This window comes from Tauraco erythrolophus, chromosome 16 (assembly GCF_009769465.1).
Source record: "Tauraco erythrolophus isolate bTauEry1 chromosome 16, bTauEry1.pri, whole genome shotgun sequence".
Classification (NCBI taxonomy): domain Eukaryota; kingdom Metazoa; phylum Chordata; class Aves; order Musophagiformes; family Musophagidae; genus Tauraco; species Tauraco erythrolophus.
In genome coordinates this window covers 1-64,499 of record NC_141480.1, presented here as the reverse complement: position 1 = coordinate 64,499, position 64,499 = coordinate 1, and the positions used below count along the sequence as shown (strand labels likewise).

General features: G+C 46.0%; 1 protein-coding gene and 1 long non-coding RNA gene across 2 annotated transcripts; one reads left to right on the top strand and one right to left on the bottom strand.

Annotated features, from left to right (window-relative positions):
- Positions 1–24,050: 24,050 nt before the first annotated feature.
- On the top strand, positions 24,051–26,675 carry EGR1 (early growth response 1). The gene is made up of 2 exons (XM_086621525.1): positions 24,051–24,285; positions 24,596–26,675. Exons 1-2 carry the CDS (start codon positions 24,051–24,053, stop codon positions 25,891–25,893), a joined length of 1,533 nt encoding a protein of 510 aa, XP_086477651.1. The 3' UTR covers positions 25,894–26,675.
- Positions 26,676–48,302: 21,627 nt separating this feature from the next.
- Positions 48,303–53,879, bottom strand: LOC147527621 (uncharacterized). Its single transcript, XR_015222608.1, has 3 exons — positions 52,203–53,879; positions 51,167–51,240; positions 48,303–49,507 (listed from the first exon to the last, which is right to left on the bottom strand). It is a non-coding gene; the product is annotated as an uncharacterized LOC147527621 (long non-coding RNA).
- Between the last annotated feature and the right edge of the window lie 10,620 nt (positions 53,880–64,499).

Sequence of the window (64,499 nt, the reverse complement as noted above, 5' to 3'; positions counted from 1 at the left end):
GCTGTTGCTATGGAGCTTCTGCCATCATCATAGTAAAAGACACTGCAAATTCTGCCACATTCAGCTTACAGAAAAAAGCAGTCATAACCCTAATTGATTTTTACAGTATTCATTAATTACGTGTTCTAGCCGTGAAATAGGAGAAATGGTTCCACCAAAGTAATTTGTATTCTTTTCAGAAAATGAGATAAGTCATATGCCATGATTTATGGTAAATTTCCATGCAACAAGAAAACAAGAGCCAGAAGCAGAGAAAGATGACCTTATCAATCAGCAAGTAGGTACAACAAAGCCAGTGAGCAAGAGGAACACACATTGGTTGAATGAAGTCACTGTGCACAGACGTACACACCTGTGGTAGAAGAAAACACCCACCCTGAGGAAACTACTCGAAGGAAGACGTTAAACACAAACAGCTAGTACTATGAAGTCTGGACAATCCTGGCCTGTTTAGAAATACGCAGAATAGAAAGAAAAAGGAATTTAATACATTTTATTTTAGGTTTAGTTTAGGTTATTCATTTAATTTTAATTTGACACTGTCATTCCCATAGTGCTTGCATCTCAACCATGCATCTCAAATGGATTTGTGGACAAACAAGACGATGGTATTTTACTAAACTTTACATACCTAAACCTTTACATGTCATCTCGTAAAATACACTCTGAATTTCGTGCATTTTGTCTGAGTACTTTTTTGTGCAGAAGTGTTCGGTAATGAACGTAGATGCCTTAAAAGTAGAATGACCTACTCCCTGCATGTGAGGTTATGCAAATGAAAATCACATACGGTGATCTTTTCGTGCTGCCATAATATATATCAAATACTGATCGAATGATTTCTCACTGCTCAGCACATCTTGTTTTCTAGAGTTCTTTCCACGTGATTGAAGACATTATTTCTTTTTGGAAGACAGTCCTTTCAAGTTGCTTTTTTCTTTTCCTTTTTTTTTAAAAAAAAAAACAACAACAAACATCATTTATTACCATGATTTTCCTTTCACCCTCTGATGTCATCCTGTACCCTTGAAATCAAAAGGAATTTAGCTGTTAGATATTGTAGATTCCTTTGCTGTTGTAAAAGCTGTTCAACAGCTTTTGCTGTTGTAAAATGCATCTTAATTTACGTTATTTGTGGATTTAATATGATTCACTAATGACTGAAGTGTATCAGGTTTTAAAGTATGCTACTCGGTTCCTTTTCAGCAACACTTCTGTTATCTTTGTAGGTCTTTCTCAACATAATTGTTAACTTGGAAAATTAAAAATCTGGATATATAATCAAATGTGGTACGAGTTTTTAATAAAATTGCCCTGTTCCTTTCCTTCTGAAATTGTCTGTGAGGGAGTTTAAAGTATATAATTTCATGTCATATGTAATATACGTACAATACACTTATACCAGCATTTCCAAAAATAATTTTCTTTATGTAGTGGGTGCTTATTATGTGACTAAAGCTTAAAGGTCAATATCATGTCTTCCTCAGTGTCTGTGAGTGTACTACTGGCCTCTCATGCAGTAAGTTATGCCAATTTTTTCTTACTTGCCTGTACTGAATGCAGAGAACTTTGGCTCCCCCCACTCTAGTTACTTTCATAAATATGTTTACAAAGAAATAGCTCATGTGGGAAGAATGTTTGTAAGGTCCTTGACTGCTACTTAACAGTGGATCCCATGATTTCTTCTGCCATTGTCCCTGCTCTATTTTACAGTGAATCAAGGGATGACTTGTAGCAGAATCAATTAGACACAGAACACCTGTTGGTATCTTCCCATCTATAGGCCTGTGGAGACGGTTTCTGGCTTTTGAGAGGTATGGTGAAGTATTCATTTTCTTGAAATTAGTCTTTTCCATTGAACACCATTTAATTTGCGGTGAGGCTAGTCTCTAAACTCTGCAGTGCTGTGAAAACCAAAATTAGTCTGTGGTTTTATACTTGTTTTGAGACTTCCAGTTCTTTCACATGTCTGTTTTGCCGGTTACTAGCCCTGTTGTAAACACAGCTTTTTCCTTGATCTCTTTCATGAGACTGTGACAAGCAAGGAACAAATTTCATCAAATTGACCTTACAGAGATCTTAATTGCATACTCCTTTAGCTTGAGTGTTACTCACTATGCACTTTAAAATGTGCATAGTGAGTAACTGCAGAAAAAAAGAAAGAATTCTGACTGCAGAAAAAAGAAGGAATTAAACATGGGAGATACATTTCACACTGCTCTTGAAAAGGCAGCTTCCTCTTTCTAGTGAGCTGCCCAATACATTGTGCTGTGAAATTTCCATCCTTCCCCTTGTTATTGCACACAAAGCAATTATTTTTAGTTTAGCTTGACAGGCTGGTAAAAGGAAGCCATTTGAGAAGTGAGGAGGGCTGAAATCGTGTAGAAATTCCCAGCAGCTCTGCACTGAATCATCAGTCCCAAGAGCACAGAGACATTCCGTAGAAATGCCGCACAGACCTTCTGGCATATTAATCAGGAAGCAGCACTGAGCTTTCAGTCAGGTTGATTTTGGAGTTCTTGCTCAGCTTGGGATAAAAAAACTTAGCATTCAGTAATAGAACAGTTTAATCAAACCTAAGATCAAGATAAGGATACAGTCCAGACTGGGGTTATTTCAGTCATGAAATGGAGGGAAACGTTGCCTCTCGTGATGTGTTCGTATTGTATTTTAGTTTTATTACAATCACGCTTCTTTCCTCAACTTTTACAAGCTGGACTTAGTAAAACCGGTAAGCCTACCGCTATTCTAACTGCTGTAAGACTTTTCCTATCAGGAGATGGTGATTTTTAACTTATTGTATACTTAACCATTGGTTTATCTTTTAGTATTCTAAAGTAATTTTTGACTTCAAATTTTCTTTGAAGCAAGACTTATGCTTTATTTTGGAATTTTTGGCACAGGTCAACCTTGAGAAATAAACAAAAGGTAAATAATATAGGTTTGGGAACAATAACCTGCTGAGAAGTAGAACAGATTAGCTAGCCAGAATGTTTGTAACACTTATTTTTCAAAGTGCTTAAAATGTTATTGAATGCAATGTATAAAAACCTCCTGTTCATACACCATGGAAGTTGAATATCTAAAAGTAAATACCAGGAAATGCAAATGGGAAGGTTAACAGAGTGAGTACAATACAGCCACATTGTATTTCCTACTGGTCTACTACTTAAAAAGTACAAAAGGAAGTATTATTAAACTCTTATGCAATACAAAATTAATTCCTTGGGCTTACTCTGGGAATAAGAAAAGGTGAATTTAGCTCCTTTAATTGCAACAACCTGTGGGAGTTTTTAAGTTTATAATTGCTAACTTCTGGAATTCATTGCTGCAACACATCTAAAATTAAGGAGTTTAACAGGTTTCATTTAAAGTATTTGATTTGTTTAATAGCATATATGATAATTCAAAGTTAAAATATGGTGCACGATAAAGCAAAAAAGTCCCAGGAAACAAAAACTACTGCTCTTCCCTCCCTTCCCTACTCACCTGTAAATTGCAAGAATTCTAGAAGCAATGTTGCCCAGACTGGGCTGTAGACCAGACCCAATGCACATTTAGTACTCTGCAGATGCACAACTACATATTTGTACTCTCCAAATACATAACCCAGCATTTGCCCCAAAATACTTATCATAGAAGGATTTAGGTTGGCAGGAACCTTTAAAGATCATCTAGTGCAACCTCCCTGCCCTGGGCAGGGACATATTTCACTAGGTCAGGTTGCTCAAAGCTCCATCCCACCTGACACTGAACACTTCCATGACTGGGACATCCACAACTTCTCTGGGCAACTTGTTCCAGTGTCTCCCCACCCTCACCGAAAAAAACGTCTTCCTTATGTCCCATCTAAACCTGCCGCCTTTCAGTTTAAAACCATTGCTCCTTGTCCTGTCACTACAGGCCCTAGTGAAAAATGTCTTTCTCGTGATCCTCCTTTATATACTGAAAGGCCACAGTAAGGTCTCCCAGGGGCCTTCTTTCCTCCAGGCTGAACCATGCCATCTGTCTCAGCCTTCCTTCATAGGAGAGGTGTTCCAGCCCTCTCATTCTTGTGGCCCTCCTCCAGACCCCCTCTAACAGGTCCGTGTCTGTCTTGTACTGGGCACCCCAGAGGTGGACACTGGACTGTAGGTAGGGTGGGGTAGAGTAGAGTAGCTTGGGATTATCACCTGTCTTGACTTGCTGGCCACGCTTCTTTTTATGCAGCCCAGGAGATGATACGGCTTTCTGGGCTGCAAGTGCACATTGCTGGCTCATATCTAATTTTTCATCTACCTGTATCTCCAAGTCCTTTTCTACAGGGCTGCTGTCAATCTGTTCATCCTCCAGTCTGTATTGATATTAGGCATTGTCCTAGCCCAGGTGTAGGATCTTGTACCTGACCTTGTTGAACTTGATAAGGTTCATGTGGGCCCACTGCTCAGGCCTGTCAAGGTCCTTCTGGGTGGCATCGCTTCCTTCTAGCACATCAGCTGCTAGACAAAACTCAGCTTGGTGTCATCTGCAGGCTTGCTGAGGATGCACTCAATTCCGCTGTCTTATATTTTTAATAAAGATACTGAAGAGTCCTGATATGGACCCCTGAGAGACACCACCTGTTACTGATCTCCATTTGGGCATAAAGCCATTGATTGCAACTCTCTGGACGCATCCATCTAGCTGGTTCCTTATCCATGGAATAGTCTGTCCATCAAACCCGTATCTCTCCAATTTAGAGACAAGGATGTTGTGTGGGACTGTGTCAAAGGTTTCAAGCAAGAGCAAGTACAGTAGAATTGTGAGTTCCCCACCAGTAACAGCAGAATGACTGATTCCTGAAGACTATTGCAGACAGCAGAGCAATGTTTTCTATGCCATGGCCACCCAGGAACCAGAAATAGCACAGTGTTAACTGAGGTGAGAAAGCTGAAATGTAAGATGCTAATTTTCAATTTTTTTTTTTGTGTTAACCATCGCTGTTCATTCTATGAAAGGATGGATTGGATTAAACTTTTCAGTCTAATGAAAGAATGAAAATGCTAGTACACATATTCTGAAACGCTCAACATATCATAACCTTTTTTAGAAGGGAAATCTGAGGACCTACTCCAAACTTGACAAGATTAATTGAATTACTGGTATTATCCCTAGAGAAACTTTTGTAAGAAACCAGAGCTGACCTGTTCTGGATTTCCTTCTCTAAAGGGCTGCACTGTTCCCTGCATTAGCAGAAACTTCTATTCCAAAAAAATAACTCCCCATGCAAAAGTTCTATCCTTCTTCCCCACCTCCAATGCGTTAAACTGTTGAAGTTGCCCTTCAGGTAAGCCACAAAAGCAGTAACAGAGATATTGTGCTTCATAGACTGGAAAAAATGTGATTTTTCTCACTTCAGTGACTTCTGTGGAGTTTCGTAGTGGAGAAAACATGTTTACAAACAGAAGAAAATTGGTATCACTCTTCTTGCTGCTTTTGGGAGTTTCTGAATAATCTTGGATCCTTTCTCCACTGTAGGTCCCAAAGATTCTTCTAAAACCCATGCAAAATACTGAAAAGAGTAGATGTTTAATTCTTCAGGAAAGGAGGATGACTATGAGACTAAGAAATGCTTGCCAAAATAACATTTCATTTGCTAAAGTGAGGAAAAAAAGAGAATTAATAACATTGAGACTTAGGTTTTAGCAGCTAGATTAGTTGTTGAGAAATTGTAGGTTCTCCTGTCCCTTTTCAGATGTTGCTCCCTTTGGTGTCGCAAGTGCCGTTTTCACTTCCAACATTGCAATGATAGAGAGAAACAAGCTGGAGGGCAGGGGGAGTGGCTGGGGAGGCCATCTGCAGTGATACGGAGAAAATCTTCAATAGCTTTGGTAGAACTGCTGCATTGCACCTTGCTACACCAAAATATTTCCAAGCAAAAGCAAATTATTGACCAGCGTGTCTGGCTAACAGTGGAAGCTGCGAAATGGCTGTAGAGAAGTAAAAAATGAAAGCCTGAAGAGGCAAAACAGGAGGAGGCAGGTTGAAGTAGAAGATTGTTTATAAACAAGATCTCAAGGCCGGAAGGAACCTCACTGATAACATCATCTGGCCTACTAGATAAATACAGGTAAATAGAGCACCTGAATTCAAACCAGTGCATACCTTTTTTGAAGAAACACTAAATTTTGTTTTCTTGAGGAGACCAAAGAAAGGCAAATGCATGTAGAAACGAGAAGGTTTGGCAATATCTAATTTATGTACAAGAACTGTAACTGCTTGTGCGAAACAAGCCAAACAGAATGCTGTGTGTAGTATGTAGTAGCAACAAGAGTTTCTCGTTAGCATTTCAGATTTGAAGATAGCAGTTTGCAATTTCTGTCATAATGGAACACGATTGTCTTTTTTGCTGCTTCTTAAGGCCTTTATATAAAAATAATTGATTAAATTACCCTTTGATCTGAAATACACAGAACTTCCATTTGCTGTCGTTCCTTTGGCAAACTTTAAACCTGTCCTGGTTTCCGCTGGGACAGAGTTAGTTCTTTTTAGCAGCCAGAAGAGCTCTGTGTTTTGGTTTTAGTCTGGGACTCATTATGAGAAGAATGTTGGTAACACACTGATGTTTACAGTTGGCACTGAGGTCTCAAGGACTTTTCAGCTGCCGTGTTCTTGCCAGCGTGCAGGAGCACAACAGGCTGGGGGGGCATGGCCAGGACAGAGGGTCCACAACTCTCCTTGTGATCTGAACTTAGACTTAGGATTGAGGGCCAAATTGGCCAATTGAGTATTCCATATCATGCAGCATCATGCCCAGTATAAAAATGAGTTGACCAGAAAGAACGGCTTTTGCTCTTCTGGGGCTCTCGCTCTTGGAGTGCACTCTCTCTCTCTCTCACTGCTTTTCCAGGCCTTTCACTCATCCAGGATTGAGATGTCGGGACTTAACCTATTTCAGGATCGTTAGTCCAGGCCAGGCCGGTCCCTGGTTACCAGATGGTGAGCAATTACACTGTGCATCACTTGTTCATATATATTAGTATAATTATACATCTATATTAGTAGTATTAAATTGTTCTTATCTCAAGCCATGGGTCTCTTTTCCCTTTTCCCCTTTAGTTCTTTTCGTTGTCCCCTGGGGGCAGGGGATGGTGAGCGAGCAGCTGTGTGGCGTTTCATTGCCAGCCGGCCTAAACCGCAACAAAATCCTTCCTAAAAAACTTATGAAACAACTGCTGAATTACCTTAGATACGTGATCTGGCCAACCCAGGTTCACATCTCTGATGGTACTGGGTGATTCATAGGTAGATGATTGGAAGGAATGTTAACTGTCTTGACCTGGTTAATGGTGCTTCTGTTTACTAGTTACCATAATCTGGACTATGCTATGAAGGAGCAGTGATGGTGGCAGAGGGAAGAGTGTCTCTAAAATAAATCCAGATTGAAACATGTTGTTAATCGGAAGTAGTGCTCAACATTTTGTGCGTCTGCTGAATGTATGTATGTCTCCATGGTATTTCATGAAAGTTCCGTGGACTAGGTACTGTGCAAAGATGTATTTCCTTTTTGGTTTGTGGTGTTCCTACTCTTATATTCTGAAAGATTATGTATTTAGCCCTTTTATTTTTTTAAAAATAGTTGTGTTGCATCTTAATTGTTACTTTTATAAAAGCAAGACTTTTGAACTTTTTGAGAATTTTTCTGTACTTTATTGAGCTTTGCCTTTGGAAAAACAGACAGATCAGTTCTCCTTGACCCATTTAATTCTTGGCTCAGAGTTTCTTTTGGTGAGTGCTGATAATATATAACAAAAAAAGCAAGCAGAGTGATTTTTTTTTTTTTTTTCCTCCTGCCCCCACTGTCCAGTATACCATTAGGTGATTGCTGATCCAGAGACTGCTTCTCGACATTATGTTTAATAGACAGATCTATCTCTACCAATAGATCTATCCTTCATTAGTTTATGTAGTCCATTTTGTAATTGTTCATACTTAGGGACTTTACAACATCATCCAGCATTGAGTTCCATTGTGTATTACTACAGAAAAGTACTTTTGCTTATTTGTCCTAGACTTGCTGCCTCATTGCTTCATTGTGTTCACCCTTTCATTCTAAGCTCGCATCAAATTTATTTGCTAACTTCACCCTTCACCATTTTTTTAAGGTTCTTCTTGAAGTCTAAGTAGCCTGAACTGAGTGAAGAAAGACAGAAAATGTTCTATAATGAATTTGTATTATTTTTGTTATGGTTTCTGTCAGCACTTAGAGTAAAACAACTGATATTCTTATTGTAGCTGAAAATAAAGCAAGTGTTTTCAGCGAGGTGACACTGAGGTGTTACTTTGTCCCAGGAATTTAGATTCACAGTGCCTGATGGTCTTTACCAATGTGAGGAGAAAGAGGAAGTACATACAAGTGAGTTGGTGTTCTTATAGTGGGAGGAAAGGAACACAGAGAAGGTCTAGCGTTGCTATGGGTGGGAAGTAGGTGCTTGCCTACTAATTTCTCTTCTCCCTGGAAGTCTTGTGTTTGGCTAACACTTATCTCTGACAGTGTTTGAATCCCTAGATGCCTAGAGTCTGATGCTGGGAAATTGCAGCCTGAGATTGAGGAGTGGTTAATCACAGATGGGGTTCTCAGTGTTGGTGGTGAGTAACAGTATAACACTATGTAATTCATAAATCTGGCTAGAAGGGAAAATTATTTCCCTTAAGAATACTGCTGTCCTTTTGCTCCAGTATAGTCTTTCACTAGTCTGTGGTGTTTCTTCATCTTCCTAAGTACTTGTCTAACATGTCACTAAGTTCAAAATGTTACTTTCATGTTTCCCCTGCCTGCATTTACCAGTCGGAGAAAACAGTGCTTTAGCTGTGTCCATGAATCCAAAACTATTCTGTAGCAAGTATATGGAGCTTTTGCAGCACCTGGGATTATGGCCTGAGACCAATCAGTTTCTTCTCGTAAGCTGTCAGTGTTAGGCGATGTAACAAAGCAAGACAGTATAACTTCTTGGATCTAACCCAAGGGCTGTATAATTGGTCTATGATAACATCCCTGCCATCTTTCCTGCAATAATGCTCCTTGAAGAGGCATCTGTGGGAGGACCTATATCTCAATAGCACAAACTAGAGATAGAGAAGGGCAATTTTCTGAAGGGTACCAGCTAACATAAGAAATTGGCTTTTCCTAGCTCACAGACAAAATATAGAAGACTTCTAACAAAACTCCTCCCCTGGGTACAGAACACTAAATATCAGCTCAAGCAGCTTCCCTGGCGTTTAATGAGATGCAGTTCCTCAGACCCTTTGCTGACATCATGATGTAATTGCCATGGTTACAAAAGGACTGGCTGCTAAATACAAAGCATCAGAAAGATGAAAACAGAAAATCAATGTCCAAGCAGAAAAGAGGCAGGGTAGGTAAGATGATTTGGAGGTCAGGGAGAAATAAAGGGAATGGGGACAGCAACTAGGGAATTAAGCAGGAAATAAAAGCAAGAGGAAAGAAAGTTCAAAGGTGGGTATCCAGAGATGGGTGATCCAGGAGCAGATGCTGTGGGAACTTGATATGCTTATGTTTGTAATTATATGAAAAGCTTTCAAAGAGAGCTCTGGAAACAATATTCCCTAGCAAAAGTCCCTTTTAACATATTCTCTTTGAAGTTTTGCACATTATATCCTAGGACTGAATGAACTGTGGAAGAGGAAGTTGTGTTCTGATACCGAAGGGTGGACAGTAACTTTTTCCCCCAAGATAATCCAGCCAGTGACATAGGTGAAAAATAGAGCTGAGTATGTGATGCGGGAAAGCAGATTTGCATAGAACACTCTCAACAGTGTGCTGTCTCCTGTTGTTGACGTTTTGGCCAAGCTCCATTTGAAATTGCCATTTTCCAAGATATAGCTTCTATGTACTGTGCCCTAGTTTTGAGGAGGTAAAGATTTAGGTGACCTTTTTTTGCTAAGTTGATGAAAGCTAATTCAACCTTTTGTTTTGATAAAAAGTAATGAAAAGAGTATCTGAGACAATAAAGTGAGCCTGATAGCCTGATGTGAATCAATATCATAGTGATTCCCTGAGCAAGTGGTATGGAATCTTCAATTAATTCCTGCAGCAGGATGAGAAATCATGTTTCCATGGATACTGAGCCAGAAGCAGCACTGACAGTCACAGGAAATGGAAGCTTAGTTTTGCCACAGCTTGCTTCCTAAGGAGGGTTCTCTCTCTCCCTTCTTCCCCCAGCGCTCTCTAGTCTATATTTTTAAAGGAAAGGAGACAAATGGACATTTGAGGAATGAGTGGAGAGAAAAAAAAAAAAAACAACACTATCCCCTTACTTAGAAAATTATGTACAAGAAATGCGGGGGATTTGCACAATTTTAAGGAATAAAACGAAGTATATTAAAACTAGGGGAGGAAAAAGGCTGTAGCCTATTGAGCTTCTGACAATCACTGAGGATGACAGCAAGGCCTCTGGAAGGACAAATTTATAACCAATGACATAGAGCAGAGTACCTATTCTAGTACAGGGCTGTAGGTGGTTTTAACATAGCTAGTTTTCATGCAGGTGATTGCAGCAATGTGTATATTAGCTAACACTCATGTAGGCAAACTGGGGAAAAAAATGTGTTATATCTGCTAGTTAAAAATATAACACAGAAAAGCCAAATTATAATTCTTACTCAGAAGTTCTCTGCCAGACATAGTGATAGGTGGTGGACTCTCATTTAAAACATGTAAGATAAGTGAGAGGAAGAAAGATATTTGGCTATTATGTGTATTTTTAAATCCCTTTTGATTCCAAGTAGTATCTAGCACTGTATTTTTAATTGCTGTAGAATAGAAATTTAGGAAAACTCGCAATCTTATTTACTCTATGTACCAGTCCGTCAAATACAGGATGAACATCCATGACAAAAGGCAATATGAGTGGAAATGTTTCTGAACAATATAGTCTTCAATAGTTGATCTGTGACCTGTTGCTCCTACTCAAGAAATCTGTAAAAAGTTTATTCTTATTGATCTTAATTTAAAATCCCATTAACCTCTCATACTGACTTATTTGAAATGGTATTTACATATCCTGGCCAGCCTCATAGGCAAATATAGCAAAATAAAAACCATGCTTGTATTGGGAAGAGCCACGAATGAAGAAAAAATGCTATTTTTAGGAATTGAAAGTGACTGTTCTCTAAGTGACAGCCTTAATCTCTCAGGAAATGCATCCAGGAACTTTAAATGGAGTTAAAAATTATTCCACTTCTTCACTTTTTAGATATTATGAAAAAGACATAGTACTCCAGTATGGTTAAGACAATTACTAGCTGGGTCATGCACTTGACACAGCAACTTGGCTGTCCACGCTTCAGAGTTGTCAGCTTGCTTCTCAGAGTGTTGCTGTGGGCCCAGGCACAGTTCAGGTGAGTGAAGCAATCCAGGGGTTGGTCTCTGTAACAGTCTGGACAAGTCCATCGTGTTTTCCTTTAGAGGGAGAACAGAAGGTGGAGGTGGAAGGAGCATGTACACATACCAAGTGCCATGCCACTCGCTCTCCAGAGAGAAGAGGGGCCTTGGCCTACTTTATTTGCCAGAGTGACTGGGCTATTGCCGTCACTGCTTGGTGTTCTGTGGTTTTCTACTGCCCTTTGCCACCACAGACTGAGTAGGTCAGAGATCTGCCTTTGAATTGTTCATGTGTTTTGGATATGTTAAGTCAATTAAAAAAAAATATATATAGTGATATACTGTGGCGTATGTATGTGTGTGCATGATTACACCTACAGCACCTGAGCATGTGCTAGCATGAGTTAGGAAGCTGACTAATGGAAAAGAAAAGATGCCTGTGTACAAGTACAAGCAAGAAACCATTTTGGAACACAAGTGCGCGTGGGACAGTACTGTGACTGTGGCTGGGTACATTGCTTTTGAGAAGTGGAAACCAATTAATTGTCTCTGCAGAAGGAGGTAGAATCTCCCTTTGGTACTATGATTTGGTTATCAGCCAATGTCACCCAAGAAGAAACTCCCACCTCCTCAATTCTTGTTACAGGCTGGAGAGAATATGAGATAGATTGCTGTGAGAACACAATCATTTTTTCAAGCTATTTCCTATCCAGCACTGCAGTGAGAGTGGAAAAAAAACACTCCATGGGATGTGAGAATGTAAGACCAATCATCAGAACAATAAGCCATCATCCTTGCTGTAACATCCTGAGTATGCAGCAGTGGATTGTTTTTATTCTGTTAGTGAACCATCATAGCAAGAGGGAGAGTATTATGCATAGATATTCAGATTAAGCAGAAAAGAATTATAGTTAAGAGCTCATAGGTATTTCCATGATGAATTCCTAGTGTTTTGGTGTGTAACTCCCAAACCTTTTGCTATCAGGCTGGTTTTCCTCTGTGTTCTTGTGATATCTTGTAAATAAACACAAGTTCTGTAGCACTGTTCGTGCTACAGAGAGTAGGAAATGTCATTTAAAACTGTATTGTCAAATCACTCAATTTGCCAACTGGAGTACTGAAGCCCATGGAAGAACAAGATTAGGCATGCTCTTCTTTTATTGTCCTCTTCACTTCAGGCTACAAATTCTTATTGCTCATGTGCTGCCATTTCCCAGAGACACTGGCCTTAGTGCAAAAGAGAAACAGTCCACAGATAGCACTTAGTTAAAACCAGCAAGTAAGATAGGATCTTATGTTAATTGAGTCCTCCTTAAGCAATTTAAGTAGTGAGAACTTCTGTCTTGCAGCTTTGTGTCTTTGCTGAATCATGGTACTTCAATATTTGCATGACAGTAATTGTTCTCATGAAACTCCCCTTTGCCTTTCCATGAAGTTATTTAAAAATAAATGCTGCAAACTTGCCTCATACAGGCCTCCCTTTTCCTCATTCCCTCTCATCAGGTATTTATACACATTGGTAAGATTTCCTCCCCAGACTCTCCCGAGCCTTCTCTAGGCTGAACAGTCCCACCTCGCTCAGCCTCTTTTCCTATGAAAGATGCTCCAGTTCCTTAATCACCTTTGTGGCCATTTGCTAGACTTGCTCCACTAAGTCCACATCTTTCTGGTACTGGGGAGCCCAGAACTGGACACAGTACTCCAGGTCTGGCCTCTACCAGTGCTGAGTAGAGGGGAAGGATCGCTTCCCTTGACCTGCTCACAATGCTCTTCCTAATGCAGCCCAGGATGCCACTGCCTGCCTTTGTTGTGAGGACACGTTCTTGGCTCACGGTCACCTCCTTGTCCACCAGGACTCCAAGGTCCTTCTAGGCAAAGCTACTTTCCAGCTGGCTGCCCCCCAGCATGTACTGCTGCGGGGTCTTATTCCTCCCGAGGTGCAGGACTTTACATTTTTCCCTTGCTGAACATCACGACATTCCTCTTGGTCCAATTTTCCAGCCTGTCCAGGTCCCCCTGAATAGCAGCACAACCATCCAGTGTATCAGTCATTCCTCCCAGTTTTGTATCATCTGTAAACTTGCTGAGGGTGCAGTCTAGGTTATTAATGAAGAGGTTATCTTACTGAAGTCAAGGTAAACAACAGCAACTGCTCTCCCCTCATTCATCAAGCTAGTTACCTCATTATAAAAGGCTAGCAGGTTGCTTAAGCATAATTTCCCCTTCATGAATCCACAGAGTACTCCCAATCACCTTCTGATCCTTCATGTGTTTGAAAATGCTTTCCAAGAGCATTTTTCCCATCACTTTTTCAGGGATCGAGGTGAAGCTCACTTGCCTGTAGTTCCCCAGCTTTTCCTTCGTGAAGACAGAAGTGACATTTGCTGTCTTCCATTCTTCAGAAATCTCTCCTGATTGCCATGACCTTTGAAAGATAATCAAGAGTGGCCTCACAGTGACATCAGCCAGCTCTCTCAGTACTCACGGGTGCAGCCCATCAGGCCCCATGGTCTTACTATGTCCAGTTCAAGTACTCTCTAACCTGCTCCTCCTCCACCATAGGTAAGTCTTCCTTGTTCCAGACTTTCCCTCTGGTCTCAAGGTTCCAACAAATAGCTCAGAGTGAATAGTCCCCTATTCAGATTAGTTGTTTAATAAACAAAGCCTGGTTTAAAAAGAAAAAAAATATTGTTGGAGACTCCTTGGTCCAGTGATTCTGGCTGACATCAGTGTCAATGCTGTACTGTACTCAGTACAGTATCAGTACACTGAAGCCCATGGAAGTACACTGCTGCCAGAAACCCATGTCTCTCTTTGTCCTCCAGAAAAATCCTGGTAGGTCTCTTGCACCTTGCTTCACTGCACAGGTTTTCAGCCTTTTCTTACAGAAGGTGCCTCTGGAAGGCTGCCAAGCAGTCATCCCTTATTTTTCACTTGCATACCTTTTGACAGAAACAGTGGGACGCCACCAAGAACAGACACAGAGGAGCAGAGGACTTCCAGCTCATTATCCAAGTACATAAAGCATGCAGAATGGCTTTTTTTTCTGGAGCTCATTTTCTGTCTTAACATATTTACAGCCTGTCTGTCTCACTCTACTCTGTGGAAAATGAGGTGAGGCAGTTGAGGCTAAACAGCAGCTCCCTGCTCATAGCACAGGAGCATGCACACGGTTTCTAGGAATCATCACTTTCCCAGGCATTTGCAGATGGCTCATAACACAGTCCATACCTCCTGCCCCACTAGACAGACCATCTGCAGTGGGAGCACTTTCAAAACAGCACAGTGTTTATGTTTGGAGTGCAAACATTTTGTGCAGTCCTAGAAACGTGTTAGGCATGATTGCTATTGTTGGGTTTTTTTTCATTACAAGAGGGAAACTTTACTTCCTCTTGCTTACCCAACCCATACCTGGTTCTCCCCTATGTTGTATCCCTTGATTCTATCCCTTTGCTAAAGTCACTGACATACTGAGTCACAGCGATACTGTATTCCACCAACATTCCTCACTCTCTGTTTGTTGGAAGTATGCACTCAAACCACCGTTTGAGCTCAACTCTGTGGTTTTACAATCTATAGATGGTTTGTTTGCAGGAAATGCTCTATAAAGCAATTAATCTTGACTATGCGTCTATGTAAAAGCGTGAAATGTGCTGTTAGAGTCTTAGCAGGCTGAGTCTGGCCAGTATTTCATTGTTACATGTCTTGAGACATGACCAGATCTTAAATTGCTTAGGATTTTTATTTTTGGAGTCTACAGCGTCATCTGAGGGAGAGTCCAATATCTTGGCTGTTCCCGACACTTGTGCCTTGATTGTTACTGCTGGCTGCCAGCCTTCATCAAGGTGAAGATGCTGTGAGTAAGTTTGAAATTCAGAAAGAGACAAGAGAGCCTCCTAGGTAAACACAGGAGTGTGGCACAGTATATCCAAGTTATTTTGGAAAGGGAGAATTACCATTCACCCAGGGTTTATAGGGCCTGTGGATAGTTTGAGCCCCTGCCTACAAGCATGTGCCAGCATGGTATATCTTTCAGGAGCATGGGAGGAGCTCTGAAGAGTCAAGCAGTATCTCCTGCCAAACACATCAGAGCCAGAGTAGCAAGCTAGAGTTGCACTGCTGAAGTCCAAGGAGGTTACTGAGGCACATACAGGCAAGCAAGAAATGTATGGACAGAGATACTGTATCAGGTTTGAGTTAACCGAAGTAATAACAACGTGAGCTCTGCCACACGAATTAGGCCACAGTTCTAAGTACACGGGCATCACATGAAAGACTAATTTCCAGTGAAGTAGTGGGCTGTGTGATGTTAAGCACCTGGGTGCAAAAAAGGTGCCACATGGCTGTGCAGGTATCTGCTGTCTTTATAGCTTGCAGATAGCCTCTTGGCCACAGGAATAGGGTGTCTAAAGGGGTATGTGGCAGCTCCACAGTGCCGAATATGTTTTGGCCAGAAAAGTTTTTGGGCGTAACAGACAATAAAATTTTGTGTTGTGCACAACAAAAAAAGGTCAGTCTATGTAGTTGCATGGTCTTTTCAGAACAGCTCAGATTCAAGTAGGACTTCCTGTCCATTGGTCTCCCTGAAAATCGGTCTCCTGACATTAAAGCTACGTGGAATTTGTTACATGCCTTGATATCCTAGCTGATATCCTGATGCAGACAACAAATCTCAAGAAAAGGCACCAATGTTCTTGCTTATTTTCTCATTCCCTTGCTTCCAAAGAATATGTCCAGTGGTTTTTTACATCCCTTACCTTGCAGTCAGTTAATCTTTATAACACAGCTTGTATTTATGTATAAAGTTTACATTTCTTATGTAAGTCCTGGATAAAGATCTCTGGCCACTAGTAGACACAGGATCTGATTACAGAATCGTAACAGTCTGTCCAATCTGGCTTTGAAGTCAGTGGTTGTGGGTTTTTTTGCTTTATTGCTTTTTCCTAAGTCAAACTACAGAGCCAGGATTCATTCTGAAAGTAGGTGTAATGTCTCTGAACGTAAGTTGTTTGTAGTCCTACTGAGTAGTAAAATAGAAGTATAGAAGACCTAGTACCATTTGTCACAGGGCTATCAACGAACAAAGGTAAGCATTGTCTCTTAGCAACTACAGCCAAATTATCTAAACTGGAGATGAGAGTTCACGAGAGCAGAGGTACTCTTAGGCACTAGAGGAAATGTTTGAATACTTCAAGTAGCATATAGCAACTCTTTTTTTGCAATGACATAACCTTTACAGGCTTTTGAAGTCTGCTAAATCATGCATCCCAAATGAACTATTTTTAAAAAGATTTGTTCAAATCGGAGCATGAAAGCCTGAGGCAAAAACCCTCAGCTGCCTTAGATTTCTGAGGAAAATCGATGATGTCACCTCTCTGCTCACCTATAACGTCTGAGATCAAGGAGAAAGACAAATAAGCAACCTGATTCTTGCATAATCCATGCTCTAGTTAATTTTTGTAGATCACACCCAGCTCCCGAAGTAATCCCAGGGAAGAGTTCCCTCTTGTGGTTAGTACCGCTACAAACGACGTGTGTAATGCATTTCAGGCCTGTTTACAGAACGAAGAGTCACCGGAATCGCTAAGAATTTTGCAGCAAACACAGGGATGTCCATCTCAGTCACCAGAGCAAAGCCATGCAGTCAAAAAGTGCTGATAAAAATCTGTTTCTCACTCCTCACAGGACTGAAAAGGCTGCTTAAATTTAAGTATTTTTTAATTTCAAATTATGAGTACATTTGTAACCATTTCCTCCGTGCCCCCATCTAAAAGTGACAGACTTTTACTGTAATGAATGTAGCTGCACAGAAAGCAAAATTAATGATAAATGAGTTTAAGATATATGTAGAACATCCTACCATACAATACATAAAAATGTCACAGCTTTTTAAATCAGATGGCTTGGTTCTGGGGTGGTTAGAGGGAAAAAACAACTCTACAGCATTCTTTAAAAAGCTGAAATACCTCCTTTTGTTTCTAATTCTTCAGGCTTATAGAATAATACAACATAGTGAACAGAGAATTATAAAATTAGAGAATAATAAAACTTTTTAATGGGATATCTATGTAAACTTGTTTTACAGCCTGGAATATTAATAACAGTACCCAGGGGAAATAGAGGAGGCAATAGAATGAGGTAGTTGGAGGTTTGAGATAAAGACAATTGAATTAATGTGTATTTTAACAACTAGTGAGAGACCTAGAGAAACTGTGATTGCTGCTGTTATTATTACATATCTAGGCAAAACCAACATCTCTCAAAGAAAATTACTGAATTTAGCCAGAAGTTAATGGGCATTCCAGACATGGAAACTATGTTTGTGGATAAAGTGAAAAGTGCATCTAATTAAAACAAAATTTATATTAGAACACTAGACAAATTACAAAGATAGGAAAATTGGTTAATTTTTCTTGCATTCAGCGTTGAACTCAGTCATATCCAGTCCCAACAGTAATAGTGACCACTTTACCTTTAGTCACAGGCAAGACCTGGAAGTAAGCTGCAGTCATGAAAGCAGCAGTTATGACAATAACTGTAATTGTGTGGAAACATATTTTGAAAGGCACCATGATGTTTTTACAATGTTTACAATTAACAAATTAGTTTGAATGAAAAAACAGTGAAAAAAAAAAACAACAAACATTGAAAGTTACACTGGAGTTGAACACAAAACAGTTTGTATCAGTTTCTACTAAGAAAGCAAGCAAAACAAAACCCAGGATTCATCTCAGCTAATTTTTAACTGTCAAAAAGATTACATATGGATGCAGAAAAAATTATCTTTCTGTGATCATCTGTGAGATACGTCTACAGAGAGGGATCCAGCTTATTCAGGGCAGATATATAAATGAAGTAGGATGAACTGGCTTTTGCAGATCCTGCCTTGCTCCATTGACAATAGTGAGAAACTCAAATACTGGCTTACTCAAGATGTCTAATTTTTAGCCAGAGAAACTCAGATCATGTGACCTACACATACACTTTCTGTTCACCTCCTAGTAGAATAAATAAACAAGCTTCTTCCTCTCGCCCCCTTCAGTCAGGCACAAGAGGAACCAACATTGAAATTCCTTAATAATAGAACTGACTAAGCACAGCTATCTACTGAACTGTAATTTTCTTCCTAATTTCAGCTCTGTATACCACTTTTAATGGAAACGTTCTTCCTGTATCTTAAGAATGCTAAGCTCACAAGTACCACTCATTCAGGAAGAGCAATGTAGATAGAAGAGCTGGATCCCAAAGTGTTGAGCCTATCAAAGAAAATAAGTGCTACTGGTTACTTGCTGTAGCATGACTGGTAACTGATGTGAATAAGCTTGCATACTAAACTAATCCATAGGTATTGAGTAAAGACTACAGCAAGGCAAGAACAGTATACAGGGTCTACTACAGGCAACTATGTCAAACAAACAAAAAGAAATAAATTGTTCTTCAATCTCTTACTTTTAGCAAATGGGCATTTGTGTAATCGTGGACAGGTATAGCTCTGGTCTGAACATGGGGCTGTGTAGTCATGTAGGTGCTGTGCATCATATTGCAATAGTATTTTGCTTGAGGTAGTGTTTGTAGACAGAGAGGTTACAGCTCATTTGGTGCCTCTGATAAATTTGCATCTGGCATTATCATTGAGCCCAAATCAGGAAGTCTCATGCTGCCAAAAGTACTAAAATGTAAAGGTGTAACTGATATTTGTTTGTTTGAAGATAAAAGATAATGCACTCCATAGATGAATGGCCTTATTGTGTGTAGGGGAGATAAGTAATTTACCTGCAGGAGGTAGACTTCTGTGGTTACTTAAGGATCATGACCTGATTACAGTTGGTATGCACAAGCAAAAATCAGATATTCAGCAATATGACTGGAGCCTAAAAAAACAGGAATAATTTCCTGGCACTGAAGAAAATAGTTTGTAAAATATAACAGGAAGGCAAAGTTTAGACAAAGAAAAGTGAATGAAAGTGAAAAGTTATTTCAAAAATGGTTACCAGCAAAAAGTAATCAATTATATAAAAGGACTACTGTGGCTAAAAGCTCATCCCACTTAAGAAATGAAATCGCTGTTAAGAATAACAGTGATAATAAAAGAGAAAAGAAGTAAATAAATAAATAAATAAATTAAACCCCCACAAACACATGTATGTTAGGAGAAGAGAATTACAACTAGACACACAAATTCCGTGGCTGGAGAGTGACTTAGGAAGACACGTTTAAACACACCAATGCAAAAGACATCCTAACCATCGTATGAGTCCATCACTAGCTGAAGCTAATACAGAATTAATACAATGCAGAAAAGGCATAAAAGCCCAATGAGTATGTTTGCTGTGAATTTGCAAAGAAGCAGGTTGAAGTTGTTTCTCAAAGCATCATGTAGTGCTTTCTAGACTATTAGGAGGTAGGAAAGAGGCTAGAAAACATCTAATATGAATAGGTATTTTTAAGCAAACTGTCACAGGTAACTTACATGCAAGAATTTTAAAACACTTGTCTAATGCATATGCTGATATGATACATTCTAGAGCAAAAGAGAGAAAAAGTGAACAAATATGTAGGAAAAAACTGAACCTTTCAATAAATTCTGTTATTAACTGGAGTATTTTAATCTGTCAAATTGGCTGATGCCACTGCCACAGCAGTATTCATGTAACTGTATTATCAATAATTCCTTGTTTAAATGTAGAAAAGAAATGCTGCTGAAAAAAACTATGAATCAGAAAACAGAAAAGAACACTAATATTACAACATCAAATTAAAAAAAAAGACAAAAAAAAAAAAGAGAAATCTACTCCTGTAGATTTGTTGTACTGATCTGTAGACTTGGAGCAGAGACTGGCATTTTCTGGTGACTTGAGATGGGTGGTTTATTGATGGAGCTTAATACCCCATCTGTCTTCTCTTTCCCTCCCCCCATTGCATTCTCCACTCTGTGTCCTTGGAATAGCACTCCTCTCACTGAAATGTATTGAGAGACAAGTACATTTGATGACAGACTTTCAAGGAGACCTGGAGTATCGCACATATTTCTTCATTAGACAACCACAACCAACGTTATTAAACTTTCGAATAAAATTGTGACTGATCCAGTGGCAGTCTTATGCTTCTGTGCTTTCACTAGAAGCATTAAGTGAAGTATTATGAATTTATTAAAATACTGACATTTTGATAAGATATCCTTTTAAAAATACTGCTCTATAGTAGCAAATTCTTTGGACATTCAAATTATGCTACCTAGAAAACAAAGCACAGATATTATTCTAGTAGCTAGAGGCTCCACTTACTACAAAAGCTTCCATTCACAACTTCCAGTCTGACCACAACATCCCTCAGTCTAACAAATGGTTGGCTGGATGAACTAAACAGATCTTGGTTTTCAGTAGTTAAAATCTAACTTTTTTGATGTAGTTCCTACAGACTTAATGTTGTATTCAGAAAAAGAAAATGGAACACAGAACATGAGTCCAGAAAACTAGCAGACATTGTCTGTCCTAGTGCATGAAGGACAACTGTTTGTTTCCTGGCTCTGTGTCCCGGTTGTGAATTATCTGTGTGTATCCCTGCCTCTCCAGTACCTTGCTGAAGCTAGGAAGCTTAACCAGAATGGTGGAGTACATGATGCAAAACAGTTTATTACTATAATCTATGTGCAGCTTATGCTAGTTACAGTGCTCTGTCTGCGACTCTAAAGCAGATCTCGTGCTTTCCCTTGTATGAATTGTTAAATTAGAATTATATTGATAAAAATTAAGGTAACTGAAAAGAAAGAGAGCAATAGATTTTCCATCTCTTTGTGATTTCAGATTTATTAAAAAAAAAAAAAGAAAAGCTTTTCTGAATTATGTACTTCAGTTAGAAAGGAGTATTAGGTCTAACATATGCAGGATGTGTGAGTGAAATTCTCTGGGACTCAAAATACTAGTTGAAATAAAGTTCCTTCTGGTCTTGAAAGAGAAGACTTAAAAAGAAAAGAGGTAAAGGAGGACAGAATGGCTTCTGCAATGTCAGTAAGATGCTCAGGAGCCAAAACAAACTATAGTGTTTGTAGAAAACAGTCAAGTGCTGCTAGTCTGCCCTAGTTTCTAACAGGGCTCCAAAATGTGACAGGCTAGTGGAAATTGGAGACTAGCTGTAATTATTATGCATGGTACTTCTCGAAACCTGCAGCAGTATTTGTTAAAAAGGAAAAGCACCAAATCACGTTTTCAAAATAGAGCTTTGGCCTAGTGCACTAACGTTTGAAAATCAGCATGTTGTTTCTCCATAAAGAGAAAGTATCAAAGAACAAGATGTGTACTAGCCGCCATTGAGAAATACGGGCTGCAGGTAAGTGGGAGCTTTTCTACATTTGTCCTGGAGACATTGTGTGGCCGCAACCCGTAACCGATTTTAGAGTGGAAATGCATCAGCGCAGGAAGCACTACACGGTGTTACTGACAAGATACGGCCCTAAACATAGCAGCTCAGTTTAAACAGTACACGACAGAGATTTAAATGTTCTATAAAAGCGGGCAGAGCCCTGCCATTGCTCGCAGCTTGAATGTAAGTCACAAAGGCGGCAGAGCCTAGTACTATGATTTCTACAACTGCTTTCCCACGGCAAAAGAGCGCTGCCTGGCACCCGAGGTGCGTGGTCTAGCTTTGCGCCAGGATTTCCGCGAGAAAGGCCACCCGGCCGCGAGGCGCGGAGGCTGCGGACAGGGGCGCGTGCCCCTGCCGGGACGCGGGCGATGTCCCGAGCGAGAACGGCGAGAAGGCAAAAACCAGAAAGGAACAGATGTCGTTCCCCTCCATCTCCGCAGCGAAGGGAGCGCCGTCCGCGGCAGAGCCCGGCGCTGCGCCGACTCGGCAAGCTCCGCGCCGCTGCCGAGCAAGGGCGGCTGTGCACCGCGAGGCTCCAAGCCCGGCTCAACCGGATCGGGAACGCCGGAGCACGGGGCCGCAAGGGCCCCGGCGGAGCCCCCGGCACGGCCCGCGGAAGGAACCCCCACCAGCGTTGCGCAACCGAGCGACGCGCCGGCCCTGCGCCGCGGCGGGACCTGCAGCTGCTACTCCCGGCGCCACCCACGGAGCCCCGCGCACTGCGGGGAAGCCCTCGCCGCGGCGGCCGCGCAAGCGCACTGCGGCCGCACTGCGTCGCCAGTGCCGTCTGGCCCGGCGCCCGGGGAGCCCCGTGCCGCTGCGCGCCGGCAGCGGGGCCGCCGGGGCGGGGCGGGGCGGAGGCCGCGTCGAGCGCCTATTTATAGCGCGGGAAGCTCCCACGGGCCCAAGAAGTGCTTTCCCGCGGCTCCGTGCTGTGCGTGCTGCCTCGGGCGGGGAGCTGGGGCTCCTCGACCCTCCGTGCACAGCCGTCGGTTTCGTGCGGAGCCGGTGCTGGGAGCAGCCTCTGTCTGCGAGGAGGGCAGACAGGAAGGACGGAGCTGCAGATGCGTCAAGGGATAACCCTAAGGGCGCGAGAGCAGAATCCCGAGCGCTGTCACTTTCCGTCGCGCCGAAGTCAATGGCGGCTGCAGCCGTGCGGTATCTGGGGCTCTGGTTTTAGCACTGCCCCATTCTCCGCTCCGTAAAGGAGGCGCACAGATCCTGGGTCTGCCCCGGTCTGGTGCTGCGGTCAGAGCAGAGCAGTTACACTGTCGACGGGAGCGGACGGAGCAGGGAGCTCCCGGCAGGCCTCCGGAGTCCCCGAGATTCCCCTTTTCCGGAGGCAGGCAGCCCCCGCCCGGGGCGTGCTGTCAGCGCCCAGAAAACTCCTCCGCATTGAGGCTGCCGAACGCGCGGCGCCGCTGGCCGTGAGCCGCCGGCGCGCGGTCCCTCCGCGGAGATGGTGGGGGAGAGGAGTAGTGCGAGCCGAGTGAACGGGGCAGAGGTGAGGGGGAGCTCTGACCGCGACACCGTGGCGTCGGAGTCTGCCAGGTGCTCTCCGAGACCCCCGTGCCGCCTGCCCTGGCAGTAGCCTCGCACTCCCGTGCCTTGAGGCCTCCGCGCGCTCCCGGGGCCTCCGCGCGGCCCCGCGGCCCGGGGCGGGCGCGCAGATCGGCGGCAACCTGGCTCCCGCGCCCGGGCTCCCCGCGCCCCCCCACCCGGGGCCGGAATCGCCATATAAGGAGCGGGAAGCCTCCGCCGGAACCGAGACTTATAAGGTTGTTTCCTAATATGGAAAGTTCGGCGGAGGCTTCCGGCGGGCTGGCCGGCGCAGGCGGGGGCCGGGGACCCCGCGCCCCGGGGCCGCCGGAGCTGCAGCAGCGCTGCGGCGGCACTGCCCATGGCGAGGGACAAGCCCGCAACGGGCGCGGGTCTCCTAGCCCGGGGCGGGCGGGGACCCCACGGCCCGGCTTTCCCTGGTGCCAGGAGCTGACGCCAGGCGGGGTCCTCCAGTCCGCATCCATATTAGGGCTTCCTGCTTTCCAAATATGGCCATGTACGTCAGGGCCGGGGCGGTCTGCGGCCGGTGGGACCCGATATATAGAGGCGGCTCCGGGGCGGGCGGGGAACCGAGCGCTTCCAGCAGGCAGAGCCGGGGGGAGCCCCGGGCGCGCGGGCGGGGAGCCGAGCACTTTCAGCGGGCAGCGCCGGGGCGACCGCGGCGCAGGGCACGCAGCAGGCGACGGCCGCCTCGCCGCAGCTGGCCCGTCCGCCGGGCCCGCGGCGGCGGCGCCACCACCCGTCAGAGCCCGAGCCCGGCGCCCTCATGGCCGCGGCCAAGGCAGAGATGCAGCTCCTGCCCCCGCTGCAGATCTCCGACCCCTTCGGCGCCTTCCCGCACTCTCCCCCCGCTATGGACACTCACTATCCCAAACTGGAGGAGATGATGCTGCTCAGCGGCGGGGGCCCGCAGTTCCTTGCCCCCCCCGGGGCGCCTGAGAGCGCGGGCTTCGGCGCCGCCGGTGAGCCCGGGGAGCAGCACTTCGAGCACCTCGCGGCAGGTAAGCGCGCTGGCCTCGCCCGGGCGGGCGCGGAATCCCGGTCTGCTGCGGGGGCAGCGGCGCCTGCGGGGGCTCCGCGTTGCAGCGGCGTCCCTGTCCCGGCGGCTGCGCGGGGGGATTCTCCTGTGTGCGTCAGCGGCTCCGGGCTAGCTGCTGCTGGAGACCTGCCAGCGGCGCTGCAATATGTTACGCTCAATTATTAATTAACCAGAAGCAAGGATCTGGGGCTGTGCTGTGTGGGGATAGCTCGCGAAGCACTGTCAGCAACTGCAGTGGCTGCTGGAAGTAATCGCTATTCCTCTCTTTTCAGACACTTTTCCCGAGATCTCCCTGAGCGAGAAAACCCTGCCAGAAACCAGCTATCCCAACCAAACGACGCGACTGCCACCGATAACCTACACGGGGCGCTTCTCCCTAGAGCCGGCCCCAAATAGTAGCAACACCTTATGGCCAGAGCCCCTCTTCAGCCTCGTCAGTGGGCTGGTGGGCATGGCTAATGCACCTCCCACCTCTACGCCTTCTTCATCGTCGCCATCCTCCTCCTCTTCGCAGAGCCCGTCTCTGAGCTGTTCTGCCCAAGCCAGTGAGAACAGTCCAATTTATTCGGCTGCACCAACTTTTCCTAGTTCCAGCTCTGACATTTTCCCTGAACCACAGACCCAGTCCTTTCCCAATCCCTCTGGAGCCCCCATCCAGTATCCACCCCCAGCTTATCCAACTGCTAAACCCAACTTTCAGGTGCCAATGATTCCGGATTACCTGTTCCCTCAGCAACAGGGTGAGCTCAGTCTTGTTCCAGCTGATCAGAAGCCCTTCCCAGCCCTTGAGAGCAGAGCACAGCAGCCTTCCCTCACGCCACTGTCCACTATTAAGGCGTTTGCTACTCAGACTGGCTCGCAAGAGTTGAAGACCCTCAACGCTAACTATCAGTCCCAGTTGATCAAGCCCAGCAGGATGAGGAAATACCCAAACCGTCCCAGCAAGACCCCTCCTCATGAGCGACCCTATGCCTGCCCAGTGGAGTCCTGTGACCGGAGGTTTTCACGGTCTGATGAGCTAACACGGCACATCCGCATCCACACGGGACAGAAACCTTTCCAGTGCCGCATTTGCATGCGGAACTTCAGCAGGAGCGACCACTTAACTACACACATCCGCACACACACAGGAGAGAAGCCATTTGCCTGTGACATTTGTGGCAGAAAGTTTGCCAGAAGTGATGAGAGGAAGAGACACACTAAAATCCACCTTAGGCAGAAGGACAAGAAAGTGGAAAAAGCAGCGCTGGTCTCAACTGCATCCCCAATTCCTGCCTATTCATCCTCTGTGACTACATCCTACCCTTCCTCCATTGCCACCACTTATCCCTCACCAGTCCGTACAGTGTATTCCTCCCCTGCTCCCTCTTCCTATTCCTCCCCTGCACACACCACATTCCCATCTCCTTCTATAGCAACCACTTATTCCTCTGGCACTGCCACTTTTCAGACCCAAGTGGCCACCTCCTTCTCATCTCCAGGGGTCACCAACAATTTCAGCTCACAGGTGACCTCAGCACTTTCAGACATGACATCAGCCTTTTCTCCAAGGACAATTGAGATTTGCTGAAATTACCTTCTGGAACAGGAGAATTCACCTTTTCCATTGGTACTATCAGACATGGAGTCTTCGATTACACCCCAACACCATACGTTGCAAGGCTATTTAACTTTTCTTTAAACTTCGGCTGCCTGAAACAACTGCCGTTTAAGTTTTCCACTTCTGTTGAATGACTTAATTTGCATGGACTGTGGATATAAGTTCAGTATAATTTTCCCCGTAAACAATAGTCTTTTATTAGGAAGAAAGGACTTTCGATTAAGTATGTAGCTAATGTAAATTGTACATGTGCCATGGTTTTGCTTTCCTTTAGGTACTATTGATGTGAAAAATCTTTGCATATCCATATCGTATTATTTGGAATTTGCAGGGCCATATTTTGTAAATGTTAATTCTATTTCAGTGACAATGCTGTGATGAATTTCAGACTTCTTTGGGAACAGCACTTACTGTATTTGAGCATGTTAGAGTGATGCTATGTAAATATCACCTGATGAGACACTCACATGTGGCAGAAGTTTTGTTTTTAAAGTTACAAGTCTTGGTGCCTTTTTGTGAAGCCTTGCTGACGTCATGCATTGTGTGAATGGATGCTTTGCATCTTGCCTTAAAGCGGAAGGGATGTTACTCAAAGAATGTAAGGAAGAGCAGGGAATGGGTGGGGAGGGGAGCATGAGAAAGTCCTGGGGGACGGAATGTAAGACGGAAAAACCCCCACACCTCTCAAAGTCTATTTTTGTTACAAAAATGTAAATTTATATATATATATATATTCAGGAGTTGGAATGTTGTAGTTACCTACTGAGTAGGCAGCAATTTTTGTATGTTATGAACATGCAGTTCATTATTTTGTGGTTTATTTTTACTTTGTAATTGTGTTTGTTAAAATGAAAGTGACTGTTTGGCTTCTAAACACATCGAATGCGCTTTCCTGCAATGGGATATTTGGTGTACAATACCCTTCAGAAAAAAATAAATAAAATATCAAATAGTGCAGACTTCCACATTTTCCTTTAAGTTGCTACATAGGAAGACTATGCTGCAGCAATCTTGGCTCCTTGAGTGGATGGGAAGTAGCAAGTGCTGCTTGTCTCCTGGAGGAATACCTGCTTAAAGAAAAAGAGGGGAGACCAACCACTTTTAAGTCCAGTTGCTCACAAAGACATGGATGGAGTACACACATCCTTGCCTTAGGTGCATCACCTGCTCTTTTGAAGAAGCCATGATTCCTGTTTGCTGGCTTCTCCAGAAGCATGTGAACTAATCTTAGGAAGAAAAACAATTCTCCCAATGCTGAAAATGAGGTTTGAAAATTAGAATCTCAACTGTGTGTTCATAGGTAGTCAGAAATCCTACTGGAGGGCAAAACAATAGAGCAGTTTCTAGGCTGGAAATACTGTACACTCAGTCCAAATGCGTGGTTGACAGAAGGCAGCTCTGCTCAGCTAAGAGTTGTCGTAAGTTCCTCCTTGACACAACACAGGGCATATAAGCACGTGGGCCTGATAGCCTTTACTACAGATGTTTCAACATTTATAGGAGGAAAGCACTTCCTTACATGGTAGTTTGAAATACATTTCAAGGGGTATATGAACTCTCTGCAGAGCAAACTCAGAGGAGTCTACATCCATGAAAACTGGCAGTGCAAGTACAGAGGAGGGTTCTGGTGTCAGTCCTTTCAGGTGGGCTCTCTTTAAATCACTAATGTTTAGGGTTGTGAGGAGCTGGGATGCAGATAAAGGCCTTGATGAGTGCACCTGGCACAGTGTAAACTGGCAAGCAGTCTCTGTCTGAAACAGCATGCCCTACTGCTTCCCAAAATAGACCCCACTGTCTAGGAAGGGCAACCGGATGAAGACCTGGGCTAGTCCTTCTTCTTGGGGATACAGCCCACTCCTAACAAATAGCAGCAATTCTGGAAGACACATAAGAGCTGAGTAGCTGGTAAATTCCAATCTGTCATCTCTCAGGCAGGACTGTCCTCAGCGGGTTGGGACAAGCTATGGGGAAATGCCTGTGCTGCTTTGTCTCTATGCTGGTTTGTGTCTGCAGTGTCAGGAGCAGGCTGCAAGCTACTAACAGTGACTTTGCCGCTGGCCCTGCTGGGCCTTTTCAGAGAAAAGCACTAGCTCTTTTCAACCAAGGGGCTTCAGCCTCTGGCCAAGGCAGATTGACTGGGCAAGCTGAATATTTGCTTCACACTGTCTGAGCACGTAACTGTGTCAGAAGCCACAGAAATCCACGTACGGGAGATGAGACAATGAAGAAGGGCCTTCAAATGTGATACTTCAAAGAAGGAAGCAAATAACATTATGTAAAGCTAACCACAAAATTTTTTCTTACCTTCCATTCCCAAAGTCAACAGCAAAATAAACAGTTGGAGTCAGACCAAGCCCATTCTGATCCATGGGCACTGCTTTGTTCAGCTGTTTAGAACAGAATAGAATAGTTCAGTTGGAAGGGACTTAGGGCCTACAATGCTCATCTAGTCCAATTTCCTGATCACTTCAGGGCTGAACAAAAGTTAAGGCATGCTATTAAGGGCATTGTCCAAAGGCCTCTTAAACACTGACAGGAATGGGGCATTGATCACCTTTCTAGGAAGCCTGTTCCATTTGACCACTCTCTTGGTAAAGAAATGTTTCCTAATGTAAAGTCTGAACATGTCCTGATGCCGCCTTGAACCATTTCCACATGTCCTCTCCTATCACTGGACACTAGGGAGAAGAGATCAGCACCCACTCCACTTCTCCTCCTCAGAAAGTTGTAGATGTTGCTGTATTTTCAAGCTAGTCTCAGCATGCTAACTCCTGGTTTAGCCTTCTGAAATGGTGATTGTGCTAAAAACTGACCAAGTGGGCTCTCAAGCAATGCCTGAGGAGCCTGAGGGTGCCCCAGGTTCTCCAGAGCACTTCGTACAGATATGAGCAGCGATGGTAATTGCCATGCCTGAAGAGGCAGCAAAGAAGATAGGCGCTTTTTGGTGTATGGTGTGCAAAATGGACTGAGTCAGGCAGTGTTGATGGGCTACACAGGAATGAAGGCCAGAGCACTCTCTCTAGCAGTAGGGCGTGTCTCTGACATCTGGCTAGCCTCATCTTCACACAAGACTGGCCTGTTGGTGCCAATGCGTCAGTGCAAGGGAGATGATGTGATGTGCAAGGCCTCTCTAGCTCAAAGAAACGCTGGTCCTAATTGCCCCATGCTTTCTCCACTTTGTGATGGTAGATCCTTTCAACCTGTGGAAGCCTCCAGAAATCCACCCTAACCCTCTCTTCCCTCCCCCTGCCATCACCTTGTTAGGCCTTCTCTTGAGGGTGTTGCAGTCTCCCTTTAAATAGAAGAATTGTGACCTTCCACAGCTGTGGGCATTGGTCACAGGCACTCCACAGGTAGCAGGGTCCAACTGCAGGGATGTTCAGAGCCACTGAACCAGGTATGTAGAGTTATTGTGGCCCCATGTTAACTCTGACTCATAAAGCAATATAGCTGAGTAGTGCAAGCCAGCAGTGTTCTGAGGCTCAGTACCTGTGCGCTGTAGCTTGCCTGTAATGGCCTGCAAGCTGCCGGCTGAGGGGGTCACTTGTCTGAATGGCATCTCATTGCAGGAAGCTCCCCAGTACCTTGGAGCCTCCGGTTTGGAAAAAAATAAAATAGAAACTTGTGAAAACTGACATATGCTAACCAGGTCGACTCTCATGCAGACACTCTTTGGTATAACTTCCTAGAAAGTTTTCATAATTTAGGCTTTGCGATTTGGCCTAAATTGAAGTGACTCGTGCTTTGCATTGCTGTCCCTTTTTATAACATAAAGGAAAGAAAATGCACGGGGTCTTTTGCTCCCACTGTTTCCATGGCTTTTGTCCCATAAAGTGAAAGCAGATTTCAGGGTTGAGTAAGCATTGACTGCGCATTTTCTGCAAGATCTTTTTGTTTGCTGTTGGTCTGAAGAAGACAGGATTTCTGATTCTTAAGAAGTTTGCTCCTAGTCTGATTTGGAGGGTAAGTCAATCTCAACAAGTCCATTCCCAGAGAAACAGCAGATGTTGCAATGGGCCGGGGAAACTCCTTGCCTTCTGTGCAGACAGAGGCCCAAAGCCGTGCAGGAAGTGCAGCGAGAGGGAAGGAAGCGAAAGCCTCTTGCTTTTCCAGTCGGTGGCAGAAAGTCCATTTGCCTGAATTAAACCTCAGCTGTTTGTGATTTAAAGTCTCGCTGCAGATCTGACCACTAGCGACAGCAAAGGCCGTGCGTCACCGCTGGCGGCAACCCAGCTGCTCTCGGGAGGCCCCGCCGGGACACGCCGCGACTGCTCGGGGAGCGCCACCCGGGCCACTGCGCCCGCGGCGACGCGCAGCACCGCGCCAGCGCCGGGAGCGCGCAGGCGGGCGGGGCCGCGTCACGCGGCCGCAGGGCGGCCAAGGCCGAGCGGAAACGCCGCTCCCGCGGCAGCCGGAACCGTGTCGACCATATTTGGCGTTTCCTTCGCGCCTTTTATGGCACTTCCGAGGCCCAAAAAAGGCGTTTCCTGCTCACGCATTCTCGGGGTTGGGCTGCGGAGCGGCGGCGAGTCCGCCGCGGACGTGACCCGCTCTCCTTTCTGTCCCTTCGTTTCCTGCCGGGTCCCCCGCTGGGGCGGGGCACGGGCCCCGCGCTGGCCACGGGCGGCCGGGCTGGCAGCTCCGAGCAAGCGGAGCCTCCGGTTTGCCCAGGGCCGAGCGGCGGGCCTGGGGCCTTCTGAACGCCCGCTCGCGGCGCGGCCACGGGCCGCCGCGGCCGGGCGCGGGTGGGAGTGCCTGCGCTCCCCGGGGCCGTCGGAGGGCAGACCGGCCTTCAGCGTTTCCTTGCTGCTGGTTGCTGTTGCGGTCTTTTTAATAGGGACTGGTTCGTACTGTCTACACACCTCCGAGATGGGTAGGACGCAGTTTAACCTGGGCGGTACTGAAGAGGACAGAGCCCTTGTCCACCCAGGCTTTTCCTCTGTTGAACCTTTCCCTAAGCTGCTGTTTACATGGGGAAGCGTGGACAGTCCTTGCTTAGCTGACTATTTTGTGCTTTAATTACATTAGAAAAAGTGATTTTTTCATTGTTCTTTCCCTTCAGAAGTAAGGAGGTAAAGATTAGCTTGGCCATACTTTAAGAGTCCAGTATTCCCTGCAATACAATGTGTGGATTATTGTGTTGTGTTGTGTTGTGTTCCGGAAATGTTACTGGAGAATCCATATAAAATTGGTGAAATTCAACTGTTAAAGCTATTTCTGTTGCAACTGTGAATTGCTCTTACCAAGTGGGTCATGGGCCCTGGCTGACTGAAGAGACGAGACTTAAGGAGAATAGAGAGCTGTAGGCAGAGACTTTGGAGTGATGTGATTGTGTACCTTCCTTTCCTCTGGGGCTTCCACTGCTACCTGTCTGGACCACAAGGACTGATTTTGCGCATCTGAGCCAAACCTCAGATAACCCCAAGAAAGATAACTTTGTAGACTCTAAACTGGTAGCTAGGGACCGAAGATCATCTGAGCTGCAGTAAATGCCCTTAGAAGAGCTGCCCTCAAGCACACGCTCTCTATTGTCGATCTTGTATATATTGTCTATATTCTGATCATTCTTTAGCACTGCCATAACGAAAATGGTGGATGGTTAGGCAGAAGTATTTTCAACATGCACATTTCACTTCCTTAACTACAAAAAGCATTATTAAAGCATGCTTCTTGAACTCCTTTTTTTTTTTTTAAATAAGTATGTAGGCTTATCTTTTTGTTTTGTGAGCTTTTCATACTACTTTTTTTGTATCTCCAAACACAAATGATGATATAGAATGATACTACCAGTAAAAATGTCAATAGCTAAAAGTTCTGCTATCCCGTGTCCTCTGGAAGGTTGACCTGAGTAATATGACCTGACTTCTGTTATCCCGACTACTGTGATAGTGGGCTTCCCCTGTGACAATAAAACTGTTGATCGCAAATAGACTTATGAAATTCAGAGTTGGAGGGACAGGGAGACAAGTTTGATTTGATCTTTAATAGGTGGTGAATGCCTTCAGCCTCTTGCAAAGATGCAGTTAAAACTTTTAAGCAGACTGAGAGCATTGCTTGTTATCTGGCAGTGCTTATTCTTCCACCTGACAAGTTTAGTTGGAGATGGCTTTAGAAGCTCTTGAAAACATGTTACATAATGAATGTCTAAAATGCGTTTATCCCGATTGCTGCACTCTTTGACTGCACAGCTGTGGGTAGCCCTCAGGTTATCTCCCTGAATGTGCCCAGCTGTGTACTAAGTCACTGAGCTGCCTAGTGCATTCCAACATGTGGCTTTCTGGGCTGAGAGTGTGAACTGGAGCTATGCTTCCAGGTTTGTCTGCTTATACAGCAATTCTAGTCACAGTAGCCTTGGGGAACCCTCAAAATACTGTAAACACACCTTAGTAGAACCTGAACATCAGTTAAACAAGTGTGATTAAATCCTGGAAAACAAACGCTCTAGAGTGAATGAGATTAGTTTTAATATTTTTAATAGTTTTGACTATGTATGTCTTTGAAATACCTGAAAGAACACTGGAGCATAAGGAAATGAAGGGACAGGCTTGATGAGTAAATCTTATTACAAGTTTTCCAGAACAAAATGTCAAAGTAGTTCTTAGAATACTGTCTAAAAGGGTTTCTTCCTAATTAGCTGCAGAACTGGACTTGGAAATATCTTTACACGTAGTTAGAAATCTGACACCAAGTTGAAGGAACTGTACAGCAGCAGCATTTTGATCTGAAGATCCTTGTGATTAAAGATCTTGGCCATAATTCTTAACTTCTGTTTGTGTAAATAAGCTTGAGAATTATAAGAAACTCCAGATGCATTGAAATGAACTGGGAATTAACTGGAAAGCTGCAAGGCATTGAATTTAATGGTAGAAGCTGTCTACACATCTCATCTTTTTCCTCAAGGAGGAGGGCGTTTTGTGGACAAAACAAGGCCACCTGAGGTGTTCGAACTATGCTTGTAATATGCAAAGAGATCTCTGTGGTCATAAAGTGAACACACGATGATCTTTTTAAAAAAGCATGCCTAAAAGCACACCTGTGTTCAAATACAGTAGTTGATAAGCAAGGAAATGTTGATTATGTTTGTTAAAGGAACTGTCATACTCAATCAAAAGAAGTTCAGTCTCTGGTCCATTGTCCAAGGCAGCCCTGGAAGATTCTTCTGGTGATTGTGACCTGTGGCTGATAAATTTTATGAGCTAAAGCCTGTGTCTTTGCACATTTAAATCACAAAAGTGATTTATTAAGCTATGCAAAGTTTTAGCATTCACAATATCTGACGGAAAAGTGAATTTTAGCATATCCAGGTGCTGCATGGAGAGAGGGGGTGTGTGTGTGTTTAAGCTTGCTACTTCATAACTTCATTTGATAACTCTTGAGACTTCTCTAATAGAAGATGGTGAATAATATCACTTCCACAATAGCTATAGAACTCTGTCACTCATTTCTCAGTTTGCTCTCTTTCTGGTTAAAGAAGCAAAATCTGTTTTGTACAGCAGACGATCTGTATCTCATCGTCCTTTTATGTACCTTTTGTCATACTGCTCCCTTGTTTCTGAGAGGTAGTGGCTTGCACCTTACACCATATTCAAGACAGAGAAACGATGTGGATTAATTGTGATGTAAATTTTTTTTTCCTTCCTATGTTTTCTCTTCTTTTCCAAAAATTTCCAAACCCTCTATCTGGCCTTTGAGCAATGAGCTTTTAAACTTATTAATTATCAAGATATTTATTGGATCATAACAGTTCTCTCAGAGACCATCATACAGTGTATAATGTTCAAACTTTGAATTCTCATCCCCTGTGCCTGTTTGCTTTGTTTTGTTGTTTGGGTTTTGGGTGGGGTTTTTTTGGTGGTGTTTTGTTTGTTTGTTTTTCATTATTGTCCTGGTAAATGCTACACAGCTGCTCACTCACCCTCCCCCAGCCCCTGGGGATGAGGAAGGGAATTAAAGGAGAAAAGGGAGAGAGACCTGTGGGTTGAGATAAGAACAATTTACTACTACTACTACTACTACTATACAAATATATACATAGATGTACAATGATAAATATATACAAATGAGTGATGTATGGTGTAATTGCTCACCACCCCTTGACTGAGGCCCGTCTCATCCTGTGTTAACGATTCTGAAACTGGTAAGTCCCAATACCGCAATCCTGGACGAGTGAGAGGCCTGAAAATAGAGAGAGAGACAGAGACAGCACTCTGAGAGTCTGAGAGTGAGAGCCCCGGAAGAGAAGCCCTTCTTTCCGGCTGACCCTCATTTTATACTGGGTATGACGCTGCATGATATGGAATACTAATTGGCCAGTTTGGCCCTCAATCCTAAGTCTAAGTACAAATCATAAGGAGAGTCGTGAACCCTCTGTCCCGGCCATGCTCCCCCCTATCCTGTTGTGCTCCTGCACACTGGCAAGAACATGGGAAGCTGAAAACTCCTTGAGACCTCAGTGCCAACTACAAACATCAGTGCGCTGTCAGCATTCTTCTCAGAGCAAGTCTTAGACTAAAACCAAACATGGAGCTCTTCTAGCTGCTAAAAAGAAGAGCTGACTCTGTCCCAGCTGAAACCAGGACAATTATCCACACTGAAATTCATCTGAAGCTTTGCTGTCTGTTCCTACAATATGTTAGCCCCTGCAGCAACTCCATAGGGGCATTTTTTTAATTGCACAGAAGGAGGATGTTTTTAGAAATCTCTGTCACCTCATTGTTCAGCCATTTTTCTTAACCATGCATGGTCACTCTGCATATGTGGTCCTCTGTTTGGTAGTGAGAGCATAAAAAAACCCTAAAACAAACAAACAAACAAAAACCTGTCAGGGAGGCCTTAGCTGAAATATGAAATTGAAGACTAAGGCCTCCCTGACAGTTTTGGGTTTTGTTCTTTTCTGTTGTTCATTTTGATTTTTTACAGACTAAGCTTTCTTTCCAGAAATTAGAATCATAGAATCATAGAACGGTTAGGGTTGGAAGGGACCTTAAAGATCATCTAGTTCCAACCCCCCTGCCATGGGCAGAGAAATCCTTCACTACACCAGGTTGCTCAAAGCCTCGTCCAACCTGGCCTTGAACACTGCCAGGGATGGGGCATCCACAACTTCTCTGGGCAACCTGTGCCAGTGCCTCACCACCCTCAATGCAAAAAATTTCTTCCTTATATCTAATCTAAATCTCCCCTCTTTCAGTTTAAATCCATTGCTCCTTGACCTATCACTACATGCCCTTGTAAAAAGTCCCTCTCCAGCTTTCCTGTAGGCCCCCTTGAGGTACTGGAAAGCTGCTATAAGATCACCCTGGCGCCTTCTCTTCTCCAGGCTGAACAGCCCCAACTCTCCCAGCCTGTCTTCATGGCAGAGGTGCTCCAGCCCTCGAATCATCTTCGTGGCCTCCTCTGGACTCGTTCCAGTAGCTCCATGTCCTTCTTATGTTGGGGACTCCAGAGCTGAACACAGTATTCTAGGTGGGGTCTCACGAGAGCAGAGTAGAGGGGCAGAATCACCTCCCTCGACCTGCTGGCCACGCTGCTTTGGATGCAGCCCAGGATACGGTTGGCTTTCTGGGCTGCCAGCGCACATTGCCGGCTCATGTTGAGCTTCTCATCCACCAATACTCCCAAGTCCTTTTCCTCAGGGCTGCTCTCGATCCATTCTCCGCCCAGCCTGTCCTTGTGCTTGGGATTGCCCCGACCCACATGCAGGACCTTGCACTTGGCCTTGTTGAACTTCATGAGGTTCACACAGGCCCACAAATTCTTCCCTTTTTTTCTACCCACTTGTATCCACATAAATAAAGACTAATATAGCTTCCCTAGCATTTCAAAAAAGTCTGCCCAAACTCCTTCTCAGTTCCTATTTTTTACACTTGGCTGCCAAATCATAATCTTAAGTAGTCATATTGCTGATAATCACATTGCGTGTCACCACAGCCTACCTCTGTCTCCATTATGATAACATCCTTGCCCTCAAGTGGTATCCTCGGTGACAAAACCTCTGCCTCCTGAGGAGGATCTGCCCCAGAATTGTTCTCTGTCATCACACTCACACTTTCTTAACCGCAGGACTTTCTTCCTCTTCCACAGTACAGGTATTGCCAGCTTAAGTTGCTGTCACCGAAGGTGTCATTGAACAGTGTCCTAGAGTTCCTTAGCCTCAAGATCCAGACATTTTCCATGAGGATCTTGCACTGCCTGTGTCCTGTGCTCCTGGGGCTGGTAATTGAACAATCGTTGATGCAATGGATTTGGAATCCATTTGATTGACGTGATGTGATGTAGGCAATACTGGGAGTTGTAATAACCATTTATTTCCTTGTTGCACAGGTGTCTGTCTTGCATCAAAGTCATTTAAATGATCAAGTTATGATAATGGAAGTTTGTCAGCACAGCTAAGGTTTTGCCCATAATCATCAAAGAAGGTGCATGAATTTATAAAATATGTATTAAAAATAATAAAAATCTTTGTTTTGTTTTTTTTTTAAAAACCAGAAATCAGCTCCAGAAAAGAACAAAACTAGCTTTACCCAGAATGAATAAAGTAAGCTAGAAGAGATAGTCAAAACTAAATGCCTGCTTTGATTATCCTGGGCTGTATCAAAAGAAGTGTGGCCAGCAGGTCGAGGGAGGTGATTCTGCCCCTCTACTCAGCTCTCGTGAGACCCCACCTAGAATACTGTGTTCAGCTCTGGAGTCCCCAACATAAGAAGGACATGGAGCTACTGGAATGAGTCCAGAGGAGGCCACGAAGATGATTCGAGGGCTGGAGCATCTCTGCCATAAAGACAGGCTGGCAGAGTTGGGGCTGTTCAGCCTGGAGAAGAGAAGGCGCCAGGGTGATCTTATAGCAGCTTTCCAGTACCTCAAGGGGGCCTACAGGAAAGCTGGGGAGGGGCTTTTTCAAGGGCATGTAGTGATAGGACAAGGGGCAATGGCTTTAAACTGAAAGAGGGGAGATTTAGATTGGATATAAGGAAGAAATTTTTCACTCTGAGAGTGGTGAGGCACTGGCACAGGTTGCCCAGAGAAGTTGTGGATGCCCCATCCCTGGCAGTGTTCAAGGCCAGGTTGGATGAGGCTTTGGGCAACCTGGTGTAGTGGAGGATTTCTCTGCCCATGGCAGGAGGGTTAGAACTGGATGATCTTTGAGGTCCCTTCCAACCCAAACCATTCTATGATTCTATGATTAGCTAGCTACGCATTTTGCTATTATGCTTCTTGATCTACCAGAGGATGTTCTTTTGCTGAAACAGAATTTGACAGGATGTAAATGCATATAGGTTCCATTAGAAATAGCAAACCACACAGTATTCTCACAAGTTGGGTGTTATAAGCTCTTCTGTCTGAAGGAAACAAATGCTCAGAAGCAGGGAACATGCTTCCTGATCTGAAGCAGGAATGCTGCACAGAAAGTAAAGTCTTCCAGAGTGGATTTTTTTTTTTTTTTAAATGCCTTTTCTAGTAGGGGCTATTGCGATTCTAAGAGAGGAGAAGGAAAATTGCTCTAATGCATGCCATCTGTTCACCGACTTGAAAGGCTGACTACCTGACTGCAGTGACTGGCAGGACAGGAAGTGACAAGGATTTTGCACTTTTCCTCTACAGTGGTGGTAGATTGATTGCTTTTCAGGATAGGCATAGTCAAGTGGTAGTAGATGAAAGAATTATGCTCAAAGTTCTATTGGGCAGGCTTTAAAGATTGGTGATAATTTATAGAGAGCGCAGTTTGTGTCATACTCCTGTAACTGAACTGTTTGGCTTTCTCAGAGATGCTGCTAGCAGCCTTTAGATACTGGTGTCTGCTGCCACCTCATGTTTAGAAAAAGAAACAACTTGGATATTCTTACTAGGAAATACCTATGTTAATAATGCTTAAGTGACCTTATAACTGTAGGTCTAGTCTTGAGAATGAAAAAAATCATGTCAAGTTATGCAGTTTGGGTTCTTTTGTCTTCCTGTAGGAATCTGAGACTAAGGCTCTTGCTTGTTGGTTTTTGTGTTGGTTTTTTTTTTTTTCTTTTTTCTCTTTTTTTTTCGGTTGTTCCCTCCCCAACTCCTCCCTCTGGGGAAAAAAAAAAGAAAAAAAAAAAAAAAAAAGCGTGTGTGTGTGTTTTTCTTCCTCCTTCCTGATTCCTCCCTGAACTCGCAAGGAGTAGAAAGCTTGTTTTCTATTCTAGTTCAGGATGCCAGTAGACAAATCACAGAATTGCAGAATGTTAGGGATGGGAAGGGACCTCAAAGGATCATCTAGTCCAATCCCCCTGCCTGAGCAGGACCACCTAGATCAGATCACACAAGAACGTGTCCGGGCGGGTTTTGAACATCTCCATAGAAGGAGACTCCACAACCTCTCTGGGCAGCCTGTTCCAGTGTTCTGTTACCCTTACTGGGAAGAAGTTCTTCCTCATGTTTAAGTGGAACCTCCTATGTTCCAGCTTACGTCCATTTCCCCTTGTCCTATCATTGGATGCCACTGAGAAGAGCCTGGCTCCATCCTCATGGCAGTCACCCTTTACATATTTATAAACATTAATGGGGTCCCCCCTCAGTCTCCTCTTCTCCAAGCTAAAGAGACCCATCTCCCTCGGCCTTTCCTCATAAGGGAGATGCTCCACTCCCTTAATCATCTTTGTGGCCCTGCGCTGGACTCTCTCAAGCAGATCCTTGTCCTTCTTGAACTGAGGGGCCCAGAACTGGACACACTATTCCAGATGCGGCCTCGCCAGGGGAGAGTAGAGGGGGAGGAGAACCTCTCTCGACCTGCTCACCACACCCCTTCTAATACACCCCAGGATGCCATTGGCCTTCTTGGCCACAAGGGCACATTGCTGGCTCATGGCCATCCTGCTGTCCACCAGGACGCCCAGGTCCCCTTCCCCTGTGCTCTTCCCCAACAGTTCAGTCCCCAACTTGTACTGGTACATGGGGTTGTTCTTACCCAAATGCAAGACTCTACACTTGCCCTTGTTGTATTTCATTAAATTTCTCCCCGCCCAACTCTCCAGCCTGTCCAGGTCTCTCTGAATGGCAGCACAGCCCTCAGGTGCATCAGCCACTCCTCCCAGTTCAGTGTCATCAGCAAACTTGCTGACCATGCACTCTATTCCCTCATCCCAGTCGTTGATGAATATGGTGAACAATACTGGTCCCAGTACCGACCCTTGAGGGACTCCACTGGATACAGGCCTCCAAGTGGACTCTGTGCCATTGACCACTACTCTCTGGCTTCTATCCTTCAGCCAGTTCACAATCCACCTCACTACCCGATCATCCAGACCACACTTCCTCAGTTTATCTGTGAGGATGCTGTGGGAGACTGTGTCAAATGCTTTACTGAAGTCAAGATAGATCACATCCACTGCTCTGGAATGCATATCTTTGGAACATAACAAAAAGAGCATGACACACATCTAGAAGTTTATAACCTCTCCTGCTGTCAGTTGTCAACAGCCAGGAATGCTCTGTGAGGCACTATGTAAACTCCACACTTCTAGATTCTTGTTTTAAGGAGTGCTAGCCAAGCTGCTTCCAGTATCTGGGAAAGGCACAAAGCAACACCAAAAAAACCTTCACTGTGTGTTGGAGTCTGGGGTCCCCATCTATCTCCCATGGGACTAAGTAGGACAAAAACTGCTTTTCTCCCTTCATCTGCACGTTTGTGTGCACCACCTGAGTGCCTCTGGGAGAGGCAAAATTTTTCAGTGACTCTTGGAACACTTGGCCATATATAGGTCTTCTCAACACCTGAAAGAAGTCCAGTGGAAAAAACTTGGATCAGAAAGGCTGTCTTTAAACAAGAGTCTGCCTTCTGGCAGCAGTGAGGATACGTGAACAGACCTGGCTGTTCAGCCTGGAGAAGAAACCTCTCTGGACCTCTCTGTATTTAGAAGCATAATGGAAAATTGACTGCTGAATTCCCATATGGCTTCCGGAAGGTGAGAATCTAAGCCTTAGCTAGGTTTCAAAGTGCAGTTCAAAGGACAAAACTGGAAAAAAAAATGTTTGAGTTAAACAAAACTATAATTGCAGATGGTTTCGCTGCAGTGGGGGGCCTACCCACCCCCTGCTTTTAAATTACTCCAGACATGAAACACTGCACGATCATCCCACATTTGCTACAACTTCCTGTGGTGCATTGCTAGATGTTCTAGCTGTCCTGTAATGAAAGTGTATCCTGAATGATGGAATCCATTCTAGGGTAGAGGAGGACAAGCCTGCATAACGCTTATGTGTCATCTAAACTGTTACAAAGTGAAAATAGTGCTGCTGTCATTGTAGGGTATGAATTTAATCCATAGCACTTAAGAATTTACCTGGGATTTTCCTGAATTCCTTCTGCTAGATGATTTAAACATTTGCAATGGATAAACCAATAACTAGTTCTGTTTCAGGCAGGATTGCTGTGTGGTGAACTATATATGCCTGTGCTTACTGTACACAGACAATGCTAAACAATTTTAAGTGCAGTTTCTGTGAAGAAAAATTGTAGTCAGTCTTGATTTTTAGCTGAAAGCTATGAATTTTAATCCTAGAAAATGGAAAAGAAGGGAATTAAAGCTTCAGCTTTTTTCTTTAGTTTCTTTGTCTGGCACTGAGATCTAGTAGCCTGTGAGTGCTTATCATGCAGTAGAGAAAACATGACGGCATTCATAGAAGCTTTTCTCAATGTTGTACTGCATATATCATGGAATCATAGAATGGTTTAGGTTGGAAGGGAGGGACCTTAATGATCATCTAGTTCCAGCCTCCCTGCCATGGACAAGGACACCTTCCTCTACACCAGGTTGCCCAAAGCCTCATCCAGCCTGGCCTTGAACACTGCCAGGGATGAGGCATCCACAACTTCTCCAGGCAACCTGTTCCAGTGTTTCACCACTGTCATTGTAAAAAGTTTCTTCCTCATAGCTAATTGAAATCTCCTCTCTTTCAGTTTAAAGCCATTACCACTTGTCCTGTCACTACACGCCCTTCTAAAAAGTCCCCCTCCAGCTTTCTTGTATTCCCCCTTTAGGTACTGGAGGGCTGCTATAAGGTCTCCCTAGAGACTTCTCCAACTGTCTCAGCCTGTCTTCACGGCAGAGGTACTCCAGCCCTTGGATCATCTTTGTGGCCCTTCTCTGGACCTGCTCCAATTGGTCCATGTCTTTCCTGTGCTGAGGACTCCAGAGCTGGACACAGTATTCTGCGTGGGATCTCATGAGAGTGGAGTAGAGCGACAGAATCACCTCCCTCGACCTGCTGGCCATGCTTCTTTGTATACAGCCCAGGATACGGTTGGCTTTCTGGGCTGCGAGCGCACATTGCTGGTCGTGTCCAGCTTTTCATCCACCAGTATCCTTAAGTCCATCTCTGCAAGGCTGCTCTCAATCCCTTCATCCCCCAGCCTGTATTGATACCAGGGGTTCCTTGTTTCATTATGAAGCGTTTCTGTAGGTAAGATTTTAGACCAAAAATACATACTTTTTTTATTCTAATTAAAAATACTCATTGCAGTTAGGAGAGCCAGACACCTCGATAGTAACAGGTGAGACTCATAAAGGCTAGGAGCTAAAGTTGGGGCTAAAGGAAGTAACAGCTAGTCTTTTTTATTTTTATTTTTTTAAAAGAAGGCTCGATTACTGCCTTAACCTGAAGGTCATTTTCTGTCTTCTGCTTTATTGAAAAGGGAAGTAAGCTTTTTTAACTCTAGCTTTTGTCATCATGTGTTGTGTCCACGTATAAGTGCCACTGCTTCAAAATTCAAAGGAGTATATACATTTTAATATCTAACTTTCCTTTTACCTTGATGCTGGCTGCCAGCCAGTTATGGACCTTCTAGGAATATGCACCCACATAGACTCAGGAGTATTAAACCTTGTGGTTATAAAAAGAAGCTTTGAATCCAGGGAGGAGAAAGGGAAGGAACACTTACTTTCTGATGTTCTTTTTTGTAATGATTTTTGTATTGGCTAAGTATTAATTCTTCCCAAGTTGAATTCTTCTATGCATTTCTCCATTGCTTCATTCTTCGAAGCATAATAAAAGGGTACGTGCTGGAGGTGGGTCAAGGTAAGGGACTGGAGCCCTGGGCAGGCTACTAGGGGATCAGGGTGAGAATAAGATCCTTGTGTGGTTAAGCATTAGGAATGCAGACACATCAGGTGGGAAGGGGAGCCCAGGACCTTGCAGCGCATGTTGACTGTGCCTCTGTACTGAATTAGGGATGTAGCTTTGGATCTGTAAATGTATTCTACTCATATGTGCTTTAAACTGTTGAAAACTGAAGGTTCAGTATTTGTCTCTTATGGTTTATTGTTTGGAGTTTGGTCTTGAGGGTTTCTCACTCAGGAGCCATGGTTTATTACATGATTTTGTGGGGTTCATTATTTACCAGTCAGAGTTTGTGGTTTACTTATTTACTGATCAGGGCACAGGATTTAAAATCTAACCTCATCGGTAAACTCCAAATCTCTAATGACCATTTGGGTTCCAAAGTTCACGGTTTACACACTTTGTTCACACAGTTTGGGGTTCAGGGTTGATGACTTACTGTTAAATGGAAAGGTCTAAATACTTAGATAATTAACTCTAAGACCTAAACAGTACACTAGGAACCCTTCTTTAGGGTTTGAAACTGTAGTGCACCGGACATAGTTTTCTTTGTGATCCCTGTAAGAAAGGCACTCAGACTATGTAGTGTATTGATTAAAATTCCTTTTATTGAAGCTAACACCAGAAGGAAGAAGAGGATGGTATGGATAATCTTATGTCTTTCAGATGCTGGGAGCCCTGAGTTGTGTGGTCTGAGGGACCTCTGATCAGGGCATGGCATGTGGTGCAGTTCTTGCCTGTGGAGAGGTTCCACTGATAACTGGTCTTTTGAGCTCTTACAGGATTTTCTTAGAATAAAATAATATCATTTATTATTTCTACTGTCAAACAAAATGATGTTCACTTGAGAATCTGTTGCTTCACTTTATGATAGAGACAAGGAAATGTAATTGCCAGTGCCAAGCAGGAGCTGTCTAGAGGCTCCTTTGTTATGACAAGCTGGCTGAGGTTATCCTATGGACAAGGGATATATGCAGCACAACACAGGCTCTAAGGCCAAGCTGTATTTGTAGCATTGCACAGCACCGGGCCCTTGCCTTCGCATGTTGTGTTATATGGACCACTGACTCCTCAGTATACAAGTCTCCTCATTAGGATCATTGCCTCCCTTTAACAGCAACCATTCACCTGTGTGTTCAGATCTGAGGTCTCAGTTTGATACACATGTCTGTGCCATGCAGTGTCCCTGTCTTCCTCTCTCTCTCTCCTTACTTCTCTTTTGCCGTCCCTCTCTCCTGTTCCTTGTCCTGCTTTTTGTCTCTCCCTGTCCTGTGCTCTGTCTCCATCTTTGTCTCTCTCCTTCCTTTTCTCTCCTCCTTTTTTGTCTGCATCCCTTTGTCCTCCTGCTCCTCAGTATTGTCTTCCTTCCACTCCTCTGTCCCACTCTTGTCCCTTACTTCTCTGTTGGTCCCTCTGTCTTGTTGCGTATCGTTATTTTTGCTGTCTGCGTCCCGCTGCCTCGCTTCCTGTTAATCCCCTTTGGTTCTATCCCACTGTCCTGGTGTTAGCAAAACTGCTGGCAGCCGGGAAGAAAATTAATCTACACAAAGTGATAAACAGGCACTCCTTTATTCCAGTGCTGGGGGCCACGGGGGATAGCTCTGTCCAAGCGTGTCTGCCTTAGCATCAAAATCTGTAGGTTTTTATACACTCGTTTTGTTGAATCATCATTCCATAAGTTCTTTTACATAAAATTGTATATGAGTCTCACTTTTAAATTTGACCTTTAAAGTGACTGATTTTACTAGTTATATTACCTTATCAATATTCTTATTCTATAACAATCACTGGTTGAATTTATTTAATTTTACTGATTATAATCCTTGATATTAAAATCCAAATGGAAAGGGGCAAGGGGGTTTCCAAGCAGCATAACTGGTGTCTGTGACAGTTTCCTTAGTTTCTTAAAACAAAACAGAAAAATGCAGTAGCTGGGGGATGAGGTATCCGTGGTTCCTTGGTTTAAAACAATACATAGAAAGATCCAGTAATTTCCTAGTGAGGGCTCTAGAGTTACTTATTAAACTTAACAATCCTCCCCTACATATTTTGTTTTTCAGTTTTCTACCCAACTCTTGTACTTGATTAAATCTTATAGAATCATAGAATCATAGAATGGTTAGGGCTGGAAGGGACCTTCAAAGGTCATCTAGTCCAACCCCCCTGCAAGGAACAGGGATATCTCCAACTAGATCAGGTTGCTCAGGGCCTCGTCCAACCTGGCCTTGAACATCTCCAGGGATGGAGCATCCACCACCTCTCTGGGCAACCTGTGCCAGTGTTCTACAACTCTCATGGTAAAAAATTTTTTCCTAATATCCAACCTGAATCTACCTCCCTCTATTTTAAAACCATTACCCCTTGTCCTATCACAACTGGCCCTCCTGAACAGCCTCTCCCCATCTTTCATGTAGGCCCCCTTGAGGTACTGGAAGACCGCTATAAGGTCACCTCGGAGCCTCCTCTTCTCCAGGCTGAACAGCCCCAACTCTTTCAGCCTGTCCTCATAGGAAAGGTGCTCCAGCCCTCTTATCATTTTCGTGGCCCTCCTCTGGACCCTCTCCAACTGGTCCATGTCCTTCTTATGTTGGAGACTCCAGAACTGGACGCAATACTCCAAGTGAGGTCTCACGAGGGCAGAGTAGAGGGGGAGAATCACCTCCCTTGACCTGCTGGCCACGCTCCTCTTGATGCAGCCCAGGACGCGGTTGGCCTTCTGGGCCGCAAGAGCACATTGCCGGCTCATATTGAGCTTCTCGTCCACCAGTACTCCCAAGTCCTTCTCCTCAGGGCTGCTCTCGATCCATTCTCCACCAAGTCTGTATTTGTGCCTGGGATTGCCGTGACCCAGATGTAGGACCTTGCACTTGGCCTGGTTAAACTTCATGAGGTTGGTACGGGCCCACCTCTCCAGCCTGTCGAGGTCCCTCTGGATGGCATCCCTCCCTTCCAGCGTGTCGACGGCACCACACAGCTTGGTGTCATCGGCGAACTTGCTGAGGGTGCACTCCATGCCACTGTCCACGTCACTGACAAAGATGTTGAAGAGGGCCGGGCCCAACACGGACCCCTGAGAGACGCCACTCGTGACCGGTCTCCACATGGACATCGAGCCGTTGACCACTACTCTCTGAGTACGGCCATTGAGCCAATTCCTTATCCACCGAGTGGTCCATCCATCAAACCCATGCCTCTCTAGTTTAGAGAGAAGAATGTCGTGCGGGACAGTGTCAAAAGCTTTGCACAAGTCCAGGTAGATGACATCCATTGGTCGACCCTTGTCCACCGATGTTGTCACCCCATCATAAAAGGCCACCAAGTTGGTCAGGCACAATCTGCCTTTGGTGAAGCCATGTTGGCTGTCACCCACCACCTCCTTGCTCTCCATGTGCCTTAGCATGGTTCCCAGGAGAATCTGCTCCATGACCTTGCCAGGCACAGAGGTGAGGCTGACCGGCCTGTAGTTGCCCGGGTCCTCCTTGTTCCCCTTTTTAAAAATGGGGGTTATGTTCCCTCTCTTCCAGTCATCGGGGACCTCGCCAGACCGCCACGACTTCTCAAATACAATGGCCAGTGGCTTGGCAACTTCATCCGCCAGTTCCTTCAGGACCCGCGGATGGATCTCATCAGGTCCCATGGACTTGTGCACCTTCAAGTTCCTCAGATGTTCCCGAACCTGCTCTTCAGATTCCTCAGATGTTCCCGAACCTGCTCTTTGTGCAAAGCTTTTGACACTGTCCCGCACGACATTCTTCTCTCTAAACTAGAGAGGCATGGGTTTGATGGATGGACCACTCGGTGGATAAGGAATTGGCTCAATGGCCGTACTCAGAGAGTAGTGGTCAACGGCTCGATGTCCATGTGGAGACCGGTCACGAGTGGCGTCCCTCAGGGGTCCGTGTTGGGCCCGGCCCTCTTCAACATCTTTGTCGGTGACGTGGACAGTGGCATGGAGTGCACTCTCAGCAAGTTCGCCGATGACACCAAGCTGTGTGGTGCCGTCGACACGCTGGAAGGGAGGGATGCCATCCAGAGGGACCTCGACAGGCTGGAGAGGTGGGCCCGTACCAACCTCATGAAGTTTAACCAGGCCAAGTGCAAGGTCCTACATCTGGGTCACGGCAATCCCAGGCACAAATACAGACTGGGTGGTGAATGGATCGTGAGCAGCCCTGAGGAGAAGGACTTGGGAGTACTGGTGGACGAGAAGCTCAATATGAGCCGGCAATGTGCTCTTGCGGCCCAGAAGGCCAACCGCATCCTGGGCTGCATCAAGAGGAGCGTGGCCAGCAGGTCAAGGGAGGTGATTCTCCCCCTCTACTCTGCCCTCGTGAGACCTCACTTGGAGTATTGCGTCCAGTTCTGGAGTCCCCAACATAAGAAGGACATGGACCAGTTGGAGAGGGTCCAGAGGAGGGCCACGAAGATGATAAGAGGGCTGGAGCACCTTTCCTATGAGGACAGGCTGAAGGAGTTGGGGCTGTTCAGCCTGGAGAAGAGGAGGCTCCGGGGTGACCTTATAGCGGTCTTCCAGTACCTCAAGGGGGCCTACAAGAAAGATGGGGAGAGGCTGTTCAGGAGGGCCAGTTGTGATAGGACAAGGGGTAATGGTTTTAAAATAGAGGGAGGTAGATTCAGGTTGGATATTAGGAAAAAATTTTTTACTATGAGAGTTGTAGAACACTGGAACAGGTTACCCAGAGAGGTGGTGGATGCTCCATCCCTGGAGACGTTCAAGTCCCGGTTGGATGAGGCCCTGAGCAACCTGATCTAGTTGGAGATATCCCTGTTCCTTGCAGGGGGGTTGGACTAGATGACCTTTGAAGGTCCCTTCCAGCCCTAACGATTCTATGATTCTATGATTCTATGATTCAAGTACAGTGATTATTCAAGTATTCAAGTACATCTTGATTATTTTGTCAAAGTTTTGTCACATTTCCCCCCATTGAAAGTTTTGAAAATCATTTCAATACTTTTGTCTTAATGCTAAAAGGTGAATATTCTCTACATTATTGGGACTTCATTCACTATATCCTGTTGGGAGCCTTGGGATTGATTCCGTTTCATCCTGCTGCCTGGCCACTGCCTGGATAATCATCCCATTAAATGCAGTCTTGTTATTTATTTGTCTCTTCAAACAATAATATATCAAAAGAATCACCAAAAAGATTAACAAGACAATTGCAGTGCTAATTAGTGATTTTTCCCAAGAACTCAAATTCCATCCTAATCCATTAAAAATTTTGTCTCTCCAGCTCTCTTGCATGTGCTGCTGAAGTTCTTGAGTACTTTCTTCCACTTTCTCTGTAAGTCTAAGTCACGTTTTACATCTGGAGTCATATTTGGAATGTGTATATAACAACGGTTAATTCTACTTTTTTTTTAGGTATCCACAGACACCATGTTCTTCAAGTAAGAGCATATTTAAAGCTGTTCTCTTTTGTAAAGTTATTCTTGAAGCAGCTTGTAATCGTATATTTACATCTTTCAATTCCTTCCTGGTCACGTTTGCTGGCTCCTTACCTGACCTGTTAGATGATACATCAATTCCTTGTTCTTATATATTGCTAAAAGTCATAGATTCATAGATTTCTAGGTTGGAAAAGACCTTAGAGATCATCGAGTCCAACCGTCCCTAAACCCCATTAAACCATATCCCTAAGTAGATCATCCACCCTATTCTTAAACACATCCAGGGATGGGGACTCAACCACCTCCCTGGGCAGCCTATAAGGATTCTAGCGTTCAACTAATTTTTATCTCTGATGAAGATTTATTCCATTTTTCATTTATTTCTGATTTTTTTGTTTGTTTTAATTTTAAATTTTTCAAAGTTCCTCCGAAAGGAGCATTTTACAAATTGTACATAATGTTGGCTTACCTAAAGTTATATTTGCTTTCCTTTGCTCTCTAAAGGTCAATGTGTTGTCCGGGTTTTATCACTTATTGCTCAAACTAAGTGTCTTGGACCCTGAATTGAAGATTTCTTATAACTAAATATTGTTCCTCCATTGGGAGTGTATGTTTTGCTCAATACGAGGCTATTTTTAAGGCCTATCCATGTTTTAAAGCAGCAGTTGGAGGGGGAATATCTTGAATTATTCTGTCAACAGTACTTCAATTACATTTCTTTTTACATTTCCACCGTGACACTGGATTTTCCTTCTTTCGTGTTGAGCTACCTTTATCCTGTACCAATAGCCAAGTTGCAAAAATTGACCTGTCCCAAGTAAAACACCAAGTGGCCTTTGCTGTGTACTGGAATTGTGATAAAATTGATCATTGACCAAACAGAGTTTTAACTTGTCACTTTATTCAATGTTTGATTAGTTTTTTTCACATTTCCATTCCTTGCTCATTTGGCTTACATTTTTCTGTATCAGTTGATTATGAGAACACCATCCTACATTTCAAACCCTGCTTATCTTGGTAAAAACATCATGTAATAGTTTTTCACAATCAGCTGGATTTGCTAGAGACTTCCACTGTTTTTTTAATAATTTCCACTTTTTCTTGCTATTTAATAACTGGGTTTTGTTCACATTGTGTAGTTTCATTTTCATGTTTTAATTTATTCAAAGTCATGGTTAGAATTCTCTATGGAATTGATTCACCTGCTGCTTTTGGTGTGGGTAAACAAGCAGTGATTTGTGACGTGTTTTGCAATTTGGCAAACTCTTTGATTAATCTTAACGTTGTATTATTTTTTTGGGGCGTGGGGTACTTGGGAGGTATATTAATTTTTCTGCTCCTATTTGTCTTTTATTTTTTATCTTTCTTTCCTTTTGGCCCGTGTAGGGACTTGAACTTTTACTGTAAAGACTTTATGGTCTGATTCTTCATCTCTTAACCAACAATGATATTGACCTTCATATTTTCAAGGTAATATTAATTACCTTTAACGAGTTCTTTCCATTTTGTTTGTGCACTTTATAGTCAGGGTGCACTATTACTTAATTTATTTCTGCATCTAACTTCAAATATAATTTTTTTCTTTATCTTTTTTTCTAATTCACCTGCAACTTTTCAAGATTGAAGTCCAGGATTTGAGTAAAACTACATCTCACCTTTAATTGATTTTCATACTTCACTGATACTTCTTGTTGTTCAATTTTTACCTCGAACCAGGCTCCCACTAACATTTATCTCCACCACAGTGTACATTTTCCAAAAATTTCAGAATGATACACAAAATAAAACATATTTCAAAGTCAATTTTGAAATCTCAGGATCCCTATTCACAGTTTTCCACAATGGTGGGGCTTTCTTTACCCTTGTGTCATGTATCGAAGCATCCGATTCAGCAATCTTGATGGCAGTGAAGGCAGTCAGCAATACTTGAAAAGGTCCCTTCCAGCCACCTTGAAGAGGTTCAGAAGCCCTCCATAGGACTTCTTCACATAGATGTAGTCTCCTGGTTGGAAGTCGTGCACTGGATTCTCCAAAGACAGAGGTTTGTTCTATACAGCTGCACCCCGAAGCGCAGTTAGAGTTTTTCCTAAAGAAAGCAGATAGTTATGTACATCTTGTTTTCCTTTCCAGTGCATATTCAAATTTGGCTCAGGAAACTCCTAAGGCTTTCTATGCAATAACTCATATGGACTGACCATAAGGTCCTACATCTGGGTCACGGCAATCCCAGGCACAAATACAGACTGGGCGGAGAATGGATTGAGAGCAGCCCTGAGGAGAAGGACTTGGGAGTACTGGTGGACGAGAAGCTCAATATGAGCCGGCAATGTGCTCTTGCGGCCCAGAAGGCCAACCGCGTCCTGGGCTGCATCAAGAGGAGCGTGGCCAGCAGGTCGAGGGAGGTGATTCTCCCCCTCTACTCTGCCCTCGTGAGACCTCACTTGGAGTATTGCGTCCAGTTCTGGAGTCTCCAACATAAGAAGGACATGGACCAGTTGGAGAGGGTCCAGAGGAGGGCCACGAAGATGATAAGAGGGCTGGAGCACCTTTCCTATGAGGACAGGCTGAAAGAGTTGGGGCTGTTCAGCCTGGAGAAGAGGAGGCTCCGGGGTGACCTTATAGCGGTCTTCCAGTACCTCAAGGGGGCCTACAAGAAAGATGGGGAGAGGCTGTTCAGGAGGGCCTGTTGTGATAGGACAAGGGGTAATGGTTTTAAAATAGAGGGAGGTAGATTCAGGTTGGATATTAGGAAAAAATTTTTTACCATGAGAGTTGTAGAACACTGGAACAGGTTGCCCAGAGAGGTGGTGGATGCTCCATCCCTGGAGACGTTCAAGGCCCGGTTGGATGAGGCCCTGAGCAACCTGATCTAGTTGGAGATATCCCTGTTCCTTGCAGGGGGGTTAGACTAGATGGCCTTTGAAGGTCCCTTCCAGCCCTAACGATTCTATGATTCTATGATTCTATGACCAATGTTCCGCTTTTTGGTTGAACTCGAATTCATAAAAGGGTTAGTGGGAGTGCCTGAGGCCATTTCAAGTTAGTGTCCTGACATATTTTACTCATTTGTCTTTCCAGTGTTTGATTCATTCTTTCTACCTTCCCACTAGATTGTCATCTGCAAGGTGTATGTAAATCCCATGTGATTCCCAGAATTTTACTAACACCTTGGACTATTTCTGCAATGAGATGTGAACCTCTATCTGAGGAAATTCCAATGGGTGCCCCAAATCTTGGGATAATTTCTTGCAATAGTCATTTAATGACTTCCTTTGCTTGATTGGTTTGATAGGGAAAAGCTTCCGGCCGTCCTGTAAAAGTGTCAGCCCCTTCCACAATGTATCAATACCCATATTGCCGAGGTAATTCTAAAAAATCTACTTGCCAGTAATCTCCTAGTTCAATTCCTGATTTCAGTATTTCCATTTGAACTTTTCTCTTTATAACTAGGTTGTTTTTTTTTTTTAAACGTATCCCACATTTTGCAGTTGTCATTTTAGCCATTTCTAGCATTTTCACTGAGACTATGTGTCTCCTTAGGAGAGCTACCAATGCTTCTGCTCCCCAATGACATTCCTCGCGTTTTGTTTGTATTATTTCCTTCATTAAAAGTGGTGGGATTACTACTTGACTTGTTATTGTCACCCACCATCCTGCCAAATTCTTCTTTGCATTTAGTAACTTCCCGAAGTTACTGCGACCACCCCTCACTGAGCATGCACCACGAAATTCTTGTAGTCTATACCTTTAAATCCAAGCGAGGAAAATTCACACCAATCCTGACCAAGACATGCATGACCAGAGTCACTCGAGCTCCACCTGAAAGTATAAAAATGGCTTAAGAGAAGGGAGTGTTGGGGGAAGACCTCCATTGGAACGTCCGGGATCAGCCGACGGTCTGGACCTCTCTTCTCCCCGCCACAGGGACGTCTGTTGGGTAAGAGCTCTGTGTTACATGCGCTTAGTTACCAACACTTTGCTTGCTATTTAGAATTATCACTGATCGGTTCTGTTTTTTGCAGTCAGTACCCATCACTGGCTATCTTCGAATCTGTATCCTGTCATGAGCATATGTAATAAAATTTGTTATGTATAAAGTTTCTGGAAACTTTAACAACTGATACTGGGGATAGAGGGATCTGGCCTGGTGCGCTGCTCACAGGGTCCCTGAACAGGTCAGACAATCACCCTCCGACTCAGTGGGCTGCCCAGAGGGATCTGTCCCGGTGACGCTGTCAGCGTGAGCCTGACAGACCGGTCCCATTAAGGGCTCGAGGTAACCCCTCTCCCTGTCCTCTGTCAACCCAACGTCACACTGTAATGCGACAGCAGCGTTACCCCACCCAGGCACAGGATTCAGTGCTTGGGCTCGTTATGTTTCACGCTGCTGATGACCACCCAACACTCCAGTCTCCCCAGACCCTCTGCAGGGCCGCCTGTCCCTCGGGAGTCGGCAGCACCCCCCAGCTAAGCACCATTGGCACGTTCCGCTCCTGCATCCCAACTGCTGATCGGAATGCTGAATGGCACCGGCTTCGCGGTCTCCAGTGTCACCTGGCAGGTGGGCAGCTGCTCTCGTGCAGGCGTGGAGGGCGAGGGCACGCTGCCGGGCACAGAGCTCGCTGGTTTTCCACTTGGGAGTCACGGTGGTGCCGTGATGAGAGCTGTGCAGACACTGAGGACGGCCGTCTGCCTTGAGCAGAATAAAACTCTCTATGCTGCATGTGCGTGACCCGGCACTGTGTTTCAGTGCTATGCATCGTACCCGTCACCATTCTTACCGCAGTGCTCCTCTGTCTCCATCGGGCACCCACAGGCAGTCTCGGTGCCATCAGTTTTGTCAGAACCTTTTGGCCAAGAGGGTGGCAATCGCTCGGGTTCCGGCGGGTGCAGCAGCAGTAACGGGGCGCAGCAGGTGGCGGTGGCACAGCCGTCACTCTGACGCAGCTGCATATCTGCTGCGCGTGCATGTCTGCTCCCTCAGGAATTTGGGGTTCCTGGAAAAAAAGGTCTGGTGGAGTCAAAGTGCAAAATCCTGGAACAACCAAGCGGGACTGAAGCGCTCGCCTGACCTCTGCTCACACCACAGTGCTCCCGCTGTTCTCCCTGGGATTTCCAATGTTCCTGTTATTTTAATTTTTACTACTTCTTATTTACAGTAACGAGAACAGTCTTTACAAGTAAATAAACGCAGACTCCATCTACTCTGCAAAACTTTACAGACAGTAATTGCTCCCAATTTATATTATAAAATCACAAGCAGCAAAATACAAATAACAGAGCACTGACTGGGATTACCATCTATAGAGAAACAACTCTAGTCAGTATTAAAAAAATAAAAAAAAAAATCACAGGCACTAGTTGATGCCACATAGTGGTAAAGTGACAAAACCTTAGAGGGCAAATAAACAAAGGAAATATTATTTAGGGATGAATCATGGTTAAATTTAATCATAGCTACTACTTCACAAACCAGGTGGTACAGATTCCCAGTCTTCATTGTAATTTTAATAAAAAAAGTTAGCAGTCTTTTTTGAAGCCATATAGAAAACTGGTTGACAACCATTAATAGCTAAAGTTAAATATAGCCGTTATTAAATAAATTGCAGTCATTAATGACTCCATCGGAAACAAAAGACAGTTTTAGAATTTAAAATGCAAATAGAATTGGAAAGCTAAGGGAGAGTGTTTAACACTTAAATTATGACACAGCTGTAAGTTCACAACCAATAATGACTCCTGCCCAGAACCAAAACAAAGAGAAATAAAAATGAGTCACTAATTAACAGCTGTGTTTAAATGTAGGTATTAAGAAAATTCACAGGTGGTAATGATTCTCAACCAGAACTAAAAACATTAAAAGAGTTAGTTTTAAAATAAAATTAGAAAACTGTTAACAGAGTATCGTGACCACTTAAATTTAAACGTGGCCAGTTTTGGGGACAGCTCCCACCCCTTCCAAACCCACAGATTTCTTTCAAGTAAAACTAAAATAAAAGTAAAACCAGTGCAAAATGAATGTAATTAGTAAACAGTCACACTGAATTTTGAAAACACTGAGAACGCTAATTGGGCATCGTTAATGCCTCTCACTCACCGAGCAGCAGCGATGTTACATTTGCGCCCTCGCGGCGCCCAGGCAGCACCGCCGTAACGAACATGTCGTGACACGGAGCAGAACCAGAACAGCAACCGGGAGCGCTTTGTGGTGACACCACCCGAGTGTAACTGCAGCGCTCAGGCGTGGTCGTGACTCCTGCTGCACAACGGCGACTCAGACAAGAGAAGAACCTTTTCTTTCGCTGCCGTCTCTGCTGTCGGCGCTTCGTGTCCTTTTCCGTTCTCCTGCGGCCGCAGAGAACCGGGATCTTCCCCGGGCGCGAGTCCTTCGCTCGCTGCGCCCGAGAAGAATGAGTGACTGAGCGGGGCCGTGTCAGTCTGTCCCGTGCCCCAGCGCAGCGCCCGGAGAAGCCCCCGCTCCGCTCACTGCGGTCACACCCGCCCCGGCGGCGGCTGCTCGGGACAGACGCCGTCACTGCCCGTCACTGCCGTCCCGCCCGTAACGGGCAGCGCCGCTTAAACGGCCACCGTCGCTTCCGCGAAAGAGTAACCGAACTGTGCGACTAAGGCCCGCCCCCGCCCCCCCCGTCATTATCGCCTCTCCGCGCAGCACTCGCCGAGCGCGGCCCCGACCCCGCAGCGAAACGGCCCGGAGGCAGAACCGGCCGCGGCGAGAGGGACCCGCCCGCCGCAACGGCTGCCGCCACCGCCGGTACCCGCACGGGAGGCCCCGAGCCGCGGATAAACGCCCTCGCGGAGGCCGGGCCGGCGCCAGGCCCTCGAGAGCCGTGGCCGGACATAGAACCGGCACCGCCGCGGCCCCGGCGGCAACAGCTGTCGCCGCTCGGAGCGGCTTCTCGGCGACGGACGGACGCTCCCGCCCTCCCGCAGCACAGACCTGTCGGCCCGGTACCGAAACTGGCCATCGGCGCTCCGGTACGGGCCCCTACCGCGCTCCAAGGCGGCCAGAAAGCACCCTTCAGTCCTCCGGACGAACACTCCGAACTCACTCTCTACGGGCCGGAAGTCCTCCAGACACCGGAAGTGCTTCGTCAGTCAGCCGAACTCTCTCTCTATGGGCCGGAAGTCCTCCAGAACACCGGAAATGCCCTGTCAGTCAGCCGAACTCTCTCTCTATGGGCCGGAAGTCCTCCAGAACACCGGAAGTGCCCCGTCAGTCAGCCGAACTCTCTCTCTATGGGCCGGAAGTCCTCCCGAACACCGGAAATGCCCCGTCAGTCAGCCGAACTCTCTCTCTATGGGCCGGAAGTCCTCCAGAACACCGGAAATGCCCCGTCAGTCAGCCGAACTCTCTCTCTATGGGCCGGAAGTCCTCCAGAACACCGGAAATGCCCCGTCAGTCAGCCGAACTGTCTCTCTATGGGCCGGAAGTCCTCCCGGACACCGGAAGTGCCCCGTCAGTCAGCCGAACTCTCTCTCTATGGGCCGGAAGTCCTCCCGAACACCGGAAATGCCCCGTCAGTCAGCCGAACTCTCTCTCTATGGGCCGGAAGTCCTCCCGAACACCGGAAATGCCCCGTCAGTCAGCCGAACTCTCTCTCTATGGGCCGGAAGTCCTCCAGGATACCGAAGGTGCCCCGTCAGTCAGCCGAACTCTCTCTCTATGGGCCGGAAGTCCTCCCGGACACCGAAAGTGCCCCGTCAGTCAGCCGAACTCTCTCTCTATGGGCCAGAAGTCCTCCAGAACTACCTGACCGATCTTAGAGACCACTAGATCCTCCCTGACCCACTCGACACCTACCCCGGATCATCCCAGAAAGATTATACAAGCACCCAGGCCTCTCCTAGAGCCCCCAGACCCCTTCTAAAGCTCCCAGACCCATCCTAGAGACCCCTACAACTCTCCAGAAACATTTTGCACCCTCTCAGGCCTATCTGAGAGCCCCCAAATGCTTCCCAGACCCCCAGATACCCCCAGACCCATACTACACCCCCCAGGCGTATCCTAGAGCACCCAGACCCCTCTTAGAGCTCCCAGACCCATCCTACACACCCCCATATCCCACCAGAACCATTCTGCACCCCACCCCTGACACTTCCAAGAGCTCCCAGACCCCTCCTAGAGACCCCCACATTAATTCTACACCCCCTCAGGCATATTCTATAGCCCCAAGACCTTTCTTACAGTCCTCGGACCCATCCTAGATGTAATAAGTAATATATTAGTATTTGCCAATCAAATAGAAACCACTATCTCTCAGGAACTAGCTAAGATATATATTAGTTATTGTTTAAATATTAAATACTAACCAATTATAGTTTAAATACTGTTACATTAACTGTTGTATGAATTATTGCTGTAAAATGTTAAAAGTTGTAAAGTGCTAGTCCCTGCTGTAAAATACTAGCTGCCCAGGAGGAGGCTGGTGAGAAACGATAAGACAGATAAGACGGACTCCGGCAAGGCTGTGACTCACGTCTCACACATCTGCAGGGAGGAAGGGATACACAAAAACTAGCCCATGTAGGAAAGATAAGACTAATAAAAACTAACATTTGTCTTTAGATAGTGACAGGTAAGGCGACCAGATGTCCACTCAAGGACAGACCAGGCTGGAACCAGTTTGGCTTTGCAAGCTCAGCAAAATCAGGGATTTTAGGGAAGAGGTGAAAAGTGCACAGTGAGGAAGACCTCCGGCCTTCATCCTGAAGACCCCTGCCACGACCACCAGAAGGTGTGTCAAGGAGGAGCCTGAGGCGGATCCTGAGGCGAGGACTATGGAAATGATTACCTGGGAGAGACTGACATTGGCGGGGGGGGCTATGAGTATGTTTGTATAGATACAAGAAAAACTGCTACGGCGGGTGTGCGTCTTGGTGGAGCAGAGACTCCTGGTGCACCCAGCGCTGTTTTGCTTGCTTGCCCTAAATAAATTTTAACTATTGATTTTAACTATTGATTTTACAGTTATTGGCTATTGAGAATCATTTTCTCGCCAAACTATCGAAATTAACCTATAACACTAGAGACCCCCACATTTCTCCAGATTTATTCTACACCGCCCCCCCCCAGACTCCTCCTAGAGCCCTCAGACCCATCCTAGAGACTCCCAGATCCCCCCAGACCCATACTACATCCCCCCATGCCTGTTCTAGAACCTCCAGACCCCTTCTAGAGCTCCAAGACCCCTCCTAGTGACCCCCACATACCCCCAGATGCATTCTATGCCTCCCCAGTTCCCTCCTAGAGACCCTAGACCTGTCCTAGATACCCCAGACTAAATTTAACAACACCCAGATCCCCCCAAACCCTTTCCACACACCCCCACATCCTTATTACAGCCCCCAATCACCTCCTAGAGCTCCCAGACCTCCCCTAACGCCTCCAGACCCATCATAGAGACCCTCAGATCTTTCCAGCCTCATTCTATACCCCCCTAGACAACTCTAAGAGCCCCCAGACACTTCTTGAAGCCCCCAGAACCATCATAGAATCCCCCACATTCCCCTAGACCCATTCTACACCCCCTTGACTCCTCCTAAAGCCTCCAGAACCCTCCAACAGCCCCTAGACAAATTCTTAAGACCCCTAGATCCCCCCTGAATCGTTCTACACCCCCTAGACCTATTTTAGAGACCTCAGATCTCTCACAGAGCCTCAAGACCCCCTCCAGAGAGCCCAGACCCATCCTAGAGATTCCTAGATCTCCCCAGATCCATTCTACACCTTCCCAGTCCAGACCCCTCCTAGAGCAGTCCAGATCTCACTAGACCTATTCTAGATCCACCCAGGAGTATCCTAGAGACCCCAGACCCTTCTTAGAGCTCCTAGACTTATCCTAGAGACCCCCAGATCCCCACACACTGATTCTACACCCTCCCAGGCTAGTCCTAGAGTACTCAGACCCCTCTTACAGCCCCCAGACCCTTCCTACAGTCTTCTAGATCCCCCCCAGACCCCTTCTACACCCTTTCAGGTCTATCTTAGAGCTTCCAGACTCCTCTTCAAAACCCCCCAGGCTCCTCCTAGAGACTCCCAGATCCTCCTAGACTCATTCTACACTCTCAAAGCCAATCTTAGAGCCCCCATCCCCACAGATTTATTCTACACCCCTCCAGGCCTATCCTAGAGCTCCCAGACCCCTCTTACAGCCCCAGACCCCTCCTAGAGTCTCAGACTCATCGTAGAGACTGCCACATCCCCCCAGACCCATTCTACACCCCCCAGGCCTATCCTAGAGCTTTCAGACCCCTCTTACAATGACCAGACCCATCCTAGAGCCCCCCAGATCCCTCCAGACCCATTCTACAGCCTAAAAGATCAAACCTAGAGACCTCAGACCCCTTCTAGTGCCCCTAGACCCATACTACACCCTGCATGCCTATCTTAGAGCCCTCAGACCCTTGCTTTAGCCCCCCGAAAAATTCTTAAGACCTCCAGATCCCTCCAGATCCATTCTACTCTTCCCCAGAAACCTCTTAGAGCCTTTAGACCCCTTCTAGAGATCCCAGACCCATCCTAGAGACCCCAAGATCCCCCAGGACCCATTCTACAAACCCCTAGAATCCTTCTACATCGCACAGACCCCTCTTAAAGGCCCCAGACCCATCCTTGAGACCCCCAGATGCACCCAGACTTATTCTACAGCCCTCCAGGCCTATCCTAGAGCTCCCAGACCCTTCCTACAATCTCCAGACCAATCCTAAAGACACCCAGATCCCCCCAACCTTATGCTATACTCTCCTTGAGTCCTCCAGACCCCTCCTAGAGATGCCCAGATTTCTCTGGACCCATTCTACATACCCCCAGACCATTCTTACAGCCCCCAGACCCTTCTTACAGTCCCCAGACTTATCCTAGACACCCCCAGATTCCCTCAGACCCATTCTACAACCTTCCAGTCCTATCCTAGAGCCCCAATATCATGCTTAAAGCTTCCAAACCCATCCTAGAGACCCCTCCTAGAGCCCCCAGACCCCTCTTCCAGCCCTGAGACCCCTCCTACAGACACCTAGATCCCCCCAGACCCATACTAAACACCCCAGGCCTATCCTAGAGACTTCACACCCCTCTTAAAGCCCCCATATGCATCCTAGAGACCCCCAGATCTTCCCAGACTTGTTCTACACCTTCCCAGACCTCTCCTAGAGATCACAGACCTAGTCTAGAGACCCCCCCAGATCCCCCCCACCCATTCTACAAACTCCCAGACCCTTCTTACAGCCCCCAGACCCCTCTTACAGCCCTCAGACCCATCCTAGAACATTCTAGATCTTCCCAGACCCATTCTGCATCCTCCCAGTCCTGTCCTAGAGCCTTCAGACCCATCCTAGAGATTGCTAGATCCCTCTGGACCCATTCTTCACTTTCCCAGGCCTATCCTAGAGCCCCCACACCCCTCTTAGAGCTCTTAGACCTAACCTACAGCCCCCAGACCCATTTTACAGACCCCCAGATTGCCCAAAACAGATTCTACACCCCCCAATGTGAATCTTAGAATGCACAGAGCCTTCTGAGAGCCCCCAGACTCATCCTAGAGACTTCCAGATCCTACCAGACCTATTCTAGATCTTCCCAGGCAAATCCTAGAGCACCCAGATCCTTCCTAGAGACCCCAGACCGCTCCTACAGTCTTCACACCCATCCTAGAGAACCCCAGATCCCCCCACACCCATTCTACACCTTCCAAGGCCAATTGTAGAGCCCCCAGACCCCTCCTATAGCCCCCAGAACCCTCATAGAGCGCCCAGAACCCTTATAGAGCCCCTCAGATGTCCCTGGACCCATTCTACATACCCCCAGACCGCTCCTACAGCCCTCAGACCCTTCCTAGAGCTCTCTTTCAGCCCCCAGACCCATCGTAGAGACCCTCAGATATTTCCAGGCCCATTCTACAGACCTCACACCCCTCCTAGAGCTTTCAGACCCATGCTAGAGACCCCCAGATCCACTCAAACCAATTCTACACGCCCCGAGACCCCTCCTGCAGAACCCAGACCCCTCTTACAGCCCTCACATCAATCCTAGAGACCCCTAGATCCCCCTGGATCCATTTTATGCTTCTCCAGATCCATCCTAGAGACCCTCAGATCCCCCCCGACCCATTCTATGCCCCCCCAGACCCCTCCTTGAGCCCCCAGATCTTTCCAGTCCCCTTCTACAGCCCCCAGACTCATCTTAGAGTCCCCTTGATCACGTTGGATCCATTCTACACCTCCCATGTGCATCCTAGAGCCCCCAGACCTCCCCCAGGCAAATCCTAGAGGCATTGGCTCCTCTTCCCAACAAGCTCCAGCTGGGGCTGGGACATCCCCAGGTGTGAGCAGTGAGGCTGAGGGTGGGGCTGCGGCTATAAAAAGGGTTGGCTGGACACACATGTCCCCCCGCCCCCCCCCCCCCCCACCTGGCTGAGGAGTGAATCCAGGGGGTTTAGCCCCATATCCAGCCAGCAACTGCCAGTCCCTGTGGAGAGGAAGAATCCCCCGAGCCATCCCCGACAGAGCAGACACAGCACACGGCACCAGGAGCTGGGAGCCTCCGTCGCCTACGTAGGTGAGCTGCCACGTATCAGAGAAGGGTCACAGACGAGGAGTGTTTTCAACTTGAAAATGCTGCTTTTGAAGTTGTTTTCTACTGATGTGTGGAAACAGACTCCACAACTTGGAAAGCTGTAAAGTAGGTATGTTTATTGCAGTGCTGAGTGCATGGGGGATCGCTCCACCACAAATGTGCACACCTGCTGTAGCAGTTTTTCTTGTATTTCTACAGACATACTCATAAACCCCTCCCCAAAAGGGCAGTCTCTCTCAGGAGACTATTTCCATAGTCCCTGCCTCAGGAGCTGCCTCAGGCTCCTCCTCGACATGCCTCCTGGTGGTCGTGGGCAGGGGTCTTCAGGATGAAGGACGTAGGTCTTCCTCACTGTGTGTTTTCACTCCTTCCCTAACATTACTGTTTTGACTGAGCTTGCGGAGCCAAAATCGGTTCCCGGCCTGGCCTTGAGTGGACACCTAGTTGTTTCCTACTTGTTATTGTTTGAAGACAAATGTTAGTTCTTGTTAGTCCTTATCTCTCCTCTTTGGCTTTTCTTTCTCCCTATGGGTCATGAGTTACAACCTTGCGAGCATTTATTTTGTCTCTCTTACCGGCTTTCTTTTCAGGTAGTTAGTGTTTCAAAGCAGGGATTAGTATTTGATACCTTGTAAAATTTCACAGAGCTATTTCACAGAGCTACGTATTTCCCAGAGTCTTATGCAATCTTATGCCTATTCTTATACTATACATAGAAGTAATAGCTAATATAAACTTATGTAGTCTTATGCCTACTCCTATACCTATCCCTGTATCACTATGTCTCCCACTCACTGGTTCCCTGACCCTAATTTTTAATACCTCCCTTTTCTGGGTTTGTTATTTCTTCTCACTCCTTCCTTCACCCCAGTGGTTTTTAAGGTTTCTTTCTATGTCTGTGTCTCTTTGCGACTCCCTGGCTGGGTAAGGGATTGTAGATGATGGTCCGAGTAGGGCCACCATGGAAAATGACTAAGTGGACTCAGCTGAGAGAAAAGGCATGGGGAGGGTTGTGGACGAGCGATGCAGAGAGGGGAGCGCAGCGCTGCGACACGGTGAGTCGGTGCCGGATGTCAGAGGGAAGATGGGACTGTGGCTCCGTGACTGCTGACGTTGGGAGTTTGGTTCGTTTTGAAGGTGCGAAGCAACGAGCGCAGCAGAATATGGGCACTGGAGCTGATGGGGCAGTGAGCAGAGGGAGAAGGAGCAGGGACTGTTGAGGTGTCGCACACCTGGTGCAGCGGTAAGCAGCCCCCAGACCCATCCTAGAGACCCCCCCAATCCCCCAGAACCATTCTACACCTCCTCAGACCCCTCCTAGAGCCCCCATATCCCTCCAACAGACCCCCAGACCCCTTCTACACTTTTCCAGATCTTTCCTACAGCCCCCAGACCCCTCCTGGGGACCCCCCAATCCCCCAGAGCCATTCTGCACCTCCTCAGACTCCTCCTAGAGCCCCCATATTCTTCCACAAGGCCCCCAGACCCATTCTACATGCTCCGAGGCCTATTCTAGATGCCCCCAGACCCAACCTACAGACTCTCAGCTATTTCCAGCCCCATTCTACACCCCTCAGACGCTTCTTAAAGCCCCAGACCCTTCTTAGAGTCCCTCACATCCCCCCACACCCATTCTAAGCTCCCCTGACTCCTCCTAGAGTCCTCAGACCACTCCTAGAGCCCCCAGATCAATTCTTAAGACCTCTGGATCCCCCCAGACCCATTCTACACCCCTAGACCCATTCTAGAGGCCTCAGAACCCTCCTAGAGCCCCAAGACCCTTTCCAGAGAGCCCAGACCCATCCTAGAGATTCCTCGATCTCCCCAGACCCATTCTACGCCCTCCCAGACCCCTCCTAGTGCCCCCAGACCCCTCCTAGTGCACCCAGACCCCTCCTAGAGATTCCTAGATCCCTCTGGACCAATTCTACATTTTTCCAGGCCTGTCCTAGAGCCCCCAGACCCCTCTTAGAGCACTTAGACCAAACCTATAGCCCCTAGACCCATTTTACAGACCCCCAGATCCCCCCACACCCATTCTACAACTTCCAAGGCCAATCGTAGAGCCCCTAGACTGCTCCTATAGTCCCAGACCCATCCTAGAGACACCCTGATCTCCCCAGACCCATTCTACATGCCCCTGGACCCCTCTTACAGCAGCCGGAACCCTCTATATAGCTCAGTGGGGCTCTTTAAGACTCTTTAGGGCTTTGTGAAGCTTAGCAAGGCTTTTCTGAGGCTCTGTGGGGTGATATGGAGCTCTGTGGGCAATATGAAGCTCTATAAGTCTCTGTAATAAACTATAGAGCTCTCTTGGGCTCTCAGGCGCTCTATAGAGACACAGACATCCCGGCAAAGACCCTCATTGCCTTATAGAGTCCTATAGAGTCCTGTAGAGCCTTATAGAGATCCACAGAATCCTATAGAGCCTTAAAGAGTCCTATAGAGTCCCGTAGAGCCCCACAGAGCCCTATAGAGCCTCACATAGGTCTATAGAGCCCCAGACACCCTCGCAGAGCTCCACAGAAACTTATGGAGCCCCACAGAGCTCTGTAGAGCCCCAGAGTGCCCAACAAAGCAGGCAGCAGGGTCTGTTGAGGTGCCACACACCTGGTGCAGCAGTAAGCAGCCCCCAGACCCCTCCTAGAGACTCCCCCAATCCCCCGGAACCATTCTGCAGCTCCTCAGACCCCTCCTAGAGCCCTCATATCCCTGCAAGAGACCCCCAGACCCCTTCTACACTTTTCCAGATCTTTCCTACAGCCCCCAGACCCCTCCTAGAGACTCCCCAATCCCCCAGAGCCATTCTGCACCTCCTCAGACTCCTCCTAGAGCCCCCATATTCTTCCACAAGGCCCCCAGACCCATTCTACATGCTCCGAGGCCTATTCTAGATGCCCCCAGACCCAACCTACAGACTCTCAGCTATTTCCAGCCCCATTCTACACCCCTCAGACGCTTCTTAAAGCCCCAGACCCTTCTTAGAGTCCCTCACATCCCCCCACACCCATTCTAAGCTCCCCTGACTCCTCCTAGAGTCCTCAGACCACTCCTAGAGCCCCCAGATCAATTCTTAAGACCTCTGGATCCCCCCAGACCCATTCTACACCCCTAGACCCATTCTAGAGGCCTCAGAACCCTCCTAGAGCCCCAAGACCCTTTCCAGAGAGCCCAGACCCATCCTAGAGATTCCTCGATCTCCCCAGACCCATTCTACGCCCTCCCAGACCCCTCCTAGTGCCCCCAGACCCCTCCTAGTGCCCCAGACCCCTCCTAGAGATTCCTAGATCCCTCTGGACCAATTCTACATTTTTCCAGGCCTGTCCTAGAGCCCCCAGACCCCTCTTAGAGCACTTAGACCAAACCTATAGCCCCTAGACCCATTTTACAGACCCCCAGATCCCCCCACACCCATTCTACAACTTCCAAGGCCAATCGTAGAGCCCCTAGACTGCTCCTATAGTCCCAGACCCATCCTAGAGACACCCTGATCTCCCCAGACCCATTCTACATGCCCCTGGACCCCTCTTACAGCAGCCGGAACCCTCTATATAGCTCAGTGGGGCTCTTTAAGACTCTTTAGGGCTTTGTGAAGCTTAGCAAGGCTTTCTGAGGCTCTGTGGGGTGATATGGAGCTCTGTGGGGCAATATGAAGCTCTATAAGTCTCTGTAATAAACTATAGAGCTCTCTTGGGCTCTCAGGCGCTCTATAGAGACACAGACATCCCGGCAAAGACCCTCATTGCCCTATAGAGTCCTAGCCTATAGAGTCCTGTAGAGCCTTATAGAGATCCACAGAATCCTATAGAGCCTTAAAGAGTCCTATAGAGTCCCGTAGAGCCCCACAGAGCCCTATAGAGCCTCACATAGGTCTATAGAGCCCCAGACACCCTCGCAGAGCTCCACAGAAACTTATGGAGCCCCACAGAGCTCTGTAGAGCCCCACAGTGCCCAACAAAGCAGGCAGCAGGGTCTGTTGAGGTGCCACACACCTGGTGCAGCAGTAAGCAGCCCCCAGACCCCTCCTAGAGACTCCCCCAATCCCCCGGAACCATTCTGCAGCTCCTCAGACCCCTCCTAGAGCCCTCATATCCCTGCAAGAGACCCCCAGACCCCTTCTACACTTTTCCAGATCTTTCCTACAGCCCCCAGACCCCTCCTAGAGACTCCCCAATCCCCCAGAGCCATTCTGCACCTCCTCAGACTCCTCCTAGAGCCCCCATATTCTTCCACAAGGCCCCCAGACCCATTCTACATGCTCCGAGGCCTATTCTAGTAGCCCCCAGACCCAACCTACAGACTCTCAGCTATTTCCAGCCCCATTCTACACCCCTCAGACGCTTCTTAAAGCCCCAGACCCTTCTTAGAGTCCCTCACATCCCCCCACACCCATTCTAAGCTCCCCTGACTCCTCCTAGAGTCCTCAGACCACTCCTAGAGCCCCCAGATCAATTCTTAAGACCTCTGGATCCCCCCAGACCCATTA

Coding starts and splice junctions, on each gene's coding strand:
- EGR1 (XM_086621525.1), top strand. CDS start 24,051: ATGGCCGCGGCCAAGGCAGAGATGCAGCTCCTGCCCCCGCTGCAGATC. Junction 24,286..24,595: donor CTTCGAGCACCTCGCGGCAG/GTAAGCGCGCTG, acceptor CTCTCTTTTCAG/ACACTTTTCCCGAGATCTCC.